A 72089-nucleotide genomic window follows, 5' to 3' on the forward strand; every position below is an offset into this window, starting at 1 on the left:
TTTTGTTCATCACTAATCACATCATATAAAATCGACATAATTAACATTGAATTAAAAGTTCAAAAATAGTTTCACATTTCATGCCCATTTAATCGATGCTACATGCGAGTACATTGTTTTTGTTTATATAAACGATTATAATGCCACTGACATCCGTATATTTGTATTTATCTTTCAAAATTAATTTGAAGTTCGAAATTAGTTTGAGAACCACTGGCATATATCATTTGTTCAGTTTCTATATTGATGTCGTTTCTAAATTGTCTAGATTCCACTTTGTTCTCCCGACGTCTGGCAAAGGGAAGTGAGCTACACAACAATCTGGAATTTACTCAACACAGATTCGCTGTGAACTGCACACAATTTTTAGTTTGTAAACACCTTGTGACATTGTTGGTACAAAAATCCTGGCTGCGCCCCTGCTATCAGATGACATCCTACAAGCTGACTAATCCAAGTTCGCTACCCTCAAGACATGGTAGCTGTTTGAATAAGATTCTTAAAATACATATGCAATCAAATGCAGCCTACCTGACCTATACCTCGGAAATGCAGTGGCTGTAAAAGCAATGATTCCAATTCATTAAACCAGAGGAGAAACTACAGTACAGAGCATTCTGCAAAACAAGAGAGAAATGTAGCATGACGAATCACCTTGCAACAGTGTATCGACAGAAGGATTCCGCAGTGGAGTTAGCAGCATCTGCTAACCATTCTGAACAGAGAAACAACATAACAGAGATCACAATAATCAATGCCACCATAACAGCCCATGATGGTTGTCTACGCCACAAACATATTTCTGCACATACAGCAGTGGAGCCAACATATGTCTTACATCATTAGGCCTTCTAAATACATTCGGTCTACACCAATGTAATCCAACACCATGTAAGGAAGTTATGCAAACTGTCGAAAATTTCCGAATGGCCTGTCACGGCTCGGCTGTGGGGTGCATGGATACGCTCGCCACCGCACGTCTGATTACCATCTGTGAGTTCCTCTACAGGATAGCTATGTGTGAGAGGCATGCTGGACTCCTCATCGCCGCAGGTTGGTTCATGTTATCGCTGGTCGGTTGTAGCTTCCTCCACCATCAAGTCCATGCTTCTGAAATCAAAATAACTGGCTAACTAATGCCATACCCAACATGGACTGGTAACCAGACGAGAGGCTATGGTTCACCATATAATTAAGCTGTCTTATCGGCTTTCCGGTCCCCCTGGATAAATATGTAAACCCGATCCGATATGCTTCCATGCCACCATGTAATTCTCTGGCAGCAAGTTCACAGACAAAATTTGGTGCTGCGAAGCATGTGCACCAAGATGGCGCACAACCTGGACATAGTTAGGATTCAGGTTGTGCATCATCTTGGTGCACATACTTCTGGAGCACCTAAAATTGTATATTTGTTCCAATATTATGCCTGAACAAACATAACTGCATTGAACTCAACAACCTTCCAAATTCCGATGGATGCCATCTAATCACTATCATTAGGACATTGATAAAATCATCATTCAGGGTAAGATATAACAGCACTGTTCACAGCTGCATTAAGCAGCAAACACATCAAACCCCAACCCCCAGCCTGCTTACCTTAATAGTTATCTAAAAACAATCTATGCGCAAAATTAAGAACCTATAAAGGATTCTTAGCCAAAAGCACTTTCAGTAACACTGATGCATTTCATCATAGGATGAGGGAACAACTACCTAACCTATGAAGAAAATCCACTGGTGTTATTGAAAGTGCTTAGTTTTTTCGTACAGACTGTTTTTAGGTAGCTAAAAAGGCAAGCATACTGGTTGTTCGGGGTAAGGGGTACGCTGTGTTTGCTGTCTAATACAGCTATGAACAGTGATGTTCTGCCCTACCTTGAATGATGATTTATCAATTTCCTGATGATAGTGATTGGCTGACATCCATTGGAATTGAGAAGGATGTTGAGTCCAATGCATGTATCTCTGCTCGGGTATAATTATGGGACAAATATACAGTTTCGTCTGTGAACTCCAGGCCGACTCATCAAGAAATGTACGGTGGCATGGAAGTGATGGGCCAATCCAAAGTTTTTGACTGTTCGCACAACTTCCTTACATAGTGTTAGATTACATTGTTGTAGACCAAACATATAAAGAGGATAATTCTGCAAAACATATACTGGTTACACTGTCTGGATATGTAGAAATACATTTGTCTGGTAAGACGACCATCATGGCTGTGGTGACATTGATTATGATCTCTGTTATGTTGTTTTCCGTTCAGAATGATTAGCAGATGCTGTTAACTCCATTGCAGAATCCTTTTGCCAACACACTGTTGCAAGGTGATTCGTTATGCCACATTTCTCTCAGGTTCTGCAGAATGCTTTGCAATGTGGTTTTCTTCTGATCGAATGAACTGCGTTAATTGCTTCCACAGTCATAGCATTTTTGAGGCATAGGTTTGGTGAGCTGCCTTTGATTGCATCTCTGACCTCGAAACTGAAACTTTATTGTCAGAAAATGGGTTGAAGAGTTAGAAGACAATACATCAAAAAAAAATATGTAAAGATTGATGATCAATGCAAGAAAATAGTGTCCTGGACATAGTCAGCTTATAGATGAAAGTGAAACATGTGCCATATATAAAGTCCATCCACTTGTGGTTGACTTATCTTTGGCTACGGATTATTTTAATTAGACTGTAGCACTGTGTGACATCTACATATGGTGGATGAAGTTACTTAATAGAGCACCGTAGCACAAAAAGACTTCAACAATCGTTGAAAAATTGACGAAGACCTGGATTTGCATATTTGAAAGGACCCAACCAAGTACATTCTGATCATTGTGAAGAACTCAATTCGGCAGGAACTAAGCGTAGTCGAAATGTTGGTATCAAAATTTTTTTTACTGCAGTATATTTTTTTTAGAGCAATTGATTATGTTAGCGTTATAAAAGGCTTACTTCTGAAATTTGTCCTATTACAGTGAAAGATGAAAATGATTGAGAAACAGCACTTGCCCAGGAAGTTAGTACTAAAAATAGTCAATACTAAGGTTTCAGCCCTAACCTACTTGTTATTGGTAGAAACATCTGCTGACTACCATCTATTATTCATAGAAATTCTTTCAAAACGAATGACTACTAGAATGTATGTAGCAAAACATGTAATAGCATTATCCATATTGCTCGCAAAGCATTTATTGAGTCTGGGTATTAATAAATAAAGCATTCCTGCTTGTAAAATATTTTTCAAGATTACATCACATATCAACCTCAACACCACTATTTGTACAAGCGGTTCCTAAATGAACTACGTAATTGCAGAATGAAACGACCTCTTACTGCAGCTATACAACCAGTATACAAGAGAACCACCAGAACTTCACCCAAGAATAACAGTTATTATGATAAAAGTGTTTTTCATGCCGATAGTGAATTTAAATTTTGTAACAGAAATGTATTTTTCCATAATTTTGACCTTATATCTGCCCACCCGGGATTCTCAAAAACGGGGGTTTCAAAACCAGAAATTCCCATTCCATTCGGAAACTATAACCATGATTATGCATTCGCTAAAAGAGACTTTTTAGCATATACCGACTAAAATACCCTTTGTTGACATAAAAATATGAAAAAAAAATGCCCAATTATATTTAGTTTTGGTCTTTATATTTGCGATTATGCGATTCACTTCTACCATTTATTTATTTAGTTTCAAATACACAAAAGTATCATCAGAACATTCCCATGGACTAGCAGTGAAACTCTCAAGCGACATTTACAGAACAGCAATTACCAAAAATATCTTTACCGTTGATATAGACATTAACTGTAAGGGTCCAGAGTTGGATCAATATCCAATTATCATCATATGGCTATGTGTAAGCCATCCTACCTATGAGAATGACTGGCGCATTGCGGCATGTTTTAAGTATATATTTTTTTAATCTTACACTACGATAGAATAGGTCAATAGAGACCTGAACGCGGTTTCATCACTTTCAGTACCTGAATTTGACAGCCAAGGTAAAAAACTCATATAGAATTAGGTATTTTTGAAATTTGAAACTTTACAATCATGCCTTGTCGACAGATCACAGCATTGATTAATAAAAACAGCAGGATTTAAGAAAAACTCACCACTCTACAGGAAAATATTATTCTTTGAATTTTACCACATAGATACTTTGTGAGGATTAATTGTCATCTTGGAATTGAAAGACAGTGTTGTCTTTTTCATATCATGCAAGTGCTTTATTTATTATCAATACCATACAAAAATAATTTTAAATTCATTCTGGTCTTTAGGGTGTAGATGTAATATATCTGCAAGAAAATATTATATTCATTAATGAAAAGTTGGAAAATAGTTGAAAATGAAATACTAAATCATACTTTAGTTCTGTCCAACAAAATTATGTTCATTTTCGCGACACACCCATTGGGAACTGCTGCTATAGACATTAACTTTAAATTTCCAAATATGGACCTTTCCCCCCGACCTTTGACCCCCGGAATATTCTTCCTATACTTTATCATTGCAAAATTTTCAGGGCTATTCTAAGAGTGCTTTTGCGAGTTGGCACCTGTGAAATGGGCTATGTGTTTTAAACCATCATCGCATACAACAATCTGTTTTTTAAATGTACCGGTAAAGAATTTTAGCCGACTCTATCACAGCTATTTCTACACTAATTTTTTATTATTGCAATTAAATTGAAACTCCTAGGAAGACAGAGTGATCATTGAATTATCTGATTTATATTTTTAAGTTTCTGAAACACAACTGAAAACTAACGAATAGAGCTCAAAAACGCGAAAATGAGGTAATGTTCGCGACCACGCTTGAAAATCTGTCTGAGTGAGAAAAGTGTCTGAGCGGATGCGAAAAGGGAGCATTGTTACGTCATTTTTTGTATCTTGCTGATTGGCCAATGTCACGAAGTAAACAAGGAAGTCAATGCTCGGGGAGAGGTCCATATGGCTCGGAGTTGGATCAATATCCAATCATCATGATATGGCTATGTGTTAGCCATCCTATCTATGATGACTGGCGCATTGTGACCTGTTCTAAATATATATCTTACATTATGATAGAATAGGTCAATAAATAGCTGGAAGTACTATCAACACTTCAAGTACCGGTACCTGAATTTGACAGCTAAGGTACAAAAACTCAAACTGGGTTGGATATATTTGAATTTTGAAACTTTACAAGCATGCCTTGTTGACAGATCACAGCATTGATTAATAAAAACAGCAGGATTTAAGAAAACTTACCACTCTAGAGGAAAATTTAATTCTTTGAATTTTACCACATAGATACTTTGTGAGGATTAAATGTCGTCTTGGAATTGGAAGACTTTTTTTTTTTTTTTAATACCATGCAAGTGCTTAATTTATTCTCAATACCATAAAAAATAATAATATACTATACCTTGTTTGGTGTCTGGGTTTTTTCCTGATACAGTAGGTATCATCTGTGCGTCTGGAGTCATCACTGTCAGTGTGTAATATGTCGACAGCTGAATGAAATATATATATTCTATATAAGTTGCAATTATTTGATCGTTGGCAATGAAATTAAGCGCAGGTGTCAAACGTTTCGAGAGTTTTAGTGAAGTGAAAATTTGTAAATTTCAATAAGTCTCATGTTGACCGAAAATTCTCCATAGACAAATGAGGTTTGTTTTTTATGCTGGAGTCAAAATTTCCATCAACTCGAAATTTTTTTAGGAGAGTAGATTTTAAATGGTCCAGAATTTAGAGTTTTGAGTCGGGTACTCTGCTTGTAAAAAACAAAAATTTTTGCTATAAAACTGACTTACCGTTAGGTAAAGTGACAGTTGTTAACTCACTGACAGATGATGACTCTGTTATAAATGATACCTCTCTGACAGATGACGACCCATTGATCGACGATAGGTCCGTGACAAATGGCATCTCAGTGACAATTGGCAACTTAGTGATGGTAGCAGATGGAGATAGATATTTTCTGCAAGAAATTATTATATTTATTGATGAAAAGATGGAAAATGGTTGAATATTTGACTTTATGATCAAAAATATTATTTGACTGCAGAATATCTAAAATGTTAAAAAGGAAAAATGCATAACTAGTACCACTATGAAAGCAGAAGAATGTCAATCAGTCAGAACATTCCATTTTGTCCCCAAATTTATGTATCTGCATTATTGAATATAAATCATTTGAGATGTATCCATACATGAGCAAACTTAGAAACCTTTTGGAACAATTGTAATCCTCTTTAATAACATAATATTTTGGCTAGTGGTCCCAACCAGTGTTCACTATTAGCGCACTTTTTTGCGAAAATTGCGAAGCACTTTCGCAACTTTTTTTAGGGACTGCGAAATAGCACTTTTTTCCGATTTTGAAGAGAAATAGCACTTTTTTTCGATTTTGAATGGAATAAAAATTCAAAGTTGACAAATATTTTTGTGTGCGTATTAAGTTGACAAATAAGTAACATACTAGTACTTTTGTAACTCAATTCTGCATATCATAATGATATTTACCGGAATTCTAACCTATGTGGCGAAGACATGGAAGATAAAGCTTTTGCATTAATGGCAAAATTCTTGTTTATAATATGATTATTATACAAGCACACTGATTCCGCTTCCACCGCGAAAACGCTCGGCGGCGTCTTTGAAACCAGATGTCCGAATGCAAGGCAGTGCGTTTCTCTAAACGAGAGTGGTCATGTGACTGTCGATGACATCGATGAATTGTGACCAAAGTACACGATTTTATAGTACTGGTTTGACAGGTCTGTGTTCTCTTCTTAGTGAATTTACTGGAGCCATTCAAAAATTTCTGATACTCGACACGACATTGTTTAGTAATGGAATGTAAACTTGGGCCATTGTTTGTTAAATTAGAAGAAACTTTTAGCAGCATCTCACAGATTTGCAAAATCGCAAAATTGACAAAATACATACGTCGTCGTATTAACATTTAACAGCCATTTTATTGTAACCACGAATGTTAAAAGCAAATGGCGTTTCGCGGAATTTTGCGATATTCAGTATTAGCTAGTCTAGTCATTCACGATAAATCAAACTCAGACCAGGGTCAAAAATCAATCTAAACTATTTCCTCATTAATATGCGAGTAGGGGTGGGCAAAATCGAATATTTTTTCGAATTGAATATTTTTAACGAATAAGGAATATTTTTTATGCACAGCAGGAGTCTAGAACGTCGGTCGAAAAATTAGCAAGGAAGCCTTTTCTACTGGTTAATTTCGTTATAATAGCTAATTGTTTTTGTCACGCAATCATTTTGGCGACTATATCCTGGGTTTGGCAATCCAGGCTTACGCGTGCGTTCACATCGGCAACAGCTGTTAAGGGTATTAACCACAAATTTCAAAACCAAAATAAACATCAACGTTTGTAAATTTACTGTCCCAATTTTAAGCGAATGGTATTATTATTATCGATGCCGGAATGCAGATATTTAAGACGATAATTAACTTTTATAATTTTTTTATGGTGTCTGTATTAATTTACAGATAAACCTCGCAAATCTGAGATTGTGCCAATCCTGAATGTTGATTTAAAATTGTGATTAAATAATTCGGCAATGAAGGCATTTCTGCGTGGCCATAAGACGAGATGACTTTAATAAACAGCACTTCTTTAAGGATATTTTACATATGCGACTAATGCTAAAAACATTGGGCTCGAGTGCTCTGGTGCCTAATCAGGCGCTAATTGCAACTAATTCAACTCAAGTTTCAACGACTTTTTTCGTCTTCACGATATGTTATCTTTTTTATTCGGCGCTGATAATGATAAATAAAAAATGTGTAATTGTTGATTGCAATTCCGGAAAACGTATTTTCCTTCCTCACCATGAAACGAATTTAACCGCGGTTAACCGCGCATTGGAAAGCAAAACACAATTTATTAACATTACTTTACAACGAGTTACGGGTAAGAATTAACCAGACGGCTATCGCTAACATGTAGAAACAATAAATTTGAAACGATTTTGTATAAAGCGTGTCAACATCGTTTTTGTAAATTTAGAAACGTCGATAAGTAAGACAAGTAAATAATGTATTTTATGAACTTTCATGAGATATTGGTGAGAAATATTATTTTGACCATGTCGAAATGCCATTATTGCCGATTAATTCACGTGTTTAGTAACTATCAGTGTTTTAACCCAAAGCTGAGTTACGTAAATACTTAACACTGAGTACTCATAAGATAACTTTTCAATTATTATTTAATACGAAAGTAATACGGACACGATCTAAAATTAAAAGCATAGAAATGTCAACTATCATGATTTTGATCGTCGCTACATGCGAGCGTGTTTTTGTACATATAAACCATGATGACACTACTGACATCTGCGAGTTATAGATCTCTCCAAATTTAATTTTCGCGATTTTTAATGTTTCATTTCTAGATGCGGATGCCCGCTGACTACGGATAAATGGTCGATGTTTTAAAATAGGACTTCGGACCGTTGGGCAAAGAGAGGCGGGCTACACGTAACTGCGAAATTTCGCCGTGAACGACCTTACATTTTAGTTATAAACGCATTACGTCGTCGCGAATTGCAGTTTTGGTGTAATGTTTTAACTTCCCCCTAATCTCCCGTTGAAAAAATCCTGGCTGCGCCCCTGCCCGGTGATAATTATAGCTAAAATGTTACAATTTTATTTACGGAATTTGCAAATTCACCATTTTGATAATCACGCCCTATTTATTGGTGCAAAAATACTCAAAATATAACGAATTTAATCATTTCCGATGTTAATAGGCGCAATTCATGACGGAGACAGTGTGCGTTGTTACATCGAAATTCACGATTGATTTTACGTTATACTCTTGTTCACGATTTCAACACTCCACCCGCCATGCATCCATGAGTGGAAGGTTCACATTTTCGAAACATTACTTGGCCAAGGATGGGAGGGATCACTAACGAGCTAATTGAAAGCACATTAAAAGGATTATGACTTGTCATTTTTTTCTGGTTATAGCCTGTACATGTTATACCATGTGTGGGCTCTCGGAACGTCAATTTAACTTTTAACTTTCGACAATCAATTGTATGTGCGGCTCGGCTCCTACATGAAACGGCTAATTCATGCTGCCAATATACGGAGTTTGAAATCTGGGATATTTATTTCGAATAGTCTATTTATTTTGACTCTTCTAAAATTAGGAAGCTTTGTTGGTACCTTTTTTGGCGCAAAGTATGGAATTGAAACGATACGAATATTTTGCCCAGTCCCATAGGCGAGGTTATGATATTAACGTAGAGAATATTTGTAAGCATATCACTGGATGGAAATATTTTGCACCAAGACTGTTTGCAGAAGTTGATTTATCGAATACACGGAAAGTATTTATTTATCATCTCACTTGCGAACATCGGGGTTTGGGCGGAATTATACGATTATGTTGTTGTTCTTAAATAATAACTTTTTCGATGAATGTTTATTTTCCTTCTGTGTATTAATTATGATATGTTGAGTTTTCGTTTATTTCAAATTCGAAATTGTCCGGAATACTCAAACAGGTGTAATAAGTGTAATATTGATAGTATAGTGTAATCGAGTAACCAACTTAGAAGTCTTTAGAGATGTCTAATGAACTTGATGTGTTACGGGTGTCGTAACCCCCGTTTTTTTTTATTAAATTTGACTGTTCTACCTTCCGCTTATAAAACAACATCGTTATACAGTCATCTAAGGTAACTCTCGCGACCAAATCTTTTTGTTCTGTATGGCATCACCTTAGCGCCATTTATTACCGACTGAATTTTAATTGTGTTTTATGATAAGTTATTTTCTGTTAGTTGGCGCTGATAACGTCGCTAATTTCTGTATAAACATGGAAAATTTTAAATATGTTCCTTACGTCTCTGCTATAATTGACAAGCGATAGCACAAGATTCAGCAGCAAATGATAAGCAAAGCTATTTTATAATCATGGGTTGCTTAATAAAGATTTGCTAATTATGGCAGGATATAAAGAACATGGCCTGAAATATATAATTAACAGAACGATGTTTATTTTTCAGTCGACGAAAACCCTTAATAATAACGATTGCGGAATCGCGAAAAAAATGAATACGGATTTTTGATTGTGATCAGATGACTGAGAGGGCACATGTTTTTTTCTCTGTTCAAAGCAGATATAAAACGAATACCATGTTGCCGAAAAGCGGTTACGTGTTATCTTTCTTTAGCCAATCAAAATAGTGGTAATGGTATATACAAGAGGTTTCTAAACTTTACAAACTCGGAACGCAATTAATAAAAAAATTACAAGTAATGGTGCATGGAAAAACGAATTTGATTTTATTGAAATTGAAACGCACACACATAAGAGTTTTACATTTCATGCACAACTAACCGATGCTACATGTGAGATTTGTGCACATGAACGATTATATATCGCGATTATTTATGTGAGAATGCGTACTTCTCTTTCAACTTTAATTTCCAGGATTTCGGCGTTCACGTGGTCGACTAATAAAGATTTATCAAATGGATTGGTATTTCGCGTCACACTCAAAATTATTTGGGAACCACTATCATGTCATTCGTTTATTTTTTACATTCATGTTTCTTTCAAGAATCACCCTGTCGTATTTCCTGTATCTTCGCAAAGGAAAACTCTTTGGTGTCATCATTACTATTAGTGTAATTGAAAGTGGCGTTGAGATGCGAATATTTCATACTAGGTATGCAGCATTAGAGAGAGCGTTATTTAGAAATGCTGGAAGTACATGGCATTTCTAAAAAATTTGCAAATATATGATGTTTTCTACCCGATTTGAACTAACTGGCACGCAAACCAATGCAAGTCGATATTTGAAAATTACACGTCTTAGCGTAATCCGTGAGACAGTATAATATAAATTAGGCCAAGCTAGCTCATGAAAGGGATTTCAAAGTGATCTTGCGTAATATTTCGGAAAAAAAATCTTCGATAGAAAGTAGGTCACTCTATCTATAAAAACAGTGGTACTTTCATGGTGATCTTGCGTTATTTCCCAAAGAAAAACTGGCCGGAGAAACATGACATGATGTTAACCAATCTCTTAAAAGGGAAGAGGGCGGACTACTTTCAAGCATATTCTTTCGGACGAGGAAGCGTGTTATACTAAAGCGATATTGGTGATGGGTCATGGGGATGTCATTTTGCCTGGGTTTTGTACAAATGATCCCCCTCCCTAGCTATGGCTGGTAGTAACTAATATCTGCATGTATCAATCGGTGTCCGTTAGGTGGAAAAAACAAGTTTGCAAGGCTTGTCTGTTCAGGCGGGAGTGCGCTTCGTTACTGACGCTGGTGGTTGATTGCACGAAACTTTTATTCCCGACAAGTGTGCTTATCAGGTGTCCTTCGATGAATTCCCTTGTTTTTAACAAGGGTTTAAACGAAACTCCGTTAACGGAAAGACTTCAATTCACAATATTAACGGAGGAGCGCTTTTTCGAGTATATATGCTGTTTGAAATGAGTTTAAACGAAAGCTAGGGCACCTAACTAGTTAAAATCAGAAAAAGCACTTTCGCACTTTTTTTTTCGACTGCGAAGCACTTTCGCACTCATAATTTCCTTAGAGTTAACACTGGTCCCAACCTTCTTCTATTTTAGAACTTTTTTCCCATTTCTCACTGCATAAAAACTACTTTATTTATTATTGCAGCTTCATCGCTCTCCGACATTTGTAATGTTCACCGGTTGGGATTCATTTCGGACACTATATTATGTCAAAATCAACCCAATCAAAATACACATTAGTCCAGTGGTTCTTAATAACCTTTTTTGAACAATTTACCCCTTTATCAAACAAGGTTACAAGATTTACCCCCAATACATCTGATATTAAAAATTCGTCAGGTAAAGTATAAATAGCTCTAAATTTAGATGCGAAGCCTCTCTCTCTCTCTCTTTCTTTTTTATACCCCGTCTTCGCCTCTGTATTGGGCTTCAGATCGGCGTGAAAAATAAGAGAGTGGGGTTCGGTGGGAAAAGAGTGGTGTGGGAGGGGGAAAACGTATGCGGGGGGGATATTGAGGTGATAGAGAGTTGCGAAAATAGTTCGGAGTGGGAAAATGAAATCATCGATCACAAAAAGCTTTCAAGATGATTTCTCCAATCGTATGTGCTTTTTGCACAGAACACTCTGGGGAATATAAAGACCATCCTGAATAAGATACGTCAACTCAAAATATAAAAATTTGCTCTGATTAGGAGCGCAGCTAAGATTTAGACACAGGGTTAAAATCCAATCCCTTATGAGAAAGTCGTCGCGGTTACGCGCTCGTTAAAAGACCCCACTTTTGCAGCCGACTTTCCTCATTTCCCTGACAATTATGAGAATCTAAAATGTCTTTCTATAGTAATTTAAATGTGTTCAACGTAACTTGCAATTGTTTCTTCTTACGGCAAAAGAAAAACATTACTACTCTAAAGTCTAAATTACCAAGGTAATCTGTGAACATGAAAATATGAGATGAACTGCCCGATTATATTTAGCTTTGATTCTTTTTTTTCGATGAATGCACATGAAATATATTAGTAAATCGAAAATACATATTCAACGCCTGGAAATCCCTTCCGAAAGGCTACTGAAGTTCCTTCGCCGTGAATACGCCACTTTCTCAGCAGGCACAATTGGCTGTATTTCATTCAATGTCATTGACGCTATGGTTCCAACGCCGACTGAACATAATGTGTGCTACAGACACACGAATTTTCGCGATTCACAATGGATAAAGAGGCGTTTTTAATCGTCACCTGCCTCCTATGACGAAACTTCTATTGTTTTGGGTTTTATTCTTAGTGTTTTATATTGCCGCCTGTCAACCAATAAATTAGCGTTCCTAATTAAATGATATACTTGAGCATATTCCCGCCGATGAACATAAGACATACTTATGTTGAAGGAAATATGTGATTTAGCGAGAATAAACACCGACGTTAAGGTGTCTACGACCAAAATAACGAGCCATGCTGACGAAAAGTATCGACGATTATAGTAAAATGCAATCGCACACGTTACTAACGATTTTTTGAGTCTCCCAAGTCTTTTAAAGGAGGGGGGTCAAAATTTAATGAAAAAAACTCGATTTATTTATGGGTGTTGGTTTTCAATTTCGTTTGAAATAGGACCGCTATTAATAAATAATACGCTGACACTGATTTCTCGTAACAAAACAAGCAAATAGATATGTTTTGTGTTTGTTTAAAATATTTTTTACAATAACGAAATTTACCCCCAAGAATGAAGAAATTTACCCCCAGGGGTAAATTTACCCCAGGTTAAGAAATGCTGCATTAGTCGGAACTAGTCAAAAAGGAAATCATTGTAAATGAAAACACAGTAAAACCCAAAAAACATTTTTTTGAGAAACAAATATATTAATCTAAGACGCATCAACATTTGACAATTAAGCATAAATCTCGATCTCTTCATCATTAAATACTGTTTTTAGTATTTACTAACAAAACAAACAATTTTATAATGATTTAAAGTCTCAGTAGCTCAATCTCCTATATTTCTAAATGAGTGTCTGTGGCCTTAAATGAGAAATTTAAATCTTATAAATTTTCACTATTTCAGCTGCTATAATATTAGTATTTTTGTGGTATAATTGATATTAGTGCATTTTCAGCTCTTGGATTTTTTGCCAACAAAATTGGGAATTGTCCTAATGATCCCACTCTCATGTTTTTGCGTCAGTTTTATAAGGAATGAACATGAATGCTTACGATACTGTATTTTCTGCTTAATAAGTCTTTTTTTTTGTCTAATTTTTTTTTTGGGGGGCGTCTTGTTGGACGACTATTCTTACTTTCCTTCGATGGGTTCGGCTCATACTTCTCAAACATGATTTATGTGAGCTCAATATATGGGTTGATATATTTTATAACATATTCACGGAGGTCAAAGTTTCTGTCAATCAAGATAATTTAATTGACTTTGTAGCACCAGCAGTTACTTGTCTCATTCCTTTAAAAACATGGCATGCAGTAACTATCACACCATATCATGGGTTATTTCAGTTTATGTATTGTTCAAAATGATTAAAATTACCCCTTATTGGTAAAAATAATGCTGTGAATATTATTCTACCTGAAATAAACAAGACCTGGTTCCAACCATATAAAATTATTGATACATATTACTGACCCACTAAGACGAACTTTTTCTTCCCATCTTTTTGTCTTATTGGATGGCTATATGGAAAACCCTCTTTTTCAGTGCTAAATTTAGGCTTAGCCTCTTAGATCTCTTTATTGGGAAATACGGTATTTGTTTTATGTGTGTCTTTTCCAATTTTATTAATCCCAGGAAATTCGAGAATTATATGGTGAAAATCACAGAAAATCTAGATTTTAAATCTGGCTCCGAAATAGCAACTCTGATATGAACACGAAAGCTAAAATGAAGTAGCAGAAGTATGCAATGTGCTCTAACACAGATTCCCACAAACTTTTGGGCCGTGAACCCTTGGTTGTAAATCTTGTTTTTGACAGACCCCCATCTTATGCTGTATCATTGAATCTGAATCAATACATTCTAGGGCAATTCGATAGGATTATGATTGATTGACCCCCAATATCTGGGCTGTCGGTACTAATTGAACACTTAGAACGAATTTAATTCTATATATTACTGGTGCAGTCTCACACATTTAACTTAATTTTTTTACTTCAATTGTTAAGGTTTCGTAACAATTATGATACGAGACTGTGTGAACTTATGTTTTATCTCGTTCATGAATGTCTATGTGACAGTGGATATACGTTAAAATGTATGTGTCAGATTTATAATATGTTGCGGACCCCTGTGCAGTTATCCCAGTCCGCAGACACTAGTTTGGGAAACCCTACTATAACATACATACAACTGATAGGAATTCTTTATAAATATTTCCGATTGTTTTGTATGAAAAAAGAAGTTAGGTAGTTCAACACCAATTCTCAAGGAATTATGTTTGACTAACGGAATTATGTCACTGTATACTAAAAACAACCCAATTACCAATAATTCATTACTGAAATCAGTGAAAAAACAAAGTAATATAAACGAATACCTGACATATGATGGCCAATCCACTCTGCAAACAAGTTCCAATTCGTCATTAATTTCTTTTCCTTGCAGTACCGCTGTGAAAAATTTAAAATTGAATAGGTTTTTGGTTTCAAAATTGTGGTTCACATTCAATTCCAAATAGTGTGAACTTCACTGTGTTATTTCCACGATTTAGTCATAACTTTAGTAATGCAAATTTTCATAAATTATTACTGATAAACGAATATCAGAGTAAATGAACATATAGAGAAATATCATATTGAATGTATCCAATTCCAACCATATTTGAGGAATTGATTTATATTTGACATCACATGAGGGACAGCCTGGTCAAAAAGATTTCAAGGGTGCAATGGCAGTTGAAGTGTTGAATTTAACGACGTGGGAAAAAATTGTGTAGGTAATACAGAACCAGAAAGTTTGTGGTCTTTCAGAAAACAGTAGTCCCTTACACATCCTTAGATATCAGTGGATGCTTGCTCTGTGACCTTTATTTGAAGTGGAAGGCGTGAATAAGTGTTGAAGGACAATTGATGCACAAACTTTATTTGTGATTACCAAAGGCTGAACTATAGATTCGAGTTACACATATTTTTGTAATATTTGTGAGTTCAACTGGCAAAATGTTTTTCCTTTCTCTTCATAAAATAGGTAAATTTTATGTCCTTATATTGAAAATACTTACGTTGAAAATTGGCTCGTTCCAACATTTGTCTCACGGTGGGTTTGTGAATTTTTGGTGCAGCTGCGCTGTTACTGCAAAGAAGCATTAGATAATAATGACTATACATTTTTAATCACCAAGGTGGAGTATTAAGTTTGCTAACTTGAATTCTGAAATGTGTTTCTTAATTTTCAGTGCAAATGATCAAATAAAACCTATTACTAATTAACTGAGGTGCATATCAGATGTATGTACTCAAGTATAGCTTGGTGGTTCTTATCAAGGATGATTAACTTATTAACTAGTTTTGTTAGCACTTATAAAAATAGCTAGAGTGAAGTTCCATCTACCTAAAATACATTGTAATTATATTATTTGCCTTGGCCTTGCAAGATCACTTATAAACATTTGTCCTGCGATACTTGAAAACTTATGTGAACATCAGAAAGCAATTTTTTTTCAATAGAGTTTTCCAACTTTTCCCAAAGAAAAGTTTCCTACTTTTGTCTACTTGATGTTTTTGTCTCGTAAACCAAAAAAATATATATCTGAATCGCTTTTCCTTCCCGAATTTCTCTAAGAGGTTATATGGAAATCTTTACCTTGAGTCATGCTGTATGAAACTGTTTTGCTTCTGAAAATCAAGTACAAATAAAATTTAACTACGGAACATACCAACAGATATGAAGCACAGCTGCAAAATTTACTATTATGGTAATCTTCTTGAACAAAATTCCAATACTGAGTACTAAATGTGACCTGAATTTTTTCTTATCCAAACAAATCCTTTAAATAAAAACTAAGCATCATCCAATACAAACAAACCCTAGTCAGATATTCATATAAAAATTTACTATTTAGTTCATTTAATTTTTCAAAAAACAGAGAACATGTAGAATCACCATTTACCTTAAAGACTAGTTTCTGGACTCATGCTTATTGCCCACAATGACAATTTCAGTAAATGTGAATGCACTGAAGTATCGGTTGAAACAACAATTTAACGTAGAAAATATGTAATATTTGTCTCATTGAAAAACTTGGGACTACATTTGGCACAAGTGGGCAGAGCAATAGGATAAACGTTGGGGTTCAAATCTTGCTAGAACTTTCAAGGGTTTTTTATATCTTCAGAATAGAAAATATCAATTTAGATGAATTAGATGTTTTATAAACTCACCGGTATAGATGTTTTCTTGTATCCTGTAAACAAATAGCAAATCAGAGGAACTATGATTACTGCTATGCAGATAAACAATAGTGAAAAGTAATACCTATACTGGTAGTTGAAGTTTTATATTCAACTGTTGAATTGAATCAAGTATTATCAGTTATCACACTTTTTATGTAAACGCCATTCTCCCTTCGGTTTTAAATATAAAATTCTTACTACCAATATATATTTCAGTCTAATACTGGGAAACATATTTGCTGATGGGCCATACAACCAACTTGAGACATCTAGCTGGGCCACACAAAATAATAATTTTTTCCATGCTCACAACGAATTGAAAAATTCTAAAAATGAAAAAGGCTATCACTTAGCCTTACAGTAATAAAGGCATCAGGCAAAACCACGAAAGATTTCATGTAGTGACAAGAGCAAATACTATTCTGTTTTCATACCAATGTGAGCTGAGCGCCTTTCTAAGCACAAACTGTCGAGCGTAGACAAGAGTTATACTATATGGCTTACCTCAACGCTCATTTCAATATGAGTGTTGAGTGGAAATTGATGCACAAACTTTAATTGTAATTACCATGAACTGAACTTCAGTTTAGAGTTGAACACACTTACATTTCGGGGGCCAGCCAGCTGGGGGTGGGAGGATTTTGCGGTATACGAGAGTCAACACACATATTTGTAATATTTGTGAGTTCAACTGGCAAAATGTTTTTCCTTTCACTTCATCAAATTGGTAAATTTTATGTCCTTATATTGAAAATACTTACGTTGAAAATTGGCTCGTTCCAACATTTGTCTCACGGTGGGTTGGTTGCTTTTTGGTGCAGCTGTCCTGTTACTGCAAAGAAGCATTAGATAATAATGACTATACATTTTTAATCACCAAGATGGAGTATTAAGTTTGCTAACTTGAATTCTGAAATGTGTTTCTTAATTTTCAGTGTAAATGATAAAATAAAACATATCAGTCATACTAATTAACTGTCATAACTGATTTTAACCAAAAAAATATATATCTGAATCGCTTTTCCTTCCCAAATTTCTCTAAGAGGTTTTATGAAAATTTTTTACCTTGAGTCATGCTGTATTGAACTGTTTTTCTTCTGAAAATCAAGTACAAATAAAATTTAACTACATACCAACAGATATGGAGCACAGCTGCAAAATTTACTATTATGGTAATCTTCTTGAACAAAATTCCAATACTGAGTACTAAATGTGACCTGAATTTTTCCAAACAAATCATTTAAATAAAAACTAAGCATCATCCAATACAAACAAACCCTAGTCAGATATTCATATAAAAATTTACTATTTAGTTCATTTAATTTTTCAAAAAACAGAGAACATGTAGAATCACCATTTACCGTCAAGACTAGTTTCTGGACTCATTGCTCACAATGACAATTTCAGTAAATGTGAATGCACTGAAGTATTGGTTGAATCAACAATTTAACATAGAAAATATGTAAAATTTGTCTCATTGAAAAACTTGGGACTACATTTGGCACAAGTGGGTAGAGCAATAGGATAAACGTTGGGGTTCAAATCTTGCTAGAAATTTCATAAGTTTTTTATATCTTCAGAATAGAAAATATCAATTTATATGAATTAGATGTTTTATGAACTCACCGGTATAGATGTTTTCTTGTATCCTGTAACCAAATAACAAATCAGAGGAACAATGATTACTGTTATGCAGATAAACAATAGTGAAAAGTAATACCTATACTGGTAGTTGAAGTTTTACATTCAACTGTTGAATTGAATCAAATATTATCACACTTTCTATGTAAACACCATTCTCCCTTTGGTTGTAAATATAAAATTCTTACTACCAATGTATATTTCAGTCTAACACTGGGAAACATTTTTGCTGATGGGCCATACAACCAACTTGAGACATCTAGCTGGGCCACACAATATATTAATTTTTTCCATGCTCACAACGAATTGAAAAATTTTAATAATGAAAAAGGCTATCACTTAGCCTTACAGTAATAAAGGCATCAGGCAAAACCACGAAAGATTTCACGTAGTGACAAGAGCAAATACTATTCTGTTTTCATACCAATGTGAGCTGAGTGCCTTTCTAAACACAAACTGTCATTTTAGAATGTTATGCTAAAATCTGAGTGTAGACAAGGGTCATACTATATGGCCTACTTCAAAGCTTATTCCAATATAAGTGTTGAGTGGAAATTGATGCACAAACTTTATTTGTAATTATCATGAACTGAACTTAAGTTTAGAGTTACACACACTTACATTTCGGGGACCAGCCAGCTGGGGGTGGGAGGATTTTGCGGCCTACAAGGGTCAACACTATTTTGAGAAAGTGAGACAGGTAAATAATTTATTCTATGAGAATTTCTCCAAAATTTCAAGCGAATATTGTTTTGATCATGTAGAAATACCAATATTTAGTATCAGTATTATAACTCAAAGTTGAGTTGCATTATTAATCAATTATCAGTTTCATAAATAAACGCATCTGGTGATTGAATTGATAATAATGTTTCATTTAAATTAGGACCCTAATTTACAAACTGTGATATGGAAGGTCAAATCCTACGCAGAAGATAAAAAATCAGAATACAATTAATTTGTGTTGTGAAATTCGAATTCGTGTTGAAAATATTCGAATCATTCTATTGAAAAAAGTGAATTTTGCCCACCACAAATCACGACGGGTGACAAGACTTATTGAATGACAATAAAAATATCCACTTGATTCAGCATTAACTCTATCAATGGTTTAACATTTGATCGATGCTACATGCGAGCTTGTTTTGTGCATATAATTTCAAGAAGATAATTTTAAGAACCATTGGCATACATCATTTGTTTATTCTCTATATTCATTTTGTTTCTAGGTTGTCAAGATTCTATTTGGTTCTTGTTGTATTTCGTGTTCATTAATCACGTTTGTGCAAGACATCGATCGATGTGTAAATATTTCACACTGGGCATATAGCAGTCGAGAGTGTGCGGGCAGTGCGGCTACATATGTCTCTCTGACAAATAGTTAGTTTCCTCATAAAACAACGAAGAGCGGATGATTAGTGGATGTTTATCGACGTCTGGCACAGGGCAGCCATCTGAACGTAAATCTTGAATTTTGCTGTGAATGACGCAAAATTTTCGATAAATGCCATACAGCGTCGTTAATTGCACTTTTGGCAAACCATTTCAAATTCTATGTAAACCCTCTTAAAAATATCCTGGCTGCGCTCCTTGCACAATATTTGTGTGTTCAACTGGCAAAGAATTTTTCTTTTGGGATTTTATAAGTGGTAAAGTTACATGTCCCCTTATTGAAAATACTTACTTTTAGAATTTCTTTTGTTTGATTGATTTATAATGTCATTCCAAATTCTATTTTCATTAAGATTTGAGTGTTTGATATTCCTTTTCCGAACCATGACTCTTCGTGTTGGAGGTGGTCGACAACTGCAAGGAAAATTATAACAATTAGAAAAATGCAAATGCATAAAAAATGGTGAACAAGAGATGTTATTATAATGACTATATAATTTTACCCACCGAGATGAGATATTAATTTGTCTCTTTTGAATTTTGGAATGTTGATCTTAATAAGTTTCAGTGAAATGATGAAATAAAATATATTAGTCATACTAATTAACTGAGGTGCATATCCGAGCACTCGAGTCTAGTAGTGTTATTTGAGAATTGACTGGTTAGCCTGGTGGTTCTTATCTAGGACGAGTAGATTGTTAACCAGTTTTGTTACATTTAAAATTTTTTTTACTATTACTTGGTATTTTTGTCAAATAAACTATATATTTCAAACTCTGGTCTGTCCAATATTTCTCTAAGTGCATATGCCTATGTCTATCACTCTTGATATACAACATGGAATATTCTGAATTTAATTAAATAAAAATATTTCACCTTGAGTCATGGTTCGGATCGATTTGGTTCTGAAAAGTAAATACAAAGAAAATTTAACTACATACCAACAGGGATGAAGCACAGTTACAATGTACTATTAGAAGAACCTTCTTGGGTTCACAAACCTTATATTGACTCACGCTTAAAATTTTGTAGATAAGTCACTATTTAGTTCATTCAACTTTTAAAAACTGTGAAGAATAAAATAATTTCTGTATCTACTTCCATATCAGTTGCTGCTTCTATATGGCCACATTCGGGTCAAAGGCCATGAATAGCTGAGATTTGAACATTTAGAACAGAGGTCGGCAACCTACGGCCCGCACAGCAATATAATCCGGCCCGCACAGCAATATAATCCGGCCCGCGATGCTTCACTGAATTATAGTAACAAAACAGCTGTTTTGACAATTATATTCTTTACATAACAAAATTCATTTTGGGACACGTGCAGACAAAATAAATTATTATAACCTAAAAAGTATATAATTCACAATTACGAGTTTAATGAGCTTATAATTTAAATATAATTAGCCAAATGGCAACAAAAGACAGAAAAGTTTATGCTAGTGCAAATGGTTTAATGAGGCAGAAAATATTCGAATTGTCAGTCTTCACGCGCTGCTCAAAATTTAACTTCTGATCTGTGTGAAAAAGTGTGATTCATTGGCCATCTGTTCGGTTTTATACTTTCTAAAAATATGTGTGGCCCGACAATGACTTGCAACCTTTAATTTGGCCTGCGAGCGATAAAAGGTTGCCGACCCCTGATTTAGAATATCGGAAAAAACTAGATAAGTGAAAAATAAGAAACAAAGTATTTTGCTGGCGCTATGTTATTTTGGTACTTTTTGGTATGTACTTACTTGGTATGTCCTTTTTGTTGCAGCACCTATCATGTCAAAAAACGTAATCAGGTTTTATGGTATTCTGATGTGAAATTCCCAAGTCTTAAGTCTTGACACAGATAGTATTTTTGTATGATAGGGTAGAACTTGGAAAGTTTCAATTTACAGTATTATAAAAAATGCTCTTATCAGACTACTGCTACATTTCTGAAACCGCAATTTCCAAGACATACAAGGTGAATTCAGTCTAATGTTGAATGCTTAACCAATGATAAAATCTTCAACTTTGTAACTATGGTTGCGCAAGACTTACTAACACATATGCTTCCTCTATGCCTTTACACTGGTGGTCTATGTATGCTTATAATACAAGTACGACATGGCAAAAATAAGGATATTGTTTTATTTGACATCAACAAAGATACTAGGTTAGTGTGCGACAAGACTCTTAGGACACATAAAGTGGAAGCTATATTCTCAAATAGTCATAAATGCAATATCTGTCCAAAAACATACAATATGTTTTCAGGTGGTATATTTATTGATGCTTCCACAATCACAATAAAATTCATTAACACAAAACAAAAACTTACGTTTGGTATATTTCATTACACTGCATTCAGATGACAGCTAAAATAAAAATAATAAAATACTTATCGTTATTGTATATAAATCTCATAACTGCACATCAAAAAATTGTGAGTGGTAAATTGTGTCGGACTGATGAAGACACAATTTATCTTTTTTCACATTTATATTGGGTTTCAAAGCACGATGAATAGGAAAATGTGGGACGATCCCCCTTCCTTCCCAAAAAAAAGTTTTAAAGAAAGCATAACATTTGCACAAATCATCATTCAGATATAATAATACACAAACAGGAATTAATTTGCTGTATAAGTTTTCTTTATTTGCGCAGAAGTAATTACGGTAAATAATTGATGGGTTCTGTTTTATTGGGTCACCTGGTACTTAAATAAACATTAAACTAGATCAGGTACATTATTATGTTCTACATTATTCACTGAAGTCGATTTTTCAAATCCAGATTTTTATAGATTAAGGTGTGAGTCAAAATTTGGAACGAAACTGAAAAACCATTTTATCAACATTTCAAAAATTTTCAACATACCGGTACTCTAATAAAAAGTTATCATTTATCAAATGTTAATCCGGTCAAAATTTAGTTATCTTGAAGTTAGGAGCTTGAGTCAGATTCTTTGAATCAAATTCTTATTTTTTGTTTAACCTGGGTCTGAGAGACACAGAGGCCTGGAATTAGAATTCAGATGAAACCTCCTAATTCTACATGTAAATACTGAAGGTTAGAACATTCAGACAGAACACACAATCATGAGTCAAAACTATATTGTCATAAAAAATTGTTTTCAAATTTGGCTTCAAAATATTTTATTGACTTAAACCATTATGCAGACATACCTCATCAGAGTCATCAGCACGTCTCTTCACGCCTTGGTTCTGAAAATCAAGTACACACTCTGGTCAAATGCTAGACTACTGATACATTTAGATACAATCATACACAAACAGCAGTGAAAGTGTCGAATACGTTTTCTTCCTTTGTGCAGAAATAATCAGAAAATTGATGTGCTATATTTATTGCATTACCTTGTAGTATAATAAACGCGAAACTACATATGAATGCATATGTTCTACATTAATCTAGGCCACTCGAACGACTCGACTTTTAATGCATCAAACAAAATTTGATCCCAAATTTATTATTGCCTCCACACGGATTTATCTAATAGCAAGTGCTGATATAGACATAGAAATTGAAATTAAACTTTCCAAACTCTATAAAGTTTATGAGTTCTGTATTTGACCTATGGTTTCGCAGGTCAGTAATCAATTTGATAAATTCAAAATCGAAAAAATTGCTGAAGAGTGGTAATTGGGCAAATGATTCGAATTTATCAAGTGGGTTTCATGCAAGATTACTAAAACTAAAGCCTATCAGTTGATACTGCTATAAAAGCATTGGGCTAAACTGTGTTGGTATCCCAACATCTCTGATGCAAGTCATATATACACCACCTCACCCGGGATGTAATAAATTGGGTAAAATGATAATATTTTCAAAACATAGTAACTCCTCACATCAGTGGTTTTCAAAAAGTCGGGTGCAAACAATTTTTAGGGGATGGGACGCTAATTAAATTAGAAAATATTTAATAAATTTGATCTTGCCCGCCTTATATTGGGTATTTACATTTCTCTATTTTTTAGTGATTACATAAAGCTGTTGTGCTTGTCTTTTTATTATCCTTAGCGTGGGGCATGTTTAAGAGTTCAACTTCATGCTGTTAGTTCCCAGATTCTAGAACAAACTTCGCCTTACTATCTGTTATTGGTAGCTCATAGTTAGCTGGTTATTTTTGAGGTGGGGCGCGAGACTTCACAAGTTATAAAAACTGGCACGACTTGATAAGTTTAAGAAGCACTGCCTTACATATTGTTAGATATCAGTGGCTACCTGTACATTCATGGTGAATGAGAGTCATAAAAAAAACTTACTGTTAAACTCATTCGTTCAAGAGCGACAACTGAAAAACAATAAAAATTTTAAATATATTGTAATTTTACAAGCATTGATTTCTGCAATTGATCTTGATGAACATAAAAAAATGACTTGACAAATAGCAGCATTTATGAACATGTATGATGAGTTCAATTGGTAACACTAATTATCACTACACTGAATCCATACAGCCATACGTAAATGAAATATATAATATGTCAGAATATTGTGTTTAATAATTCCACTAGCTACTGCTATGATATGCAAAAAATGGTTGAAGTCAAGTTTTTTTTAATAATAGTAAAAACATACCAGGTGACTTTAGAAGCTTTATATCAAATGTCCTTCCCTTTTTCCTAAAAAGAATACAAATTTTCAATGGAATTTTAAAATGGAAAGTTATTCAAATATTGTTCATTGATATTTCAGAATAGGTTACTGTTTCTTTTGAAAAATTGGGAGAGTGATTTGACTTGACATCTTCTCCTTATACCATCTGACAACATTTGTCTCATCATTCCCAAGACAAGTAATCTATTTATTTACTCAATTTACCTCCTCATTCTATCTCCCTTCTCATCCTCTTTCACCTAAAATTGTTCAATATTTTAAAAACAATCAAAAATAGACATTTTTGCGATTCTAACTGCAGATAACTTATTAATCAGGTATTCCTATTCTCTTGAAAATGAAAAACTGTTACAGAACATCCTGGTCCTACAGTCGCTTAAATACATGGAAATTATATAATCAAATATTTTCAATATAGTCAATTCTTCATTCCACAAATAACCCAGTAGCCACTGAACCTCACCTGGGTTGCAATGAATTGGGTAAAATAATGATCTTTTCAAAACATAGTAACTCCTCACATCAGTGGTTTTCAAAATGTCCGGTGCAAACAATTTTTAGGGGGAGTGACGCTAATTAAAATAGAAAATATTTGTTAAATTTGATCTTGACCGTCTTATATTGGATATTTACATTTCTCTTTTTTTTAGAGCTTACATAAAGCGGTTGTGCTTGTCTTTTTATTATCCTTAGCGTGGGGCATGTTTAAGAGTTTCATGCTGTTAGTTCACAGATTCTAGAACAAACTTCGCCTTACTATATGTTATTGGTAGCTCATAGTTAGCTGGTTATTTTTGAGGTGGGGAGCGAGACTTCACAAATTTCAAAAAATGACACAACATAGGTTTATGAAGCACTGTCTTACATATATTTAGATATCAGTGGCTACTTGTACATTTATGATAAATGCAAAAATAAAAAAACTTACTGTCAAATTTATTCCTTTATGCACGACAACTGAAAAACAATAGAAATTTTGAATATATTGTAATTTTACAAGCACTGATTTTTGCAATTGATCTTGATTAACCCAATAAAATGACTTGACAAATAGCAGCATTTATGAACATGTAAAGAGTTTAATTGGTAACACAACACTGAATCCATACAGCCATACGTAAATGAAATATATAATATGTTGGAATATTGTGTTTAATAGTTCCAATAGCTACAGCTATAAAATGCAAAAAATGGTTGAAGTCAAGTTTGTATTTATAATAGTAAAAACATACCTGGTGAGTTGAAAACATTCTTTCTTTCCCTAAGAAGAATACAAATTTTCAATGGAATTTCAAAATGGAAACATTCAAATATTCAAAGATTGTTCATCGATATTTCAGAATCAAATGGGATACCGTTTTTTGGGGTGAAATTGGGAGAGTGATTTGACTTGTCACCCTCTCCTTATACCATCTGACAACATTTGTCTCATCATTCCCAAGCCAAGTAATCTATTTATTTAATCAATTTACCTCCTCATTCTAACCCTCTTCTCTTCTTCCCTCTGCCTCCTCCTTTCCTTCACCTGAAAAAGTTTTATAATTTAAATCATGCAAAATACACAAACATTTATGTGATTCCAAATGCAGATAACTTATTGTTCCTATTTCTTCAAAAATGAAAAATGATTACGCGCGAATAACCCAGTAGCCACTGAACAACCATGATTGTGAAATTTTACATTGTTTTGCAGCAATGGAGTACGAAAAAATTCAGATTTTTGAAAGGTTGTAAGTTAAAATTTTGAACAAAACTGAAAAGCCACTACAGCACTAACAGACTAACCATTCCACTTTTGTCATTTGAAAAATTTTCAAAGTGATCTAATAAAAAAATTATTTATCAGTTCATCCAGGGACGGTCGCTGCGCTACCCGCGAGGGGAAATGTAAGGGAGATATTTGAGTATAAACGAGCGTATGTTTCATTATGAGTTTGTTGGATGCACCAGGGTCGTTGCGCCGGACGAATGGCGGAAATTCGTCCGGCGCGTAGCCCCCAGCCACTTTAGTTCATTCAGTAGTTTGAATAACACGTCATAAACTTATCACTCTTGATGGATGTCGATTTTTATCAATTTTAAGGTCCGTGATCACTCGACCGTGACGAAATTTTATAGGCATAAACTTTACTCCAACTACCTTGTATAACCCAAATATGAGACCCCTGTCTATTACCGTTCTCGAGATATGGCAGAAAATCACTGGACCGTTACTGAAGGCTACTAGAAAAAAAATTTTGCTGATACGTGATTGGAATGATTTTTCTGATCATGCCCATGCCTTTAGATTCTTGATAAGACCTCTCTGAAGCCGGCAAAAGGCGAAAATCACTAGACCGTGACGGAGGCACAGGAGCAAAAAAATTTCTTGAAAAAAGTATTAAGCTAAACTTTCTCAACCTACCTATGTATTTTTTTTTCTCAATATCTCAATTCTTGAGCGCAACATTCCGAACTCACTGGACCGTTACGGGGACGGGGAATCCCCAAAGTTCGGGTGGTGATATATTCTATTAATTAGTCCCTTCGATATTTGTGCATCGCTTTGCCCGAAAACCGATTCCAAGTGCTCCTATTCGCCCAAAAACCATATTACTTAAGTGGGCGTGGCTTTCTACACGTTTTTTCGCCACTGGGGGGGCGGGGGCACATCCCCCACCCCCAAACATGTCTGGATAAATTCCCAATGCTCTGGCAAACCCTTTCCCGGCCCGGAAACGCAGCCAAAGGGCTTCTAAACCCCAAAATCATACTAGCGTGACTTGATTGGCAGCTTATTGACCAATAACAAGCCCCGTGCCACTAAAAACCCGTTTTGGCCCACTTCCTTTGGCCCGATCGCTCCCAAAAATTTTCTGTGTCCGTTTGGTAACTGTCCCCCGCTACATGCCAAATTTTGTCTCGATCCGCCCGCCAGTTGTCTGGGAAATGGTAACTCGAGTGGTCTGCCCTACATATCTTCGACTAGCCCTTTCCGACTTACGCGCAAAGATTTCTGACCATTACTGTGCATACGCACTAAAGTGCTCTGTGTTGCCTGACCATCCAGAAGAAAACGTCTGCCTGCGGCACACGACGAGGGGGGCCGCGGGCGCACAAATGGTCGGTTTGGACCATGCCGGTAGTGTCTACGACGCTCGGGCCGCCATCCGTTGCGTCGGACGGATCGCGGTTTGATCCGACCGACGCCAATAACCCCCCCTAACATAAACAGCTTTATCCGTATGGACGGGAGTGTATTTTTATCAATTTTAAGGATCGTGATCACTCGACCGTGACGAAATTTTATAGGCATAAACTAGACTTCAACTACCTTCTATAACCCAAAAACGAGACCCCTATCTATTACCGTTCTCGAGATATGGCCTAAAATCACTGGACCGTAACTGAAGCCTAAGGGAAAAAAAATTCCGCTGATACGTGATTGGAATAAGTTTTCTGATCATGCCCATGCCTTTAGATTCTCGATAAAACCCTTCATTAGCCGGCAAAAGGCCAAAATCACTAAACCGTGACGGAGGCACGGGAGCAAAAAAATTCCTTGAAAAAAGTATTAAACTAAACTTTCTCAACCTACCTATGTATTTTTTTCTCTCAATATCTCAAATCTTAAGCGCAACATTCCGAACTCACTGGACCGTTACGGAGAAGGGGAATCCCCAAAGTTCGGGTGTTAATATATTCTATTAATTAGTCCCCTCGATATTTATGCATCACTTTACCCGAAAACCGATTCCAAGTGCTCGTAATCGCCCAAAAACCATATTACCTAAGTGGGCGTGGCTTTCTACACGTTTTTTGGCCACTGGGGGGGCGGGGGCACTTCCCCCACCCCCAAACACGTTTGGAAAAATTCCCAATGCTCTGGCAAACCAATTCCCGGCCCGGAAACGCAGCTAAACGGCTTCTAAACCCCAAAATCACTCTTGCGTGACTTGACTGACAGCTTTTCGACCAATCAGAGGCCTCGGGCCACTAAAATCCCGTTTTGGCACACTTCCTCTGGCCCGATTTTTCTGAAAAATTTCTCTGCTGATCGGGGTACCGTCAGCTACCTTTTGACACCTCCCGCTTGTCTCTGCCACTTGCGGTTCTCCGTAACATAGAGATTGATATGGCCCTGGTATTATACTTCAAATCAATTACAGGCCGCTGTTGCCTGGTTTCTGTTGCAGCTATCGCTGCGATTAAAAAGACGGCGGATCCCATCCAGGGACGGTCGCTGCGCTACCCGCGAGGGGAAATGTAAGAAAGAGATTCGAGTATAAAGGAGCATATGTTTCATTATGAGTTTGTTGGATGCATCAGGGTCGTTGCGCCGGACGAATGGCGGAAATTCGTCCGGCGCGTAGCCCCCAGCCACTTTGGTTCATTAAGTAGTTTAAACAACACGTCATAAACTGATCCCTCTTGATGAATGTCGATTTTTATCAATTTTAAGGTCCGTGATCACTCGACCGTGACGAAATTTTTTAGGCATAAACTTCACTCCAACTACCTTGTACACCCCAAACATGAGACCCCCAACTATTACCGTTCTCGAGATATGGCAGAAAATCACTGGACCGTGACTGAAGGCTACTAGAAAAAAAATTCCGCTGATACGCGATTGGAATAATTTTTCTGATCATGCCCATGCCTTTAGATTATTGATAAGACCTTCCAGAAGCCGGCAAAAGGCCAAAATCACTAGACCGTGACGGAGGCATGGGAGCAAAAAATATTTCTTAAAAAAGTATTAAACTAAATTTTCTCAACCTACCTATGTATTTTTTTTTCTCAATATCTCAAATCTTAAGCGCAACATTCCGAACTCACTGGGCCGTTACGGTGAAGGGGAACCCCCAAAGTTCGGGTGGTAATATATTCTATTAATTAGTCCCTTTGATATTTAGGCATCACTTTGCCCGAAAACCGATTCCAAGTGCTCCTAATCGCCCCAAAACCATATTACCTAAGTGGGCGTGGCTTTCCACACGTTTTCTCACCACTGAGGGGGCGGTGGCGGTGCCCCCACCCCCAAAAATACTTGGAAAAATTTCCAATACTCGGGCAAACACTTTCTGGCCCCGGAAACAGAGGCAAACGGCCTCTAAACCCCAAACTCACTCTTGCGTGACTTGACTGACAGCCGATTGACCAATAAGCAGCTCCGGGCCACTAAAATCCCGTTTTGGCCCACTTCCTTTGGCCCGATCGCTCCCAAAAATTTTCTGTGTCAGTTTGGTAACTACCCCCCGCTTCATGCCAAATTTCGTCAGGATCGGCCCGCCAGTTCTCTGGGAAATGGTAATTCAAGTGCTCTCACCTAAGATACTTCGTACCAATGACTTTCGTGCAACGAATTCTGACTTCAACTTTGCATTCGCACTTTTAGTGCTCTATGTTGCCTGACCATCCAGTGGTGGTCAAAGGTGCGGCCTTCGGCCTCCCAACGAGAAGGAAAAGCGCTAAAGCGCACATTTATAACGCTCGACGCTTTTTTAAAAACGTAGCACTCGCGTGTCTATCATCGCCGTAGTCGCGCCGATCGAATAGCGGAAATTCGATCGGCGCACGCCCCCCAAATTTGGAATGTTTACCAAGTTTAATCGATCTACAGGCGTTTACCCACTAGGGGGCGTGTTGAGGACTCTAGTTCATGAAATAAAGAATTAGTGTTGTTAGTACAACGTGTTGGCCAGATTTACAGGTTCTACTAACTACAGAACTCAAGATACAGATTTTTGCGATTTGACCACTAGTGGGAGCACGTGTGCGGTAGAGAGTTCAAACTAAGAAAGAGTACCACCAAAGCTTTTCAGTGACCGAGTTTGAAGACTCTATCTATCGCAGAACTCGAGATATAGATTTTTGCGATTTGACCACTAGTGGGAGCACGTGTGCGGTAGAGAGTTCAAACTAAGAAAGAGTACCACCAAAGCTTTTCAGTGACCGACTTTGAAGACTCCATCTATCGCAGAAGCCGAAATTTAGCGATTTCAATATTTGACCACAAGGTGGCCGGATCATTCCCAGATTTTTTTTGAGTGGTTAATTAGTTTAGTTATACACCTTTTCCAAGTATGAGCCCTCTGCCTACACGGGAACCCTTATTTCCGATAACGACACAGACCAGACTGCCGAAACGGTGTTGCCAGGTTTTAAAAACTAAGAAATCCCTTTCTCGTTATCTGGGGCGGGGAGGGGAAACCCCCCCGCCTTGAAAATATTCAAAATAATTTTAGCAAGGTCCCTATCGCCTTGCGCGGCCCGGTAACCCCGGGAAACGGCAAGAAATCAAAGGATTACCTTATATGGAACGTCATGTGACCGACGTATGGAAGGAGAAAGGCACTTTTTGGCTTTCGGGCCGTTTTTCGGGCCCTTCCCGTGGCGGGATCGTTCTGAAAAATTTCTCTGTTTCTGGGGGGACCGTCAGCTCTCTTTAGACACCTCGGGCGCGTCTCTACGACTTGCAGTTATCTCCATAATGCTCGCTGCACCCCTCTCGGTAAAGTTACAACCCAACCACACTACGCACGTTACACGTGCACCGAAAACGATCGCATGTACGCGCCTCACGGCGCGGAGGGTTTGACAAACCGTGCTGCAACATCCAGTGTAGACGTCTGCCTGCGGCAGCCGCGAGGGGGCCGCGGGCGCACAAACGGTTGGTTCGGGACCATGCCGGTTGTGTCTATGACGCTCGGGCCGCCATTCGTTGCGTCGGACGTATCGCGGCATGATCCGTCCGACGCCATAGGCCCCCCAGAACATAAACGGTTTTGTCTGCATTGATAAGAGGACGACGTGTTGGCCAAGTATAAAGGTTCTACTAACTGCAGAACTAGAAATATACATTTTTGCAATTTGACCACTAGTGGGAGCTCGGGTGTGCTGGATTCCCTATACTATGAAAGAGTGCCACCAAATCTTTCCACTGACCGACTTTGAAGACTCTATCTATCGCAGAAGCTGAGATATGAATTTATGCGATTTGACCACTAGTGGGTGCTCGGGTTCGGTGGAGTCTTCGAACTAAGAAAGGGGACCAGCAAAGCTTTCGACTGAACGAGTTTGAAGACTCTATCTATCGCAGAACTCGAGATATAGATTTTTGCGATTTGACCACTAGTGGGAGCTCGGGTGCGGTTGGGTCCCCAAACTAAGAAAGAGTAACACTAAAGCTTTCCACTGACCGACTTTGAAGACTCCATCTATCGTACGAGCCGAGATTTAGCGATTCAAACATTTGTCCACAAGGTGGCCGGACACGTCCAAGACTTTTTTTGACGGGGTAATTAGTTTAGTTATTCACGTTTTCAAAGTACGAGCCCTCTACCCACACGGGAACCCATATTTCCCATCACAGGCTTCCTAAACACAGAATACACTACCTAAATAGTGTTGCCAGGTTTCACAAAACACGTTTTCGATAATGTAGGCGGGGTGGGGAATCCCCCCCGCCTTAAAAATACTTGAAATAATTTTATCAAAGGCCCACTCGCCTTTCACGGCCCGAAAACCCCGAGAAAACGGCTCTTTTCATAAGAAATCAAAGGATTGCCTTATATGGAACATCATGTGAATGACGAAAATAGGAGAAACGCACTTTGGGAACTTTCGGCCCGTTTTTAGGGCCCTTCCCGTGACCCGATCTTTCTGAAAAATTTCTCTGATCGGTTTGGTAACGTCAGCTTTCTTTTGACACCCTGGGCTTGTCTCTAGGACGTCTAGTTCTCTCAAACATACCTGTTGACACCCCATTCCGTATTAACAACCCAATCTACATAGCCGCCGGCTTCTGGTTTTTGTGGCAGCTAGCGCTGCATTGAAAGGGACGGGCGGAAAGCATCCAGGGTCGGTCGCTTCGCTACCCGCGAGGGGAAATGTAAGAAAGAGATTTGAGTATGAAAGAGCGGATGTTCCATTATGAGTTTGTTGGATGCACCAGGGTCGTTGCGCCGGACGAATGGCGGAAATTCGTCCGGCGCGTAGCCCCCAGCCACTTTAGTTCATTAAGTAGTTTAAATAACACGTCATAAACTGATCGCTCTCGATGGATGTCGATTTTTGTCAATTTTAAGGTCCGTGATCACTCGACCGTGACGAAATTTTTTAGGCATAAACTTCACTCCAACTACCTTGTACACCCCAAATATGAGACCCCCATCTATTACCGTTCTCGAGATATGGCAGAAAATCACTGGACCGTGACTGAAGGCTACTAGAAAAAAAAATCCGCTGATACGTGATTGGAATAATTTTTCTGATCATGCCCATGCCTTTAGATTATTGATAAGACCTCCCAGAAGCCGGCAAAAGGCCAAAGTCACTAGACCGTGACGGAGGCATGGGAGCAAAAAAATTTTCCTAAAAAAGTATTAAACTAAATTTTCTCAACCTACCTATGTATTTTTTTTTCTAAATATCTCAAATCTTAAGCGCAACATTCCGAACTCACTGGACCGTTACGGGGAAGGGGAATCCCCAAAGTTCGGGTGGTAATATATTCTATTAATTAGTCCCTTTGATATTTAGGCATCACTTTGCCCCAAAACCAATTCCAAGTGCTCCTAATAGCCCAAAAACCATATTACCTAAGTGGGCGTGGCTTTCCACACGTTTTCTCACCACTGGGGGGGTGGTGGCACTGCCCCCACCCCCAATTATACTTGGAAAAATTCCCAATACTTGGCCAAACGCTTTCTGGCCCCGGAAACGGAGCTAAACGGCCTCTAAACCCCAAACTCACTCTTGCGTGACTTGATGGACAGCCGATTGACCAATCAGCAGCCTTGGACCCCTAAAATCCCGTTTTGGCCCACTTCCTTTGGCCCGATCGCTCCCAAAAATTTTCTGTGTTCGTTTGGTAACTACCTCCCGCTACATGCCAAGTTTCGGCCCGATTGGCCCGCCAGTTTTCTGGGAAATGGTGTTTACCAGCGGCGGCTGTTAATGTACTTCCAGCTTTAGTCTTTCGTGCAACGAATTCTGATCCATACTGTGCATACGCACTTTCAGTGCTCTCAGGTTGCCTGACCATCCAGAAGAGGTCGCTACGCTACCCGCGAGGGAAAAGGAGAGGGTCTGTTTGAAATTGTTTTTAACGAAGTAGTGCTGTCGAGGTGGTTATTTCGAGTGGCACGTCGTCACGCCGGACGAATGGCGGAGATTCGTCCGGCGTAGGGCCCCCCGTCCAAGTGCGCCAACTCACATAATTTGGAGGTACCCACTTCCGAGCTGCTCAATAGCAACATTGTTTCTTTTGGTACATATACTAGCGATTTCTTCTAACCTAACGTTTGTGGTGTGTGACTTGATTGACGGCTTGATTACCTTGCAACCCTCTCAGTCCCACAAAACCCCAGTTACGACCCCCTTCCTGCGATACGATCGCTCTTAAAAATTTTCTGGGTCGTTTTGGTAACATCCTCCGCACTCGTGCAAAGTTTCGGCCTTATCGGCCCGTCAGTTGTTTGGGAAATGCTCGTTCTACGCCAGACTTCCAGTATACTTCAGAATTGTACCACTAACGCTCGACGAGCAAAATTTCACGAAATAAAAAATATTATGAACGAAGTGATCACCGTTGCCTGACAGCCTGCCTGCGTCATCATCTCGGTTGACGCTCTTCAGAGGTACCCACCTCCGACCTCTTCACTATGAGTATATTTCTTTTTCGTTTATATAATAGCAATATACTTTTATCCCACCGTTTGTGGTGTGTGACTTGATTGACGGCCTGATTAACTTGCAACCTCTCTCCGTCCCACAAAACCCCCGTTTTTACCCCCTTTCTACGATCCGATCGATTTGAAAAATTTTCTGGGTCGTTTTGGTAAAGGTCCCTGCACCCGTGCAAAGTTTCAGCCCGATCGGCCGGGTAGTTGTCTGGGAAATGCTCGTTTCCTCTCCCTCACAGTATATACTTTCATCGACCATCGCCGAATGGGCGAGGCTTCAAACACGCCTTGACTGACAGCTCGATTGACCAATAACCGATTCGGGCCACTAAAAGCCCGTTTTGACGCCTTTCCACAAACGCTATCGATCTGAAAAATTTTCTGGGTCGTTTTGGTAAAGGTCCCTGCACCCGTGCAAAGTTTCGGTCCGATCGGCCCGGCAGTTGTCTGGGAAATGCTCGTTTCCTCTCCCTCACAGTATATACTTTCATCGACCATCGCCGAATGGGCGAGGCTTCAAACACGCCTTGACTGACAGCTCGATTGACCAATAACCGATTCGGGCCACTGAAAGCCCGTTTTGACCCTTTTCCCCAAAGGCGATCGTTCTGAAAAATTTTCTGGGTCGTTTTGGTAAAGGTCCCTGCACCTGTGCAAAGTTTCGGCCCGATCGGCCCGGCAGTTGTCTAGGAAATGCTCGTTCTACGCCCGACTCACAGTATACTTCCGAAATCGCAAAGTGACACAAAATAAAAATGATTGGCGCAAAGCGCTTTTCGTTTATATACCCATCGATCTATTCTATCCTAACGTTTGTGGTGTTTTCTTATGAAAAACTTTCGAACACCCTGGCGTGCGACTGAGAGGGGCATTCCCTGTCCGACGGCGATAAAACTTTCCTTTAATTATCCTCTTCCAGAAACAAGTGAGACTTTGCTCGAAAACCCGTTTAAAAGTCCACGAATAGCCGAAAACAAACGAAGCTCGAGTAGGCGGGGTCTGGCACACGTTTAACCACCACAGAGGGCGGGGGGGCCAGCCCCCGCCGCCGAAAGTACTCGAAAAAATTGCCAGCGATCGGACCATCGCTCAACCGTCCCGGAAACGCCGTTAAACGGACTCTAATTCAATCGGCGTGACTTGATTGATTGACATATTGACAGGTGACCGCACCCCGATTTTCAACCCCCGTTTTGACCCCCTTCTTCCGATCCCATCGGCCTGTAAAATTTTCTGGGTTGTTTTGGTAACAGTCCGCGTGCTCGTGCAAAGTTTCGGCCCGATCGGCCCGGCAGTTGTCTGGGAAATGCCTTTTCACTACCCGTCCTCTAGTATACCTCATCTATACCACTTACGCTCAACGCGCAAGGACGCACGACATTTATTGTGACAGAGCAAAAAAACGCTCACAGGTTGCGGGACCATCAAGGGGAGGTCGCTACGCTACCCGCGAGGGGAAATGTATAGAAATATTTTTAGTAAATTAAGAAGCAGATGTTTGTTTGAAGTTTGTTGGAGGACCCGGGTCGTTGCGCCGGACGAATGACGGAAATTCGTCCGGCGCTCTGCCCCCGACACCTCTAGTCCATTGAGAAGTACAAATACCCTGTAATAAACTGATCACCCCTAACCGGAGTCGAATTTTTCCAATTTTAAGGTCCGTGATCACTCAACCGTGACGAAATTTTTTTGACACAAACTAGACCTCAACTACCTTGTATGACCCAAATATGACATCTCTACCTTTTACCATTCTCGAGATATAACGTAAAATCACTGGAGCGTGACTGAGGTACTGGAGAAAAAAAATTTCTTCTAAAATGGCTTCAAATAATTTTTCTAAACATGCCCATGCCTTTACTTTCTTAATAAGTCCCTTCAGAAGCCTGCAATAAGCCAAAATCACTAAAGCGTGACTGGGGAGTAGGAGAAAAAAAATTTCTTGAAAAAAGCGTTAAACTAAATTTTCCCAACATACCTATCTATTTTATTTCTCGATAGCTTCATTTTTAGGTGCGCAACCTTCTTACGCCACTGGAGGGCGATTGGGAGGGGGAATTCCCAAAATTCAGGTGGTGAAATATTCTATATATTAGTCCCTTTGAGATTTAAGCATCACTTTGCCCAAAAACCAATTCCAAGTGCTCCTAATAGCCCAAAACCCATATTACCTAAGTGGGCGTGGCTTTCCACACGTTTTCTCACCACTGGGGGGGTGGTGGCACTGCCCCCACCCCCAATTATACTTGGAAAAATTCCCAATACTCGGGCAAACGCTTCTTGGCCCCGGAAACGGAGCTAAACGGCCTCTAAACCCCAAAATCACATAGCGTGACTTGATTGACAGCTCGATGTCTTGCAACCTCTGAAGGTGCCACTAAAACCCCCGGTTTGGCCCACTTCTTTTGGCCCGTTCCTTCTGAAAAATTTTCTGGGTTCATTTGGCAATAGTCCCCACGTACATGCCAAGTTTCGTCCCGATTGGCCCAACAGTTTCCCGGGAAAGCCAGAATGTTGGGGTCTACTCGAAGTAACTTTGTCCTGGCTACTGGCTTACGCGCAAAGGCTTCTGATCTATACTGTGCATACGCACTTTCAGTGCTCTCAGGTTGCCTAACCATCCAGGGTCGGTCGCTTCGCTACCCGCGAGGGGAAATGTAAGAAAGAGATTTGAGTATGAAAGAGCGGATGTTCCATTATGAGTTTGTTGGATGCACCAGGGTCGTTGCGCCGGACGAATGGCGGAAATTCGTCCGGCGCGTAGCCCCCAGCCACTTTAGTTCATTAAGTAGTTTAAATAACACGTCATAAACTGATCGCTCTCGATGGATGTCTATTTTTATCAATTTTAAGGTCCGTGATCACTCGACCGTGACGAAATTTTTTAGGCATAAACTTCACTCCAACTACCTTGTACACCCCAAATATGAGACCCCCATCTATTACCGTTCTCGAGATATGGCAGAAAATCACTGGACCGTGACTGAAGGCTACTAGAAAAAAAATTCCGCTGATACGTGATTGGAATAATTTTTCTGATCATGCCCATGCCTTTAGATTATTGATAAGACCTCCCAGAAGCCGGCAAAAGGCCAAAGTCACTAGACCGTGACGGAGGCATGGGAGCAAAAAAATTTTCCTAAAAAAGTATTAAACTAAATTTTCTCAACCTACCTATGTATTTTTTTTTCTAAATATCTCAAATCTTAAGCGCAACATTCCGAACTCACTGGACCGTTACGGGGAAGGGGAATCCCCAAAGTTCGGGTGGTAATATATTCTATTAATTAGTCCCTTTGATATTTAGGCATCACTTTGCCCCAAAACCAATTCCAAGTGCTCCTAATAGCCCAAAAACCATATTACCTAAGTGGGCGTGGCTTTCCACACGTTTTCTCACCACTGGGGGGGTGGTGGCACTGCCCCCACCCCCAATTACACTTGGAAAAATTCCCAATACTCGGCCAAACGCTTTCCGGCCCCGGAAACGGAGCTAAACGGCCTCTAAACCCCAAACTCACTCTTGCGTGACTTGATGGACAGCCGATTGACCAATCAGCAGCCTTGGGCCCCTAAAATCCCGTTTTGGCCCACTTCCTTTGGCCCGATCGCTCCCAAAAATTTTCTGTGTTCGTTTGGTAACTACCTCCCGCTACATGCCAAGTTTCGGCCCGATTGGCCCGCCAGTTTTCTGGGAAATGGTGTTTACCAGCGGCGGCTGTTAATGTACTTCCAGCTTTAGTCTTTCGTGCAACGAATTCTGATCCATACTGTGCATACGCACTTTCAGTGCGCTCGGGTTGCCTGACCATCCAGGGTCGGTCGCTTCGCTACCCGCGAGGGGAAATGTAAGAAAGAGATTTGAGTATGAAAGAGCGGATGTTCCATTATGAGTTTGTTGGATGCACCAGGGTCGTTGCGCCGGACGAATGGCGGAAATTCGTCCGGCGCGTAGCCCCCAGCCACTTTAGTTCATTAAGTAGTTTAAATAACACGTCATAAACTGATCGCTCTCGATGGATGTCGATTTTTGTCAATTTTAAGGTCCGTGATCACTCGACCGTGACGAAATTTTTTAGGCATAAACTTCACTCCAACTACCTTGTACACCCCAAATATGAGACCCCCATCTATTACCGTTCTCGAGATATGGCAGAAAATCACTGGACCGTGACTGAAGGCTACTAGAAAAAAAAATCCGCTGATACGTGATTGGAATAATTTTTCTGATCATGCCCATGCCTTTAGATTATTGATAAGACCTCCCAGAAGCCGGCAAAAGGCCAAAGTCACTAGACCGTGACGGAGGCATGGGAGCAAAAAAATTTTCCTAAAAAAGTATTAAACTAAATTTTCTCAACCTACCTATGTATTTTTTTTTCTAAATATCTCAAATCTTAAGCGCAACATTCCGAACTCACTGGACCGTTACGGGGAAGGGGAATCCCCAAAGTTCGGGTGGTAATATATTCTATTAATTAGTCCCTTTGATATTTAGGCATCACTTTGCCCCAAAACCAATTCCAAGTGCTCCTAATAGCCCAAAAACCATATTACCTAAGTGGGCGTGGCTTTCCACACGTTTTCTCACCACTGGGGGGGTGGTGGCACTGCCCCCACCCCCAATTATACTTGGAAAAATTCCCAATACTTGGCCAAACGCTTTCTGGCCCCGGAAACGGAGCTAAACGGCCTCTAAACCCCAAACTCACTCTTGCGTGACTTGATGGACAGCCGATTGACCAATCAGCAGCCTTGGACCCCTAAAATCCCGTTTTGGCCCACTTCCTTTGGCCCGATCGCTCCCAAAAATTTTCTGTGTTCGTTTGGTAACTACCTCCCGCTACATGCCAAGTTTCGGCCCGATTGGCCCGCCAGTTTTCTGGGAAATGGTGTTTACCAGCGGCGGCTGTTAATGTACTTCCAGCTTTAGTCTTTCGTGCAACGAATTCTGATCCATACTGTGCATACGCACTTTCAGTGCTCTCAGGTTGCCTGACCATCCAGAAGAGGTCGCTGCGCTACCCGCGAGGGAAAAGGGGATGTCTGTTTGAAATTGTTGTTAACGAAGTAGTGCTGTCGAGGTGGTTATTTCGTGTGGCACTTTGTCACGCCGGACGAATGGAGGAGATTCGTCCGGCGTAGGGCCCCCCTCGTCCATGTGCGCCATCTCACAGAATTTGGAGGTACCCACTTCCGAGCTGCTCAATAGCAACATTGTTTCTTTTGGTACATATACTAGCGATTTCTTCTAACCTAACGTTTGTGGTGTGTGACTTGATTGACGGCTTGATTAACTTGCAACCCTCTGAGTCCCACAAAACCCCAGTTATGACCCCCTTCCTGCGATCCGATCGCTCTGAAAAATTTTCTGGGTCGTTTTGGTAACATCCTCCGCACTCGTGCAAAGTTTCGGCCTTATCGGCCCGTCTGTTGTTTGGGAAATGCTCGTTCTACGCCCGACCCACAGTATACCTCAGAATTGTACCACTAACGCTCGACGAGCAAAATTTCACGAAATAAAAAATATTATGTACGAAGTGCCTGGTCATCTCGGTTCACGATCTTCAGACGTACCCACCTACGACCTAGTCACTGTGAACATATTTCTTTTTCGTTTATATAATAGAAATATACTTTTATCCCACCGTTTGTGGTGTGTGACTTGATTGACGGCCTGATTAACTTGCAACCTCTCTCTGTCCCACAAAACTCCCGTTTTGACCCCTTTCCTGCGATCCGATCAATTTGAAAAATTTTCTGGGTCGTTTTGGTAAAGGTCCCTGCACCCGTGCAAAGTTTCAGCTCGATCGGCCCGGCAGTTGTCTGGGAAATGCTCGTTTTACGCCCGACTCACAATATATACTTTCATCTACCGTCGCCGAATGGGCGAGGCTTCAAACACGCCTTGACTGACAGCTCGATTGGCCAATAACCGATGCGGGCCACTAAAAGCCCGTTTTGACCTCTTTCCACAAACGCGATCGTTCTGAAAAATTTTCTGGGTCGTTTTGGTAGAGGTCCCTGCACCCGTGCAAAGTTTCAGCCCGATCGGCCCAGCAGTTGTCTGGGAAATGCTCGTTTCCTCTCCCTCACAGTATATACTTTCATCTACCATCGCCGAATGGGCGAGGCTTCAAACACGCCTTGACTGACAGCTCGATTGGCCAATAACCGATGCGGGCCACTAAAAGCCCGTTTTGAGCCCTTTTTCCAAACGCGATCGCTCTGAAAAATTTTCTGGGTCGTTTCGGAAAAGGTCCCTGCACCCGTGCAAAGTTTCGGCCCGATCGGCCCGGCAGTTGTCTGGGAAATGCTCGTTCTACGCCCGACTCACAGTATACTTCCGAAATCGCAAAGTGACAAAAAATCAAAATGATTGCGCGCAAAGCGCTTTTCGTTTATGTACCCATCGATCTATTCTATCCTAACGTTTGTGGTGTTTTCATATGCAAAACTTTCGAAGACTCTGGCGAGCGACTGAGAGGGGTAATTCCCTGTTCGACGGCGATAAAACTTTCATTTAATCATCCTCTTCGAGAAACGAGTGACACTTTGATCGAAAACCCGTTCAAAAGTCTACGAATAGCCGAAAACAAACGAAGCTCGAGTAGGCGGGGTCTGGCACACGTTTAACCACCACAGAGGGCGGGGGGGCCAGCCCCCGCCGCCCAAAGTACTCGAAAAAATTGCCAGGGATCGGCCAAACGCTCACCCGTCCCGGAAACGCCGTTAAACGGACTCGAACTCAATCGGCGTGACTTGATTGATTGACATATTGACAGGTGACCGCACCCCGATTTTCAACCCCCGTTTTGACCCCCTTCCTCCGACCCGATCGCGCTGTAAAATTTTCTGGGTCGTTTTGGTAACGGTCCCCGCACCCGTGCAAAGTTTCGGCCCGATCGGCCCGGCAGTTATCTGGGAAATGCTCGTTACCTACCCATCACAGTATCTACTTTCATCTACCACCACCTACGCTCAACGCGCAAGGACGCACGACATTTATTGTGACAGAGCAAAAAAACGCTCAACAGGTTGCGGGACCATCCAGAAGAGGTCGCTGCGCTACCCGCGAGGGAAAAGGGGATGTCTGTTTGAAATTGTTGTTAACGAAGTAGTGCTGTCGAGGTGGTTATTTCGAGTGGCACGTCGTCACGCCGGACGAATGGCGGAGATTCGTCCGGCGTAGGGCCCCCCGTCCGTGTGCGCCAACTCACATAATTTGGAGGTACCCACTTCCGAGTTGCTCAATGGCAACTTTGTTTCTTTTGGTTTATATACTAGCGATTTATTCTAACCTAACGTTTGTGGTGTGTGAATTGATTGACGGCTTGATTACCTTGCAACCTCTCTCCGTCTCACAAAACCCCCGTTTTAATCCCCTTCCTGCGTTCCGATCGATCTGAAAAATTTTCTGTTTCGTTTTGGTAAAAGTCCCTACACACGTGCAAAGTTTCAGCCCGATCGGCCCGGCGGTTGTCTGGGAAATGCTCGTTCTACGCCCGACTCCCAGTATACCTCAAAATTGTACCACTAAAGCTCGACGCGTCAAATTTCACGAAATAAAAAGTCTTACGCACGAAGTACTTGCTGTTGCCTGACAACCTGCCTCCGTCATCTCGGTTGACGCTCTTCAGAGGTACCCACCTCCGACCTCTTCACTGTGAGTATATTTCTTTTTCGTTTATATAATAGCAATATACTTTTATCCCACCGTTTGTGGTGTGTGACTTGATTGACGGCCTGATTAACTTGCAACCTCTCTCCGTCCCACAAAACCCCCGTTTTGACCACCTTTCTGCGATCGGATCGATCTGAAAAATTTTCTCGGTCGTTTTGGTAAAGATCCCCGCACCCGTGCAAATTTTCGGCCCGATCGGCCCGGCAGTTGTCTGGGAAATGCTCGTTCTACGCCCGACTCACATATATACTTTCATCTCCCATCGCCGAATGGGCGAGGCTTCGAACACGCCTTGACTGACAGCTCGATTGGCCAATAACCGATTCGGGCCAGTAAAAGCCCGTTTTGACCCCTTTCCACAAACGCGATCGTTCTGAAAAATTTTCTGGGTCGTTTTGGTAAAGATCCCCGCACCCGTGCAAATTTTCAGCCCGATCGGCCACGCAGTTGTCTGGGAAATGCTCGTTCTACGCCCGACTCACATATATACTTTCATCTCCCATCGCCGAATGGGCGAGGCTTCGAACACGCCTTGACTGACAGCTCGATTGGCCAATAATCCATTCGGGCCACTAAAAGCCCGTTTTGACCCCTTTCCCAAAACGCGATCGCTCTGTAAAATTTTCTGGGTCGTTTTGGTAACGGTCCCCGCACTCGTGCAAAGTTTCGGCCCGATCGGCCCGGCAGTTGTCTGGGAAATGCTCGTTTTACGCCCGACTCACAGTATACTTCCAAACTCGCAAAGTGACAAAAAATAAAAATGATTGCGCGCAAAGCGCTTTTCGTTTATATACCCATCGATCTATTCTATCCTAACGTTTGTGGTGTTTTCGCACGCAAAACTTTCGAAGACTCTGGCGTGCGACCGAGAGGGGTAATTCCCTGTTCGACGGCGACAATACTTTCATTCAAGTATCCTCTTCGAGAAATAAGTGACACTTCGATCGAAAACCCGTTCAAAAGCCTACGAACGGCCGAAAACAAACGAAACTCGAGTGGGCGGGGTCTAGCACACGTTTAACCACCGCAGAGGGCGGGGGGGCCAGCCCCCGCCGCCCAAAGTACCCGAAAAAATTGCCAGGGCTCGGACCGTCGCTCCCCCGTCCCGGAAACGCCGCGAAACGGTCTCGAATTCAAACTGAGCGACTTGATTGATCGACATATTGACAGGTGACCGCGCCCCGATTTTCAACCCCCGTTTTGACACCCTTCCTCCGACCCGATCGGTCTGTAAAATTTTCTGGGTCGTTTTGGTAACGGTCCCCGCACCCGTGCAAAGTTTCGGCCCGATCGGCCCGGCAGTTGTCTGGGAAATGCTCGTTCTACCCCCGAGCTGTAGATATACTCGAAACTACCAATACTCACGCTAAAAGCGCAACGTTCTCCGACAATAAAATGCTGACGCACCTTCAGTGCTCGCCTTGCCGGACCATCCAGGGACGGTCGCTGCGCTACCCGCGAGGGGAAATGTAAGGGAGATATTTGAGTATAAACGAGCGTATGTTTCATTATGAGTTTGTTGGATGCACCAGGGTCGTTGCGCCGGACGAATGGCGGAAATTCGCCCGGCGCGTAGCCCCCAGCCACTTTAGTTCATTCAGTAGTTTAAATAACACGTCATAAACTGATCACTCTTGATGGATGTCGATTTTTATCAATTTTAAGGTCCGTGATCACTCGACCGTGACGAAATTTTATAGGCATAAACTTTACTCCAACTACCTTGTATAACCCAAATATGAGACCCCTGTCTATTACCGTTCTCGAGATATGGCAGAAAATCACTGGACCGTTACTGAAGGCTACTAGAAAAAAAATTTTGCTGATACGTGATTGGAATGATTTTTCTGATCATGCCCATGCCTTTAGATTCTTGATAAGACCTCTCTGAAGCCGGCAAAAGACCAAAATCACTAGACCGTGACAGAGGCACGGGAGCAAAAAAATTTCTTGAAAAAAGTATTAAACTAAACTTTCTCAACCTACCTATGTATTTTTTTTTTTCAATATCTCAATTCTTAAGCGCAACATTCGGAACTCACTGGACCGTTACGGGGACGGGGAATCCCCAAAGTTCGGGTGGTAATATATTCTATTAATTAGTCCCTTCGATATTTATGCATCGCTTTGCCCGAAAACCGATTCCGAGTGCTCCTATTCGCCCGAAAACCATATTACCTAAGTGGGCGTGGCTTTCTACACGTTTTTTCGCCACTGGGGGGGCGGGGGCACATCCCCCACCCCCAAACATGTTTGGATAAATTCCCAATGCTCTGGCAAACTCTTTCCCGGCCCGGAAACGCAGCCAAAGGGCTTCTAAACCCCAAAATCACTCTTGCGTGACTTGACTGACAGCTTGATTGACAGGTGGCCACTAAAAGCCAGTTTTGGCCCACTTCCTCTGGCCCGATCGTTCCGAAAAATTTTCTGTGTTCGTTTGGTAACAGCCCCCAGCTACATGCCAAGTTTCAACCCGATCGGCCCGCCAGTTTTCTTGGAAATACCCTTTTCACCCCCACATATCGCATATACTTTCAACTAACCTGCCCTACGTGCAATGACCTCTGATATATACTGTGCATACGCACTAAAGTGCTACCGGGTTGCCATACCATCCAGAAGAGGTCGCTGCGCTACCCGCGAGGGAAAAGGGGATGTCGGTTTGAAATTGTTGTTAACGAAGTAGTGCTGTCGAGGTGGTTATTTCGAGGGGCACGTCGTCACGCCGGACGAATGGCGGAGATTCGTCCGGCGTAGGGCCCCCCATCCGTGCGCGCCAACTCACATAATTTGGAGGTACCCACTTCCGATTTGCTCAATGGCAACATTGTTTCTTTTGGTTTATATACTAGCGATTTATTCTAACCTAACGTTTGTGGTGTGTGAATTGATTGACGGCTTGATTACCTTGCAACCTCTCTCCGTCCCACAAAACCCCCGTTTTAATCCCCTTCCTGCGTTCCGATCGATCTGAAAAATTTTCTGGTTCGTTTTGGTAAAGGTCCCTGCACCCGTGCAAAGTTTCAGCCCGATCGGCCGGGTAGTTGTCTGGGAAATGCTCGTTTCCTCTCCCTCACAATATATACTTTCATCTACCATCGCCGAATGGGCGAGGCTTCAAACACGCCTTGACTGACAGCTCGATTGACCAATAACCGATTCGGGCCACTAAAAGCCCGTTTTGACGCCTTTCCACAAACGCTATCGATCTGAAAAATTTTCTGGGTCGTTTTGGTAAAGGTGCCTGCACCCGTGCGAAGTTTCGGCCCGATCGGCCCGGCAGTTGTCTGGGAAATGCTCGTTCTACGCCCGACTCACAGTATACCTCAGAATTGTACCACTAACGCTCGACGCGCAAAATTTCACTAAATAAAAAACCTTATGAACGAAGTGACCCATGTTGCCTGACAACATGCCTCCGTCATCTCGGTTCACGCTCTTTAGAGGTACCCACCTCCGACCTCTTCACTATGAGTATATTCCTTTTTCGTTTATATAATAGCAATATACTTTTAACCCACCGTTTGTGGTGTGTGACTTGATTGACGGCCTGATTAACTTGCAACCTCTCTCCGTCCCACAAAACCCCCGTTTTTACCCCCTTTCTACGATCCGATCGATTTGAAAAATTTTCTGGGTCGTTTTGGTAAAGGTCCCTGCACCCGTGCAAAGTTTCAGCCCGATCGGCCGGGTAGTTGTTTGGGAAATGCTCGTTTCCTCTCCCTCACAATATATACTTTCATCGACCATCGCCGAATGGGCGAGGCTTCAAACACGCCTTGACTGACAGCTCGATTGACCAATAACCGATTCGGGCCACTAAAAGCCCGTTTTGACCTCTTTCCCAAAACGCGATCTCTCTGAAAACAAGTGAGACTTTGCTCGAAAACCCGTTTAAAAGTCCACGAATAGCCGAAAACAAACGAAGCTCGAGTAGGCGGGGTCTGGCACACGTTTAACCACCACAGAGGGCGGGGGGGCCAGCCCCCGCCGCCGAAAGTACTCGAAAAAATTGCCAGCGCTCGGACCATCGCTCAACCGTCCCGGAAACGCCGTTAAACGGACTCGAATTCAATCGGCGTGACTTGATTGATTGACATATTGACAGGTAACCGCACCCCGATTTTCAACCCCCGTTTTGACCCCCTTCTTCCGATCCGATCGGCCTGTAAAATTTTCTGGGTTGTTTTGGTAACAGTCCGCGTGCTCGTGCAAAGTTTCGGCCCGATCGGCCCGGCAGTTGTCTGGGAAATGCCTTTTCACTACCCGTCCTCTAGTATACCTCATCTATACCACTTACGCTCAACGCGCAAGGACGCACGACATTTATTGTGACAGAGCAAAAAAACGCTCACAGGTTGCGGGACCATCCAGAAGAGGTCGCTGCGCTGCCCGCGAGGGAAAAGGGGATGTCTGTTTGAAATTGTTGTTAACGAAGTAGTGCTGTCGAGGTGGTTATTTCGAGTGGCACGTCGTCACGCCGGACGAATGGCGGAGATTCGTCCGGCGTAGGGCCCCCCGTCCGTGTGCGCCAACTCACATAATTTGGAGGTACCCACTTCCGAGTTGCTCAATGGCAACATTGTTTCTTTTGGTTTATATACTAGCGATTTATTCTAACCTAACGTTTGTGGTGTGTGAATTGATTGACGGCTTGATTACCTTGCAACCTCTCTCCGTCCCACAAAACCCCCGTTTTAATCCCTTTCCTGCGTTCCGATCGATCTGAAAAATTTTCTGTTTCGTTTTGGTAAAAGTCCCTACACACGTGCAAAGTTTCAGCCCGATCGGCCCGGCGGTTGTCTGGGAAATGCTCGTTCTACGCCCGACTCCCAGTATACCTCAAAATTGTACCACTAACGCTCGACGCGCCAAATTTCACGAAATAAAAAGTCTTACGCACGAAGTACTTGCTGTTGCCTGACAACCTGCCTCCGTCATCTCGGTTGACGCTCTTCAGAGGTACCCACCTCCGACCTCTTCACTGTGAGTATATTTCTTTTTCGTTTATATAATAGCAATATACTTTTATCCCACCGTTTGTGGTGTGTGACTTGATTGACGGCCTGATTAACTTGCAACCTCTCTCCGTCCCACAAAACCCCCGTTTTGACCACCTTTCTGCGATCGGATCGATCTGAAAAATTTTCTCCGTCGTTTTGGTAAAGATCCCCGCACCCGTGCAAATTTTCGGCCCGATCGGCCCGGCAGTTGTCTGGGAAATGCTCGTTCTACGCCCGACTCACATATATACTTTCATCTCCCATCGCCGAATGGGCAAGGCTTTAAACACGCCATGACTGACAGCTCGATTGGCCAATAACCGATTCGGGCCACTGAAAGCCCGTTTTGACCCCTTTCCCTGAACGCGATCGCTCTGAAAAATTTTCTTGGTCGTTTTGATAAAGGTCCCTGCACCCGTCCAAAGTTTCGGCCCGATCAGCCCGGCAGTTGTCTGGGAAATGCTCGTTTCCTACCCCTCACAGTATATACTTTCATCTACCATCGCCGAAAGGGCGAGGCTCCAAACACGCCTTGACTGACAGCTCGATTGGCCAATAACCGATTCGGGCCACTAAAAGCCCGTTTTGACCCCTTTCCACAAACGCGATCGCTCTGAAAAATTTTCTGGGTCGTTTTGGTAAAGGTTCCTGCACCCGTGCAAAGTTTCAGCCCGATCGGCCTGGCAGTTGTCTGGGAAATGCTCGTTCTACGCCCGACTCACAGTATACCTCAGAATTGTACCACTAACGCTTGACGAGCAGAATTTCACGAAATAAAAAACCTTACGCACGAAGTGCTTGCTGTTGCCTAACAACCTGCCTCCGTCATCTCGGTCCACGCTCTTCAGATGTACACACCTCCGACCTCTTCATTATGAGTATATTTCTTTTTCGTTTATATAGTAGCAATATACTTTTATCCCACCGTTTGTGGTGTGTGACTTGATTGACGGCCTAATTACCTTGCAACCTCTCTCTGTCCCACAAAACTCCCGTTTTGACCCCTTTCCACAAACGCGATCGTTCTGAAAAATTTTCTGGGTCGTTTTGGTAAAGGTCCCTTTACCCGTGCAAAGTTTCAGTCCGATCGGCCTGGCAGTTGTCTGGGAAATGCTCGTTTCCTACCCCTCACAGTATATACTTTCATCTACCATCGCCGAAAGGGCGAGGCTCCAAACACGCCTTGACTGACAGCTCGATTGGCCAATAACCGATTCGGGCCACTAAAAGCCCGTTTTGACCCCTTTCCACAAACGAGATAGATCTGGAAAATTTTCTGGGTCGTTTTGGTAAAGGTTCCTGCACCCGTGCAAAGTTTCAGCCCGATCGGCCTGGCAGTTGTCTGGGAAATGCTCGTTCTACGCCCGACTCACAGTATACCTCAGAATTGTACCACTAACGCTTGACGAGCAAAATTTCACGAAATAAAAAACCTTACGCACGAAGTGCTTGCTGTTGCCTAACAACCTGCCTCCGTCATCTCGGTCCACGCTCTTCAGATGTACACACCTCCGACCTCTTCATTATGAGTATATTTCTTTTTCGTTTATATAGTAGCAATATACTTTTATCCCACCGTTTGTGGTGTGTGACTTGATTGACGGCCTAATTACCTTGCAACCTCTCTCTGTCCCACAAAACTCCCGTTTTGACCCCTTTCCACAAACGCGATCGTTCTGAAAAATTTTCTGGGTCGTTTTGGTAAAGGTCCCTGTACCCGTGCAAAGTTTCAGTCCGATCGGCCTGGCAGTTGTCTGGGAAATGCTCGTTTCCTACCCCTCACAGTATATACTTTCATCTACCATCGCCGAAAGGGCGAGGCTCCAAACACGCCTTGACTGACAGCTCGATTGGCCAATAACCGATTCGGGCCACTAAAAGCCCGTTTTGACCTCTTTCCCAAAACGCGATCTCTCTGAAAAATTTTCTGGGTCGTTTTGGGAAAGGTCCCTGCACCCGTGCAAATTTTCGGCCCGATCGGCCCGGCAGTTGTCTGGGAAATGCTCGTTTCCTCTCCCTCACAGTATATACTCTCATCGACCATCGCCGAATGGGCGAGGCTTCAAACACGCCTTGACTGACAGCTCGATTGACCAATAACCGATTCGGGCCACTGAAAGCCCGTTTTGACCCTTTTCCCCAAAGGCGATCGTTCTGAAAAATTTTCTGGGTCGCTTTGGTAAAGGTCCCTGCACCTGTGCAAAGTTTCGGCCCGATCGGCCCGGCAGTTGTCTGGGAAATGCTCGTTCTACGCCCGACTCACAGTATACTTCCGAAATCGCAAAGTGACACAAAATAAAAATGATTGCGCGCAAAGCGCTTTTCGTTTATATACCCATCGATCTATTCTATCCTAACGTTTGTGGTGTTTTCTTATGAAAAACTTTCGAAGACCCTGGCGTGCGACTGAGAGGGGTTATTCCCTGTCCGACGGCGATAAAACTTTCATTTAATTATCCTCTTCCAGAAACAAGTGAGACTTTGCTCGAAAACTCGTTTAAAAGTCCACGAATAGCCGAAAACAAACGAAGCTCGAGTAGGCGGGGTCTGGCACACGTTTAACCACCACAGAGGGCGGGGGGGCCAGCCCCCGCCGCCGAAAGTACTCGAAAAAATTGCCAGCGCTCGGACCATCGCTCAACCGTCCCGGAAACGCCGTTAAACGGACTCGAATTCAATCGGCGTGACTTGATTGATTGACATATTGACAGGTAACCGCACCCCGATTTTCAACCCCCGTTTTGACCCCCTTCTTCCGATCCGATCGGCCTGTAAAATTTTCTGGGTTGTTTTGGTAACAGTCCGCGTGCTCTTGCAAAGTTTCGGCCCGATCGGCCCGGCAGTTGTCTGGGAAATGCCTTTTCACTACCCGTCCTCTAGTATACCTCATCTATACCACTTACGCTCAACGCGCAAGGACGCACGACATTTATTGTGACAGAGCAAAAAAACGCTCACAGGTTGCGGGACCATCCAGAATAAACGTCTGCCTGCGGCACACGACGAGGGGGGCCGCGGGCGCACAAATGGTTGGTTGGGCTCGGGCCGGTTTTGTCTACGACGCTCGAGCCGCCATCCGTTGCGTCGGACGGATCGCGGCATGATCCGACCGACGCCATCGGCCCCCCCTAACATAAAGAGTTTCAACGATACGGACTGGAGTATATTTTTATCAATTTTAAGGTCCGTGATCACTCGACCATGACGAAATTTTATAGGCATAAACTTTACTCCAACTACCTTCTATTACCCAAATACGAGACCCCTATCTATTACCGTTCTCGAGATATGGCCTAAAATCACTAGACCGTGACTGAAGGCTAATAGAAAAAAAATTTCGCTGATACGTGATTGGAATAATTTTTCTGATCACGCCCATGCCTTTAGATTCTTGATATGACCTCTCAGAAGCCGGCAAAAGGCCAAAATCACTAGACCGTGACAGAGGCACGGGAGCAAAAAAATTTCTTGAAAAAAGTATTAAACTAAACTTTCTCAACCTAGCTATGTATTTTTTTCCCTCAATATCTCAAATCTTAAGCGCAACATTCCGAACTCACTGGACCGTTACGGGGAAGGGGAATCCCCAAAGTTGAGGTGGTAATATATTCCATTAATTAGTCCCTTCCATAAATATGCATCACTTTGCCCCAAAACCGATTCCAAAGACTCCTAATCGTCCAAAAACCATATTACCCAAGTGGGCGTGGCTTTCCACACGTTTTCTCACCACTGGGGGGGCGGGGGCACTTCCCCCACCCCCAAACATGTTTGGAAAAATTCCCAATGCCCGGGCGAACCGTTTCCCGGCCCGGGAACGCAGCCAAACGGCTTCTAAACCCCAAAATCACTCTTGCGTGACTTGACTGACAGCCCATTGACCAATCAGCAGCTTTGGGCCACTAAAAGCCAGTTTTGGCCCACTTGCCCTGGCCCGATCGTTCCGAAAAATTTTCTTTGTTAGTTTCCCCCCGTCCCCCATCTTTTGACACCTCGGGCGTGTCTCTACCATTTGCGGTTCTCCGAAAACACTCACTACTAGAGCCGTCGCCTATATTACCCACATATCATACACTTGGCCGCCGGCTTTCGATTTCTGTTGCAACTATCGTTGCCATATGCACTGACGTGGGCGGAACAGCATCCAGGGTAGACGTCTGCCTGCGGCACACGACGAGGGGGGCAGCGGGCGCACAAACGGTCGGTTGGGACCATGCCGGTTGTGTCTACGACGCTCGAGCCGCCATCCGTTGCGTCGGACGGATCGCGGCGTGATCCGACCGACGCCATCTGCCCCCCCCTGACATACACAGTTTTATTCGTACGAACGGTTCATAACAAAATACGTCGCATTGTCGAAAATTCTAACTTTCCTGATTGAAATTTCGACATTTTGACAATTTTGTAGCAATGTCGAAATTTCCGTCCAAGAATGTCACAATGTCAATTTTTCATACCAGATTAGGGTTGTTATGCAAATTATATAGTTTGTCGCAATGTCGATTTTTAGTTTTTGAATTTTGGTCTGTTTTTATCAATTCTGAGGTCTGTGATCACTCGACCGTGACGAAATTATATAGGCATAAACTACACTCCAACTACCTTCTATAACCCAAATACGAGACCCCTATCTATCACCGTTCTCGAGATATGGCCTAAAATCACTGAACCGTAACTGAAGGCCACTAGAAAAAAAATTTTGCTGATACGTGGTTGGATTAATTTTTCTGATCATGCCCATGCTTTTAGATTCTCGATAAGAACTCTCTGAAGCCGGCAAAAGGCCAAAATCACTAGACCGTGACGGAGGCACGGGAGCAAAAAAATTTTTTGAAAAAAGTATTAAACTAAATTTTCTCAACCTACCTATGTATTTTTTTTTCTCAATATCTCAAATCTTAAGCGCAACATTCCGAACTCACTGGACCGTTACGGGGAAGGGGAATCCCCAAAGTTGAGGTGGTAATATATTCTATTAATTAGTCCCTTCGATATTTAGGCATCACTTTGCCCGAAAATCGATTCCCAGTGCTCCTAATCGCCCAAAAACCATATTACCTAAGTGGGCGTGGCTTTCTACACGTTTTTTCGCCACTGGGGGGGCGGGGGCACTTCCCCCACCCCCAAACATGATTGGAAAAATTCCCAATGCCCGGCAAACCATTTCCCGGCCCGCAAACGCAGCCAAACGGCTTCTAAACCCCGAAATCACTCTTGCGTGACTTGACTGACAGCTTATTGACCAATCAGAGGCCTCGGGCCACTAAAATCCCGTTTTGGCACACTTCCTCTGGCCCGATCGTTCCCAAAAATTTTCTTTGTCAGTTTGCCCCCGTCCCCCATCTTTTGACACCACCCGCGAGTCTCTGCGATTTGCGGTTCTCTCAAACATAGCCGTTGGGATCAATTGCCTACTAGCTTCAAATCTACATGGCCGCTGGCTTTTGTTTTCTGTTGCAACTACCGTTGCGAGTGGGAAGAGACGGCGGATAGCATCCAGGGTAGACGTCTGCCTGCGGCACACGACGAGGGGGCCGCGGGCGCACAAACAGTTGGTTCGGCCCAAGCCGGGTATGTCCGTGACGCTCTGGCCGCCATCCGTTGCGTCGGACGGATCGCGGCATGATCCGACCGACGCCATTGATTCCCCCTAACATAAACAGTACTATCTGTATGAACGGGAGTCTTTTTTTATCAATTTTGAGGTCTGTGATCACTCGATCGTGACGAAATTTTATAGGCATAAACTAGACTCCAACTACCTTCTATAACCCAAATACGAGACCCCTATCTATTACCGTTCTCGAGAAATGGCCTAAAATCACTGGACCGTAACTGAAGGCTACTAGAAAAAAAATTTTGCTGATACGTGATTGGAATAATTTTTCTGATCATGCCCATGCCTTTAGATTCTCGATATGACCTCTCTGAAGCCGGCAAGAGGCCAAAATCACTAGACCGTGACGGAGGCACGGGAGCAAAAAAATTTCTTGAAAAAAGTATTAAACTAAATTTTCTCAACCTACCTATGTATTTTTTTTTCTCAATATCTCAAATCTTAAGCGCAACATTCCGAACTCACTGGACCGTTACGGGGAAGGGGAATCCCCAAAGTTGAGGTGGTAATATGTTCTATTAATTAGTCCCTTTCATATTTAGGCATCACTTTGCCCGAAAAACGATTCCAAGTGCTCCTAATCGCCCAAAAACCATATTACCTAAGTGGGCGTGGCTTTCTACACGTTTTTTCGCCACTGGGGGGGCGGGGGCACTTCCCCCACCCCCAAACATGATTGGAAAAATTCCCAATGCCCGGGCAAACCGTTTCCCGGCCCGGAAACGCAGCCAAACGGCTTCTAAACCCCGAAATCACTCTTGCGTGACTTGACTGACAGCTTATTGACCAATCAGAGGCCTCGGGCCACTAAAATCCAGTTTTGGCACACTTCCTCTGGTCCGATCGTTCCCAAAAATTTTCTTTATTAGTTTGCCCCCGTCCCCCATCTTTTGACACCACCCGCGAGTCTCTGCGATTTGCGCTTCTCTCAAACATAGCCGTTGGGATCAATTGCCTACTAACTTCAAATCTACATGGCCGCTGGCTTTTGGTTTCTGTTGCAACTACCGTTGCGAGTGGGAAAAGACGGCGGATAGCATCCAGAAATAAACGTCTGCCTGCGGCACACGACGAGGGGGCCGCGGGCGCACAAATGGTTGATTCGGCCCAGGCCGGGTATGTCCGCGACGCTCTGGCCGCCATCCGTTGCGTCGGACGGATCGCGGCATGATCCGACCGACGCCATTGACGGCCCCTAACATAAACAATACCATCTGTATGGACGGGAGTCTATTTTTATCAATTCCAAAGTCCGTGATCACTCGACCGTGACGAAATTTTATAGGCATAAACTCTACTCCAACTACCTTCTATAACCCAAATATGAGACCCCTGTCTATCACCGTTCTCGAGATATGGCCTAAAATCACTGGACCGTGACTGAAGAGTACTAGAAAAAAAATTTTGCTGATAAGTGATTGGAATAATTTTTCTGATCATGCCCATGCCTTCAGATTATCGATATGACCTCTCTGGAGCCGGCAAAAGGCGAAAATCACTAGACCGTGACGGAGGCACGGGAGCAAAAAAATTCTTTGAAAAAAGTATTAAACTAAATTTTCTCAACCTACCTATGTATTTTTTTTTCTCAATATCTTAAATCTTAAGCGCAACATTCCGAACTCACTGGACCGTTACAGGGAAGGGGAATCCCCAAAGTCGAGGTGGTAATATATTCTATTAATTAGTCCCTTCCATATTTAAGCATCACTTTGCCCAAAAACCGATTCCAAGTGCTCCTAATCGCCCCAAAACCATATTACCCAAGTGGGCGTGGCTTTCCACACGTTTTCTCACCACTGGGGGGGGCGGGGGCACTTCCCCCACCCCCAAGCACGTTTGGAAAAATTCCCAATGCCCTGGCAAACCGTTTCCCGGCCCGGAAACGCAGCCAAACGGCTTCTAAAGACCAAAATCACTCTAGCGTGACTTGACTGACAGCTTTTCGACCAATCAGAAGCCTCGGGGCACTAAAAGCCAGTTTTGGCCCACTTCCACTGGCCCGATCTTGCTGAAAAATTTTCTTTATCATATTGGGACCCTAAGCTCTCTTTTGACACCTCGGGCGTGTCTCTAGCATATGCCGAACTCCAAAAATGCCCATGTCAAAACGGCTCAACTACTTAACTCCATACCACACACACTCGGCCGCCGGCTTTCGATTTCTGATGCGACTAGCGCCGCTCTATGCACTGACGTGGGCGGAACAGCATCCAGGGGAGGTCGCTACGCTACCCGCGAGGGGAAATGTATAGAAATATTTTTAGTAAATTAAGAAGCAGATGTTTGTTTGAAGTTTGTTGGAGGACCCGGGTCGTTGCGCCGGACGAATGGCGGGAAATTCGTCCGGCGCTCTGCCCCCGACCCCTTCAGTCCATTAAGAAGTTCAAATACCACGTAATAAACTGATCACCCCTAACCGGAGTCGAATTTTTCCAATTTTAAGGTCCGTGATCACTCAACCGTGACGATTTTTTTTGACACAAACTAGACCTCAACTACCTTGTATGACCCGAATATGGCACCTCTACCTTCTACCATTCTCGAGATATAACGTAAAATCACTGGAGCGTGACTGAGGAGATGAGGAAATAAAATTTCTTCCAAAATAGATTCATATAATTTTTCTTAACATGCCCATGCCTTTACTTTCTTAATAGGTCCTTTCAGAGGCCTGCAATAAGCCAAAATCACTAGACCATGACTGGGGAGTGAGAGAAAAAAAATTTCTTGAAAAAAGCATTAAACTAAATTTTCCCAACATACCTATCTATTTTATTTCTCGATAGCTTCATTTTTATGTGCGCAACCTTCTTACGCCACTGGAGGGCGATTGGGAGGGGGATGTCCCAAGATTCAGGTGGTGAAATATTCTATATATTAGTCCCTTTGGGATTTAAGCATCACTTTGCCCAAAAACCAATTCCAAGTGCTCCTAATAGCCCCAAAACCATATAACCTAAGTGGGCGTGGCTTTCCACACGTTTTTTCATCACTGGGGGGGTGGTGGCACTGCCCCCACCCCCAATTATACTTGGAAAAATTCCCAATACTCGGGCAAACGCTTTCTGACCCCGGAAACAAAGCTAAACGTCCTCTAAACCCCAAACTCACTCTTGCGTGACTTGATGGACAGCCGATTGACCAATCAGCAGCCTTGGGCCCCTAAAATCCCGTTTTGGCCCACTTCCTTTGGCCCGATCGCTCCCAAAAATTTTCTGTGTCCGTTTGGTAACTACCTCCCGCTACATGCCAAGTTTCCGCCCGATCGGCCCGCCAGTTTTCTGGGAAATGGTAATTCATAGGGCCTTAGCCACTAGACTTCGTCACATTATTTTTGCTCTACGAGCAAAGGCTTTCGACCATTACTGTGCTTTCGAACTAAAGTGCTACAAGTTTGCCTGACCATCCAGGGGAAGGTCGCTGCGCTACCCGCGAGGGGAAATGTATGGAAATATTTTTAGTAAATTAAGAAGCATATGTTTGTTTGAAGTTTGTTGGAGGACCCGGGTCGTTGCGCCGGACGAATGACGGAAATTCGTCCGGCGCTGGGCCCCCGACTACTCTAGTCCATTAAGAAGTTCAAATACCCTGTAATAAACTGATCACCCCTAACCGGAGTCGCATTTTTCCAATTTTAAGGTCCGTGATCACTCAACCGTGACGAAATTTTTTTGACATAAACTAGACCTTAACTACCTTGCATGACCCGAATATGGCGCCTCTACCTTTTACCATTCTCGAGATACAACGTAAAATCACTGGAGCGTGACTGAGGTACTGGAGAAAAAAAATTTCTTCTAAAATGGCTTCAAATAATTTTTCTAAACATGCCCATGCCTTTACTTTCTCAATAAGTCCCTTCAGAAGCCTGCAATAAGCCAAAATCACTAAAGCGTGACTGGGGAGTGAGAGAAAAAAAATTTCTTGAAAAAAGCATTAAACTAAATTTTCCCAACATACCTATCTATTTTATTTCTCGATAGCTTCATTTTTAGGTGCGCAACCTTCTTACGCCACTGGAGGGCGATTGGGAGGGGGAATTCCCAAAATTCAGGTGGTGAAATATTCTATATATTAGTCCCTTTGAGATTTAAGCATCACTTTGCCCAAAAACCAATTCCAAGTGCTCCTAATAGCCCAAAAACCATATTACCTAAGTGGGCGTGGCTTTCCACACGTTTTCTCACCACTGGGGGGGTGGTGGCACTGCCCCCACCCCCAATTATACTTGGAAAAATTCCCAATACTCGGGCAAACGCTTCTTGGCCCCGGAAACGGAGCTAAACGGCCTCTAAACCCCAAAATCACATAGCGTGACTTGATTGACAGCTCGATGTCTTGCAACCTTCTGTTGGTGCCACTAAAACCCCGTTTTGGCCCACTTCTTTTGGCCCGTTCCTTCTGAAAAATTTTCTGGGTTCATTTGGCAATAGTCCCCACGTACATGCCAAGTTTCGTCCCGATTGGCCCAACAGTTTCCCGGGAAAGCCAGAATGTTGGGGTCTACTCTAATTAACTTTGTCCTGGCTACTGGCTTACGCGCAAAGGCTTCTGATCTATACTGTGCATACGCACTTTCAGTGCTCTCGGGTTGCCTAACCATCCAGGGGAGGTCGCTACGCTACCCGCGAGGGTAAATGTATAGAAATATTTTTAGTAAATTAAGAAGCAGATGTTTGTTTGAAGTTTGTTGAAGGGCCCGGGTCGTTGCGCCGGACGAATGGCGGAAATTCGTCCGGCGCTGTGCCCCCGACCCCTCTAGTCCATTAAGAAGTTCAAATACCCTGTAATAAACTGATCACCCCTAACCGGAGTGGAATTTTTCCAATTTTAAGGTCCGTGATCACTCAACCGTGACGAATTTTTTTTGACATAAACTACCCCTCAACTACCTTGTATGACCCAAATATGGCACCTCTACCTTCTACCATTCTCCAGATATAACGTAAAATCACTGGAGCGTGACTGAGGAGATGGAGAAATAAAATTTCTTTCAAAATAGATTCAAATAATTTTTCTAAACATGCCCATGCCTTTACTTTCTCAACAGGTCCTTTCAGAGGCCTGCAATAAGCCAAAATCACTAGACCATGACTGGGGAGTGAGAGAAAAAAAATTTCTTGAAAAAAGCATTAAACTAAATTTTCCCAACATACCTATCTATTTTATTTCTCGATATCTTCGTTTTTAGGTGCGCAACCTTCTTACGCCACTGGAGGGCGATTGGGAGGGGGAAGTCCCAAAGTTGAGGTGGTGAAATATTCTATATATTGGTCCCTTTGAGATTTGAGCATCACTTTGCCCAAAAACCAATTCCAAGTGCTCCTAATAGCCCCAAAACGATATTACCTAAGTGGGCGTGGCTTTCCACACGTTTTCTCACCATTGGGGGGGCGGTGGCACTGCCCCCACCCCCAAATATACTTGGAAAAATTCCCAATACTCGGGCAAACGCTTTCCGACCCCGGAAACAGAGCCAAACGGCCTCTAAACCCCAAACTCACTCTCGCGTGACTTGACGGACAGCCGATTGACCAATCAGCAGCTTCGGGCCATTAAAATCCCGTTTTGGCCCACTTCCTTTGGCCCGATCGCTCCCAAAAATTTTCTGTGTTCGTTTGGTAACTAGCCCCCGCTACATGCAAAGTTTCGTCCGGGTCGGCCCTGTGGTTCTTCAGATAATAGTGATTCACGGTCGCTTAGAGTAGTTAGCTTTAGCTATTGACTTTCGTGCAACGAAATTTGATTCTATACTGTGCATACGCACTTTCAGTGCTTTCGGGTTGACTAACCATCCAGAAGAGGTCGCTGCGCTACCCGCGAGGGAAAAGGGGATGTCTGTTTGAAATTGTTGTTAACGAAGTAGTGCTGTCGAGGTGGTTATTTCGTGTGGCACTTTGTCACGCCGGACGAATGGAGGAGATTCGTCCGGCGTAGGGCCCCCCTCGTCCATGTGCGCCATCTCACAGAATTTGGAGGTACCCACTTCCGAGCTGCTCAATAGCAACATTGTTTCTTTTGGTACATATACTAGCGATTTCTTCTAACCTAACGTTTGTGGTGTGTGACTTGATTGACGGCTTGATTAACTTGCAACCCTCTGAGTCCCACAAAACCCCAGTTATGACCCCCTTCCTGCGATCCGATCGCTCTGAAAAATTTTCTGGGTCGTTTTGGTAACATCCTCCGCACTCGTGCAAAGTTTCGGCCTTATCGGCCCGTCTGTTGTTTGGGAAATGCTCGTTCTACGCCCGACCCACAGTATACCTCAGAATTGTACCACTAACGCTCGACGAGCAAAATTTCACGAAATAAAAAATATTATGTACGAAGTGCCTGGTCATCTCGGTTCACGATCTTCAGACGTACCCACCTACGACCTAGTCACTGTGAACATATTTCTTTTTCGTTTATATAATAGAAATATACTTTTATCCCACCGTTTGTGGTGTGTGACTTGATTGACGGCCTGATTAACTTGCAACCTCTCTCTGTCCCACAAAACTCCCGTTTTGACCCCTTTCCTGCGATCCGATCAATTTGAAAAATTTTCTGGGTCGTTTTGGTAAAGGTCCCTGCACCCGTGCAAAGTTTCAGCTCGATCGGCCCGGCAGTTGTCTGGGAAATGCTCGTTTTACGCCCGACTCACAATATATACTTTCATCTACCGTCGCCGAATGGGCGAGGCTTCAAACACGCCTTGACTGACAGCTCGATTGGCCAATAACCGATGCGGGCCACTAAAAGCCCGTTTTGACCTCTTTCCACAAACGCGATCGTTCTGAAAAATTTTCTGGGTCGTTTTGGTAGAGGTCCCTGCACCCGTGCAAAGTTTCAGCCCGATCGGCCCAGCAGTTGTCTGGGAAATGCTCGTTTCCTCTCCCTCACAGTATATACTTTCATCTACCATCGCCGAATGGGCGAGGCTTCAAACACGCCTTGACTGACAGCTCGATTGGCCAATAACCGATGCGGGCCACTAAAAGCCCGTTTTGAGCCCTTTTTCCAAACGCGATCGCTCTGAAAAATTTTCTGGGTCGTTTCGGAAAAGGTCCCTGCACCCGTGCAAAGTTTCGGCCCGATCGGCCCGGCAGTTGTCTGGGAAATGCTCGTTCTACGCCCGACTCACAGTATACTTCCGAAATCGCAAAGTGACAAAAAATCAAAATGATTGCGCGCAAAGCGCTTTTCGTTTATGTACCCATCGATCTATTCTATCCTAACGTTTGTGGTGTTTTCATATGCAAAACTTTCGAAGACTCTGGCGAGCGACTGAGAGGGGTAATTCCCTGTTCGACGGCGATAAAACTTTCATTTAATCATCCTCTTCGAGAAACGAGTGACACTTTGATCGAAAACCCGTTCAAAAGTCTACGAATAGCCGAAAACAAACGAAGCTCGAGTAGGCGGGGTCTGGCACACGTTTAACCACCACAGAGGGCGGGGGGGCCAGCCCCCGCCGCCCAAAGTACTCGAAAAAATTGCCAGGGATCGGCCAAACGCTCACCCGTCCCGGAAACGCCGTTAAACGGACTCGAACTCAATCGGCGTGACTTGATTGATTGACATATTGACAGGTGACCGCACCCCGATTTTCAACCCCCGTTTTGACCCCCTTCCTCCGACCCGATCGCGCTGTAAAATTTTCTGGGTCGTTTTGGTAACGGTCCCCGCACCCGTGCAAAGTTTCGGCCCGATCGGCCCGGCAGTTATCTGGGAAATGCTCGTTACCTACCCATCACAGTATCTACTTTCATCTACCACCACCTACGCTCAACGCGCAAGGACGCACGACATTTATTGTGACAGAGCAAAAAAACGCTCAACAGGTTGCGGGACCATCCAGAAGAGGTCGCTACGCTACCCGCGAGGGAAAAGGAGAGGGTCTGTTTGAAATTGTTTTTAACGAAGTAGTGCTGTCGAGGTGGTTATTTCGAGTGGCACGTCGTCACGCCGGACGAATGGCGGAGATTCGTCCGGCGTAGGGCCCCCCGTCCAAGTGCGCCAACTCACATAATTTGGAGGTGCCCACTTCCGAGCTGCTCAATAGCAACATTGTTTCTTTTGGTACATATACTAGCGATTTCTTCTAACCTAACGTTTGTGGTGTGTGACTTGATTGACGGCTTGATTACCTTGCAACCCTCTCAGTCCCACAAAACCCCAGTTATGACCCCTTTCCTGCGATACGATCGCTCTTAAAAATTTTCTGGGTCGTTTTGGTAACATCCTCCGCACTCGTGCAAAGTTTCGGCCTTATCGGCCCGTCAGTTGTTTGGGAAATGCTCGTTCTACGCCAGACTCGCAGTATACTTCAGAATTGTACCACTAACGCTCGACGAGCAAAATTTCACGAAATAAAAAATATTATGAACGAAGTGATCACCGTTGCCTGACAGCCTGCCTGCGTCATCATCTCGGTTGACGCTCTTCAGAGGTACCCACCTCCGACCTCTTCACTAAGAGTATATTTCTTTTTCGTTTATATAATAGCAATATACTTTTATCCCACCGTTTGTGGTGTGTGACTTGATTGACGGCCTGATTAACTTGCAACCTCTCTCCGTCCCACAAAACCCCCGTTTTTCCCCCCTTTCTACGATCCGATCGATTTGAAAAATTTTCTGGGTCGTTTTGGTAAAGGTCCCTGCACCCGTGCAAAGTTTCAGCCCGATCGGCCGGGTAGTTGTCTGGGAAATGCTCGTTTCCTCTCCCTCACAGTATATACTTTCATCGACCATCGCCGAATGGGCGAGGCTTCAAACACGCCGTGACTGACAGCTCGATTGGCCAATAACCGATTCGGGCCACTAAAAGCCCGTTTTGATCCCTTTCCCCAAACGCGATCGTTCTGAAAAATTTTCTGGGTCGTTTTGGTAAAGGTCCCTGCACCCGTGCTAAGTTTCGGCCCGATCGGCCCGGCAGTTGTCTGGGAAATGCTCGTTTCCTCTCCCTCACAGTATATACTTTCATCGACCACCGCCGAATGGGCGAGGCTTCAAACACGCCTTGACTGACAGCTCGATTGACCAATAACCGATTCGGGCCACTAAAAGCCCGTTTTGACCCCTTTCCCAAAACGCGATCTCTTTGAAAAATTTTCTGGGTCGTTTTGGTAAAGGTCCCTGCACGCGTGCAAAGTTTCAGCCCGATCGGCTCGGCAGTTGTCTGGGAAATGCTCGTTTCCTCTCCCTCACAGTATATACTTTCATCTACCATCGCCGAATGGGCGAGGCTTCAAACACGCCTTGACTGACAGCTCGATTGGCCAATAACCGATGCGGGCCACTAAAAGCCCGTTTTGAGCCCTTTTTCCAAACGCGATCGCTCTGAAAAATTTTCTGGGTCGTTTTGGTAAAGGTCCCTGCACCTGTGCAAAGTTTCGGCCCGATCGGCCCGGCAGTTGTCTGGGAAATGCTCGTTCTACGCCCGACTCACAGTATACTTCCGAAATCGCAAAGTGACACAAAATAAAAATGATTGCGCGCAAAGCGCTTTTCGTTTATATACCCATCGATCTATTCTATCCTAACGTTTGTGGTGTTTTCTTATGAAAAACTTTCGAAGACCCTGGCGTGCGACTGAGAGGGGTTATTCCCTGTCCGACGGCGATAAAACTTTCGTTTAATTATCCTCTACCAGAAACAAGTGACACTTTGCTCGAAAACCCTTTTAAAAGTCCACGAATAGCCGGAAACAAACGAAGCTCGAGTAGGCGGGGTCTGGCACACGTTTAACCACCACAGAGGGCGGGGGGGCTAGCCCCCGCCGCCGAAAGTACTCGAAAAAATTGCCAGCGCTCGGACCATCGCTCAACCGTCCCGGAAACGCCGTTAAACGGACTCGAATTCAATCGGCGTGACTTGATTGATTGACATATTGACAGGTAACCGCACCCCGATTTTCAACCCCCGTTTTGACCCCCTTCTTCCGATCCGATCGGCCTGTAAAATTTTCTGGGTCGTTTTGGTAACAGTCCGCGTGCTCGTGCAAAGTTTCGGCCCGATCGGCCCGGCAGTTGTCTGGGAAATGCCTTTTCACTACCCGTCCTCTAGTATACCTCATCTATACCACTTACGCTCAACGCGCAAGGACGCACGACATTTATTGTGACAGAGCAAAAAAACGCTCAACAGGTTGCGGGACCATCCAGGGTAGACGTCTGCCTGCGGCACACGACGAGGGGGGCCGCGGGCGCACAAATGGTCGGTTGGGACCATGCCGGTTGTGTCTACGACGCTCGGGCCGCCATCTGTTGCGTCGGACGGATCGCGGCATGATCCGACCGACGCCATCGACCCCCCCTAACATAAACAGTTTCAACGGTACGGACTGGAGTCCATTTCTATCGATTTTAAGGTCCGTGATCACTCGACCGTGACGAAATTTCATAGGCATAAACTACACTCTAACTACCTTGTATAACCCAAATACGAGACCCCTATCTATTACCGTTCTCGAGATATGGCAGAAAATCACTGGACCGTTACTGAAGGCTACTAGAAAAATTTTTTTGCTGATACGTGATTGGAATAAGTTTTCTGATCATGCCCATACCTTTAGATTCTTGATAGGACCACTCAGAAGCCGGCAAAAGGCCAAAATCACTAGACCGTGACGGAGGCACCGGAGATAAAAAATTTCTTGAAAAAAGTGATAAACTAAATTTTCTCAACCTGCCTATGTCTTTTTTTTTCTCAATATCTCAAATCTTAAGCGCAACATTCCGAACTCACTGAACCGTTACGGGGAAGGGGAATCCCCAAAGTTGAGGTGGTAATATTTTCTATTAATTAGTCCCTTCCATATTTAAGCATCACTTTGCCCAAAAACCGATTCCAAGTGCTCCTAATAGCCCAAAACCAAATTACCTAAGTGGGCGTGGCTTTCTACACGTTTTCTCACCACTGGGGGGGCGGGGGCACATCCCCCACCCCCAAACATGTTTGGAAAAATTCCCAATGCCCGGGCCAACCCTTTCCCGGCCCGGATACGCAGCCAAAGGGCTACTAAACCCCAAAATCACTCTTGCGTGTCTTGATTGACAGCCTGAAAATGGCAATGTCGCACATCCTCAAATTTGGGCCACTAAAATCCAGTTTTGGCCCCTTTCCTCTGGCCCGATTTTTCTGAAAAATTTCTCTGCTGATCGGGGTACCTTCAGCTGTCTTTTGACACCTCCCGCTTGTCTCTGCCACTTCCCGTTCTCCGTAACATACCTTTTGCACCCCAATTATCACTATACTTCATATCAATGTCCTGGCCCGTGGTGCCTGGTTTCTGTTGTGGCTATCGCCACGATTAAAAAGACGGCGGGATCCCATCCAGGGGAGGTCGCTACGCTACCCGCGAGGGGAAATTTATAGAAATATTTTTAGTAAATTAAGAAGCAGATGTTTGTTTGAAGTTTGTTGGATGACTCGCGTCGTTGCGCCGGACGAATGGCGGAAATTCGTCCGGCGCTCTGCCCCCGACCCCTTCAGTCCATTAAGAAGTTCAAATACCACGTAATAAACTGATCACCCCTAACCGGAGTCCAATTTTTCCAATTTTAAGGTCCGTGATCACTCAACCGTGACGAATTTTTTTTGACACAAACTAGACCTCAACTACCTTGTATGACCCAAATATGGCACCTCTACCTTCTACCATTCTTGAGATATAACGTAAAATCACTGGAGCGTGACTGAGGAGATGAGGAAATAAAATTTCTTCCAAAATAGATTCATATAATTTTTCTTAACATGCCCATGCCTCTACTTTCTTAATAGGTCTTTTCAGAGGCCTGCAATAAGCCAAAATCACTAGACCATGACTGGGGAGTGAGAGAAAAAAAATTTCTTGAAAAAAGCATTAAACTAAATTTTCCCAACATACCTATCTATTTTATTTCTCGATAGCTTCGTTTTTAGGTGCGCAACCTTCTTACGCCACTGGAGGGCGATTGGGAGGGGGAATTCCCAAAGTTCAGGTGGTGAAATATTCTATATATTAGTCCCTTTGAGATTTGAGCATCACTTTGCCCAAAAACCACTTCCAAGTGCTCCTAATAGCCCAAAAACCATATTACCTAGGTGGGCGTGGCTTTCCACACGTTTTCTCACCACTGGGGGGGCGGTGGCAGTGCCCCCACCCCCAATTACATTTGGAAAAAATCCCAATACTCGGGCAAACGCTTTTTGGCCCCGGAAACGGAGCTAAACGGCCTCTAAACCCCAAAATCACATAGCGTGGCTTGATTGACAGCTCAATGTCGCGCATCCTTTAATTTTTCCACTAGAACCCCGTTTTGGCCCACTTCCCCTAGTCCGATCGTTCTGAAAAATTTTGTGTGTTAGTTTGGTAACTTCCACCCGCTACATGCCAAGTTTCGTCCCGATCGGCCCTCCAGTTTTCTGGGAAATAGTCAATCTCACAGTGCTATCGCTTTATAATGGAGCTATTTGTCTTCTGTGCAAAGACTTCTGATTTCAACTGTGCATAACGCACTAAAGTGCTACCCTTTTGCCTTACCATCCAGAAGAGGTCGCTGCGCTACCCGCGAGGGAAAAGGAGAGGGTCTGTTTGAAATTGTTGTTAACGAAGTAGTGCTGTCGAGGTGGTTATTTCGAGTTGCACGTCGACACGCCGGACGAATGGCGGAAATTCGTCCGGCGTAGGGCCCCCCGTCCATGTGCGCCAACTCACCTAATTTGGTGGTACCCACTTCCGAGTTGCTCAATAGCAACATTGTTTCTTTTGGTTTATGTACTAGCGATTTATTCTAACCTAACGTTTATGGTGTGTGAATTGATTGACGGCTTGATTACCTTGCAACCTCTCTCCGTCCCACAAAACCCCCGTTTTGCTCCCTTTCCTGCGTTCCGATCGATCTGAAAAATTTTCTGGTTTGTTTTGGTGAAAGTCCCTGCACACGTGCAAAGTTTCAGCCCGATCAGCCCGGCGGTTGTCTGGGAAATGCTCGTTCTACGCCCGACTCACAGTATATAATTTCATCTACCATCGCCGAATGGGCGAGGCTTTAAACACGCCATGACTGACAGCTCGATTGGCCAATAACCGATTCGGGCCACTAAAAGCCCGTTTTGACCCCTTTCCACAAACGCGATCGTTCTGGAAAATTTTCTGGGTCGTTTTGGTAAAGGTCCCTGCACCCGTGCAAAGTTTCGGCCCGATCGGCCCGGCAGTTGTCTGGGAAATGCTCGTTCTACGCCCGACTCACAGAATACCTCAGAATTGTACCACTAACGCTTGACGAGCAATATTTCACGAAATAAAAAACCTTACGCACGAAGTGCTTGCTGTTGCCTAACAACCTGCCTCCGTCATCTCGGTCCACGCTCTTCAGACGTACACACCTCCGACCTCTTCATTATGAGTATATTTCTTTTTCGTTTATATAGTAGCAATATACTTTTATCCCACCGTTTGTGGTGTGTGACTTGATTGACGGCCTGATTAACTTGCAACCTCTCTCTGTCCCACAAAACTCCCGTTTTGACCCCTTTCCACAAACGCGATCGTTCTGAAAAATTTTCTGGGTCGTTCTGGTAAAGGTCCCTGTACCCGTGCAAAGTTTCAGTCCGATCGGCCTGACAGTTGTCTGAGAAATGCTCGTTTCCTACCCCTCACAGTATATACTTTCATCTACCATCGCCGGAAGGGCGAGGCTTCAAACACGCCTTGACTGACAGCTCGATTGGCCAATAACCGATTCGGGCCACTAATAGCCCGTTTTGACCCCTTTCCACAAACGCGATCGTTCTGAAAAATTTTCTGGGTCGTTTTGGTAAAGGTCCCTGTACCCGTGCAAAGTTTCAGTCCGATCGGCCTGGCAGTTGTCTGGGAAATGCTCGTTTCCTACCCCTCACAGTATATACTTTCATCTACCATCGCCGAAAGGGCGAGGCTTCAAACACGCCTTGACTGACAGCTTGATTGGCCAATAACCGATTCGGGCCACTAAAATCCCGTTTTGACCCCTTTCCACAAACGAGATAGATCTGGAAAATTTTCTGGGTCGTTTTGGTAAAGGTTCCTGCACCCGTGCAAAGTTTCAGCCCGATCGGCCTGGCAGTTGTCTGGAAAATGCTCGTTCTACGCCCGACTCACAGTATACCTCAGAATTGTACCACTAACGCTTGACGAGCAAAATTTCACGAAATAAAAAACCTTACGCACGAAGTGCTTGCTGTTGCCTAACAACCTGCCTCTGTCATCTCGGTCCACGCTCTTCAGATGTACACACCTCCGACCTCTTCATTATGAGTATATTTCTTTTTCGTTTATATAGTAGCAATATACTTTTATCCCACCGTTTGTGGTGTGTGACTTGATTGACGGCCTGATTAACTTGCAACCTCTCTCTGTCCCACAAAACTCCCGTTTTGACCCCTTTCCACAAACGCGATCGTTCTGAAAAATTTTCTGGGTCGTTCTGGTAAAGGTCCCTGTACCCGTGCAAAGTTTCAGTCCGATCGGCCTGACAGTTGTCTGAGAAATGCTCGTTTCCTACCCCTCACAGTATATACTTTCATCTACCATCGCCGGAAGGGCGAGGCTTCAAACACGCCTTGACTGACAGCTCGATTGGCCAATAACCGATTCGGGCCACTAATAGCCCGTTTTGACCCCTTTCCACAAACGCGATCGTTCTGAAAAATTTTCTGGGTCGTTTTGGTAAAGGTCCCTGTACCCGTGCAAAGTTTCAGTCCGATCGGCCTGGCAGTTGTCTGGGAAATGCTCGTTTCCTACCCCTCACAGTATATACTTTCATCTACCATCGCCGAAAGGGCGAGGCTTCAAACACGCCTTGACTGACAGCTTGATTGGCCAATAACCGATTCGGGCCACTAAAATCCCGTTTTGACCCCTTTCCACAAACGAGATAGATCTGGAAAATTTTCTGGGTCGTTTTGGTAAAGGTTCCTGCACCCGTGCAAAGTTTCAGCCCGATCGGCCTGGCAGTTGTCTGGAAAATGCTCGTTCTACGCCCGACTCACAGTATACCTCAGAATTGTACCACTAACGCTTGACGAGCAAAATTTCACGAAATAAAAAACCTTACGCACGAAGTGCTTGCTGTTGCCTAACAACCTGCCTCTGTCATCTCGGTCCACGCTCTTCAGATGTACACACCTCCGACCTCTTCATTATGAGTATATTTCTTTTTCGTTTATATAGTAGCAATATACTTTTATCCCACCGTTTGTGGTGTGTGACTTGATTGACGGCCTGATTAACTTGCAACCTCTCTCTGTCCCACAAAACTCCCGTTTTGACCCCTTTCCACAAACGCGATCGTTCTGAAAAATTTTCTGGGTCGTTCTGGTAAAGGTCCCTGTACCCGTGCAAAGTTTCAGTCCGATCGGCCTGACAGTTGTCTGAGAAATGCTCGTTTCCTACCCCTCACAGTATATACTTTCATCTACCATCGCCGGAAGGGCGAGGCTTCAAACACGCCTTGACTGACAGCTCGATTGGCCAATAACCGATTCGGGCCACTAATAGCCCGTTTTGACCCCTTTCCACAAACGCGATCGTTCTGAAAAATTTTCTGGGTCGTTTTGGTAAAGGTCCCTGTACCCGTGCAAAGTTTCAGTCCGATCGGCCTGGCAGTTGTCTGGGAAATGCTCGTTTCCTACCCCTCACAGTATATACTTTCATCTACCATCGCCGAAAGGGCGAGGCTTCAAACACGCCTTGACTGACAGCTCGATTGGCCAATAACCGATTCGGGCCACTAAAATCCCGTTTTGACCCCTTTCCACAAACGAGATAGATCTGGAAAATTTTCTGGGTCGTTTTGGTAAAGGTTCCTGCACCCGTGCAAAGTTTCAGCCCGATCGGCCTGGCAGTTGTCTGGAAAATGCTCGTTCTACGCCCGACTCACAGTATACCTCAGAATTGTACCACTAACGCTTGACGAGCAAAATTTCACGAAATAAAAAACCTTACGCACGAAGTGCTTGCTGTTGCCTAACAACCTGCCTCTGTCATCTCGGTCCACGCTCTTCAGATGTACACACCTCCGACCTCTTCATTATGAGTATATTTCTTTTTCGTTTATATAGTAGCAATATACTTTTATCCCACCGTTTGTGGTGTGTGACTTGATTGACGGCCTAATTAACTTGCAACCTCTCTCTGTCCCACAAAACTCCCGTTTTGACCCCTTTCCACAAACGCAATCGTTCTGAAAAATTTTCTGGGTCGTTTTGGTAAAGGTCCCTGTACCCGTGCAAAGTTTCAGTCCGATCGGCCTGACAGTTGTCTGGGAAATGCTCGTTTCCTACCCCTCACAGTATATACTTTCATCTACCATCGCCGAAAGGGCGAGGCTTCAAACACGCCTTGACTGACAGCTCGATTGGCCAATAACCGATTCGGGCCACTAAAAGCCCGTTTTGACCCCTTTCCCAAAACGCGATCTCTCTGAAAAATTTTCTGGGTCGTTTTGGTAAAGGTCCCTGCACCCGTGCAAAGTTTCGGCCCGATCGGCCCGGCAGTTGTCTGGGAAATGCTCGTTTCCTCTCCCTCACAGTATATACTTTCATCTACCATCGCCGAATGGGCGAGGCTTCAAACACGCCTTGACTGACAGCTCGATTGGCCAATAACCGATTCGGGCCACTAAAAGCCCGTTTTGACCCCTTTCCACAAACGCGATCGCTCTGAAAAATTTTCTGGGTCGTTCTGGAAAAGGTCCCTGCACCCGTGCAAAGTTTCGGCCCGATCGGCCCGGCAGTTGTCTGGGAAATGCTCGTTCTACGCCCGACTCACAGTATACTTCCAAAATCTCAAAGTGACACAAAATAAAAATGATTACGCGCAAAGCGCTTTTCGTTTATATACCCATCGATCTATTCTATCCTAACGTTTGTGGTGTTTTCATATGCAAAACTTTCGAAGACCCTGGCGTGCGACTGAAAGGGGTAATTCCCTGTTCGACGGCGATATGACTTTCATTTAATTATCCTCTTCGAGAAATAAGTGACACTTTGATCGAAAACCCGTTCAAAAGTCTAAGAATAGCCGAAAACAAACGAAGCTCGAGTAGGCGGGGTCTGGCACACGTTTAACCACCACAGAGGGCGGGGGGGCCAGCCCCCGCCGCCCAAAGTACTCGAAAAAAATTGCCAGGGATCGGCCAAACGCTCACCCGTCCCGGAAACGCCGTTAAACGGACTCGAACTCAAACGGCGTGACTTGATTGATTGACATATTGACAGGTAACCGCACCCCGATTTTCAACCCCCGTTTTGACCCCCTTCCCCCGACGCGATCGCGCTGTAAAATTTTCTGGGTCGTTTTGGTAACAGTCCGCGTGCTCGTGCAAAGTTTCGGCCCGATCGGCCCGGCAGTTGTCTGGGAAATGCTCGTTACCTACCCTTCGTCACTTCTTATTTCATCTATAACCACCTACGCTAAAAGCGCAAGGATGCACGACATTTCACTTTGACGGAGCAAAAAAACGCTCAAAGGTTGCCAGACCATCCAGGGTCGGTCGCTTCGCTACCCGCGAGGGGAAATGTAAGAAAGAGATTTGAGTATAAATGAGCGGATATTTCATTATGAGTTTGTTGGATGCACCAGGGTCGTTGCGCCGGACGAATGGCGGAAATTCGTCCGGCGCGTAGCCCCCATCCACTTTAGTTCATTAAGTAGTTTAAATAACACGTCATAAACTGATCGCTCTCGATGGATGTCGATTTTTATCAATTTTAAGGTCCGTGATCACTCGACCGTGACGAAATTTTTTAGGCATAAACTTCACTCCAACTACCTTGTATAACCCAAATATCAGTCCCCTATCTATTACCGTTCTCGAGATATAGCTCAAAATCACTGGACCGTGACTGGAGCCTACTAGACAAAAAATTCCGCTGATACGTAATTCGAATAATTTTTCTAATCATGCCCATGCCTTTAGATTCTTGATAAGACCTCTCAAAAGCCGGCAAAAGGCCAAAATCACTAGACCGTGACGGAGGCCCATGAGCAAAAAAATTTCTCGAAAAAAGTATCAAACTAATTTTTCCCAACATACCTATGTATTTTATTTCTCGATAGCTTCAATTTTAGGTGCGCAACCTTCTTACGCCACTGGAGGGCGATTGGGAGGGGTAATTCCCAAAGTTCAGGTAGCGAAATCTTCTATTTATTAGTCCCTTTGAGATTTAGGCATCACTTTGTCCAAAAACCAATTCCAAGTGCTCCTAATCGCCCAAAAACCATATTACCCAAGTGGGCGTGGCTTTCCACACGTTTTCTCACCACTGGGGGGGCGGTGGCACTGCCCCCACCCCCAATTATACTTGGAAAAATTCCCAATACTCGGGCAAACGTTTTCCGGCCCCGGAAACAGAGCCAAACGGCCTCCTACCCCTAAAATCATCAAGCGTGACTTGATCGACAGCTGATTGACCAATCAGAAGCCTCGGGCCGCTAAAACCCCGTTTTGGCCCCCTTCCCTTGGCCCGATCGTTCCCAAAAATTTTCTGTGTCAGTTCGGTAAGTGTCCCCAGCTACATGCAAAGTTTCGTTCGGATCGGCCCGTCGGTTCTCCGGATAATAGTGATATTGCAGCGCTCCCAGGTAGTACTTGCCAGCTATATCTCACGATCAACGTTTTTTGATTTCCACTGTGCTTTCGCACTTGCGTGCTCTCGGGTTGCCTAACCATCCAGGGGAGGTCGCTACGCTACCCGCGAGGGGAAATGTAAGGGAGATATTTGAGTATAAACGAGCGTATGTTTCATTATGAGTTTGTTGGATGCACCAGGGTCGTTGCGCCGGACGAATGGCGGAAATTCGTCCGGCGCGTAGCCCCCAGCCACTTTAATTCATTCAGTAGTTTAAATAACACGTCATAAACTGATCACTCTTGATGAATGTCGATTTTTATCAATTTTAAGGTCCGTGATCACTCGACCGTGACGAAATTTTATAGGCATAAACTTTACTCCAACTACCTTGTATAACCCAAATATGAGACCCCTGTCTATTACCGTTCTCGAGATATGGCAGAAAATCACTGGACCGTTACTGAAGGCTACTAGAAAAAAAATTTTGCTGATACGTGATTGGAATGATTTTTCTGATCATGCCCATGCCTTTAGATTCTTGATAAGACCTCTCTGAAGACGGCAAAAGGCCAAAATCACTAGACCGTGACGGAGGCACGGGAGCAAAAAAATTTCTTGAAAAAAGTATTAAACTAAACTTTCTCAACCTACCTATGTATTTTTTTTTCTCAATATCTCAATTCTTAAGCGCAACATTCCGAACTCACTGGACCGTTACGGGGACGGGGAATCCCCAAAGTTCGGGTGGTGATATATTCTATTAATTAGTCCCTTCGATATTTATGCATCGCTTTGCCCGAAAACCGATTCCGAGTGCTCCTATTCGCCCAAAAACCATATTACCTAAGTGGGCGTGGCTTTCTACACGTTTTTTCGCCACTGGGGGGGCGGGGGCACATCCCCCACCCCCAAACATGTTT

The 72089-nt window shown here is 42.8% G+C and overlaps 1 protein-coding gene across 1 annotated transcript; it reads right to left on the bottom strand.

The window, feature by feature from the left end:
- Nucleotides 1-3604: 3604 nt before the first annotated feature.
- On the bottom strand, nucleotides 3605-18103 carry LOC144422199 (uncharacterized). Its single transcript, XM_078112127.1, has 8 exons — nucleotides 17719-18103; nucleotides 16946-16968; nucleotides 16368-16399; nucleotides 15787-15857; nucleotides 15103-15175; nucleotides 5824-5990; nucleotides 5433-5520; nucleotides 3605-4321 (listed from the first exon to the last, which is right to left on the bottom strand). The coding sequence occupies exons 1-8, from the start codon at nucleotides 17822-17824 to the stop codon at nucleotides 4300-4302; spliced, it is 582 nt and encodes a 193-aa protein (XP_077968253.1). The 5' UTR covers nucleotides 17825-18103; the 3' UTR covers nucleotides 3605-4299.
- Between the last annotated feature and the right edge of the window lie 53986 nt (nucleotides 18104-72089).

This window comes from Styela clava, chromosome 4, assembly GCF_964204865.1.
Source record: "Styela clava chromosome 4, kaStyClav1.hap1.2, whole genome shotgun sequence".
NCBI lineage: Eukaryota > Metazoa > Chordata > Ascidiacea > Stolidobranchia > Styelidae > Styela > Styela clava.

Coding starts and splice junctions, on each gene's coding strand:
- LOC144422199 (XM_078112127.1), bottom strand. CDS start 17,824: ATGTATAGTCATTATTATCTAATGCTTCTTTGCAGTAACAGGACAGCT. Junction 15,858..16,367: donor TTCATACAGCATGACTCAAG/GTAAAGATTTCC, acceptor GCTTCTTTGCAG/TAACAGCGCAGCTGCACCAA. Junction 15,176..15,786: donor GGAACGAGCCAATTTTCAAC/GTAAGTATTTTC, acceptor AATTTTTCACAG/CGGTACTGCAAGGAAAAGAA.